Source organism: Triticum urartu, chromosome 5 (assembly GCF_003073215.2).
Source record: "Triticum urartu cultivar G1812 chromosome 5, Tu2.1, whole genome shotgun sequence".
NCBI lineage: Eukaryota > Viridiplantae > Streptophyta > Magnoliopsida > Poales > Poaceae > Triticum > Triticum urartu.
The window spans coordinates 327,503,475-327,575,563 of NC_053026.1; the positions used below are offsets into that span (position 1 = coordinate 327,503,475).

General features: G+C 42.4%; 2 protein-coding genes across 2 annotated transcripts; both read left to right on the forward strand.

Moving 5' to 3' along the window:
• Positions 1 to 22,421: 22,421 nt before the first annotated feature.
• LOC125555966 (HSP-interacting protein-like) lies at positions 22,422 to 23,676 on the forward strand. Its single transcript, XM_048718772.1, has one exon. It carries the CDS (start codon positions 22,486 to 22,488, stop codon positions 23,674 to 23,676), a length of 1,191 nt encoding a protein of 396 aa, XP_048574729.1. The 5' UTR covers positions 22,422 to 22,485.
• A 2,512-nt stretch (positions 23,677 to 26,188) lies between these two features.
• LOC125508848 lies at positions 26,189 to 27,881 on the forward strand. Its single transcript, XM_048673642.1, has 3 exons — positions 26,189 to 26,548; positions 26,749 to 27,505; positions 27,586 to 27,881. Exons 1-3 carry the CDS (start codon positions 26,543 to 26,545, stop codon positions 27,627 to 27,629), a joined length of 807 nt encoding a protein of 268 aa, XP_048529599.1. The 5' UTR covers positions 26,189 to 26,542; the 3' UTR covers positions 27,630 to 27,881.
• The last annotated feature ends 44,208 nt before the right edge of the window (positions 27,882 to 72,089 follow it).

Below are 72,089 nucleotides of genomic sequence, written 5' to 3' on the forward strand. Positions count from 1 at the left end.
ACCCCTCTACCAACACACGGCGGCATACAGCGCCACTCACAATACAACACGCGACCCAGGCGAGGGCTCGCACCCAAAGGACGGCGCAACAAGATCCATCTATGGACCACGCAAGCGCGCCCAGCATACAATGCAATACAACAAGCATCCGAACAATGCGGCACACCCAGCTACAGAGGTGCCGCACACCCCCTGTGTTTCACCGATGAGGTGCTGGACCATGAATTCCCAGAGGAATTCAAACCCGTAAACATAGAGGCATACGACGGAACAACAGACCCTGGGGTCTGGATTGAGGACTACATCCTCCATATCCATATGGCTCGAGGAGATGATCTCCATGCCATCAAGTACTTACCCCTCAAGCTCAAAGGGCCAGCTCGTCACTGGCTTAAAGGCCTCCCCGAAAGCACCATTGGAAGTTGGGAAGAGCTCGAAGACACCTTTCGGGAAAATTTTCAAGGGACTTATGTCCGACCTCCGGATGCGGACGATTTGAGTCATATAACTCAACAGCCCGGAGAGTCAGCCTGAAAGCTTTGGAACAGGTTTCTTACTAAAAAGAACCAGATTGTCGACTGTCCGGACGCCGAAGCCTTGGCAGCTTTTAAGCATAGCGTCCGTGACGAATGGCTCGCCAGACACCTCCGCCAAAATAAGCCAAGAACGATGGCCGCATTAACAAACCTCATGACCCGCTTTTGCGCGGGTGAGGACAGCTGGCTAGCCAGATGCAGCACCAGCGACCCCAGTACATCTGAAGTTAGAGATGGAAACGGGAAATCACGGCGCAACAGCAATAACAAATGCCGGAATAAAGAAGACAGCACGAAGGGCACGGCAGTAAACGCCGGATTCAAAAGCTCTCGGCCAGGTCAGCAAAAGCCGCCCTCTAAAGGCACCAGGGATGAACTGTCCAGCCTCAACAAAATTCTAGACCAAGTATGTCAGATTCATAGTACCCCTGGTAAACCTGCTAATCATACCCACAGAGATTGTTGGGTCTTCAAGCAGTCCGGCAAGCTCAACGCCGTACACAAGGGGGAGGATACACCAAGTGAAGACAAGGACGAGCCTCCCAAGCAAGACACTGGGGAACAAAAGAAATTTCCGCCAGAAGTCAAAACAGTAAACGTGTTACACGTGATCAAGGGACACAATGCGGCACTCCCAGGGAAATATACCCAAGTGCCTGTCACCGCTAAGTCCTGCCACTGGTCGTCTCAACCGATCACTTTCGACCATCGCGATTACTCAGCAAGTATCCGGCGTGCAGGATGGGCTCCCCTGGTATTAGACCCAGTAATTGGCGGATATCACTTCACACGAGTATTGATGGACGGTGGCAGCAATCTAAACCTAATATATCAGGATACAATCTGCGGGATGGGGTTAGACCCAACAAAAATTTGCCATAGCAATACTACCTTTAAAGGAGTAACGCCAGGCCCAGGGGCTCGCTGTACGGGCTCCCTACTACTACAAGTTATATTCGGCTCCCCTGATAACTTCCGTCGCGAGCATCTAACCTTCCACATCGCTCCGTTCCGAAGTGGCTATCAAGCACTGCTCGGATGCGAAGCTTTCGCTCGCTTTAATGCAATACCACACTACGCCTCCCTCACACTCAAGATGCCCGGTCCACGTGGCATCATTTCAGTGAACGGAAATATCAAGCGATCTCTGCGCGCCGAAGAGAGTGCGGCTGCCTTGGCAGCCGCACACGAAAGGCGCCCGAACCATCGAAAGCATCCAATAGGTCGTCAAGACCTCAGACACAACTAACCAAGTCCGGCGCCGCTATTTATACCGAATAAACGGTCACACCCCTATTTGTCAATGCAAGGGACTCAACGCGCACAGACAAGTGGCAATCTTTTCTCATATTGAATTATACATGGTTTCTTTAAAAACTACCTTTTTGCACGACAACTTTTTCACCTAAATTCCTCTCTTTTACAGACGATCATCGTGCTACACCCGTCCAGGACATGGCACAACGGAGACACAGGCGCAGACGTGCAGCAGGGACCCGCTCCAAGGATTCTTTTTAGATTAAGACCCCGCGTAAACCTTTTTTACTGTCTCTTGTTGATACATATCCACCGTTGAGAAGGATGCTAACGTCTTGGCATGTGGCCACGCCAGAACAATGCACGTACCTGGACACAAGGGGCTTCTTACAAAGGCCATTATTCAGACCCGGTTTATACCACAAAGACCGAATACCTTAGGGAGTGTTCGGCGTCACGAGTTTGGCCCTATATGCATCAGCTCCGAATCATTGTCTTTGGTCAAATGTTGGGTTTGCCCAGCTCCTGTGTTTTGGTGCCTTACGTTCCGCTTTACCGGCTAAGGTAGCACTAGGAGAACTACTGTGATTGTGCCCTGATTCATCCGGACGAGCACCTCAGTAGAGAAAGCCGAAAACTGACTGTCATGATATAGCGTGAGACTGGTCAACCACTCGATGACCTGTTGAAATGTTAGAATTCCTCCGCCTTAACGAAGGGCCGTTTTCCGGCCAGGCATGTACGCACCTCGGGATCGGAAGAGTGCGGAGCCACCAGCGGCTATCTAGTAGCCCCACTGTGAAACTCCTATGGCTAAGTGAAAGTGCTAAAGCATTATAGTCCGGTTGCCTCGCTCGCTCCGCTATCACCTCCTTAATAGGACCAAGACGTTGTGTTAAGTGTGAACGCGTGTTTTTGCGATCACCTCCGCATTATATGCATGGGGGTTGAAGCCAACGGCTGCAATCTTTCAGGTTATACACATGTATACATAAACGGGCGCCCAGGAGGCATCATATTACTTTCAGGCAAAAGTATAAAAATAGCCTTATAAAACTTTATAAAAGCATTTTCGCTTACAATGAGATTACATATCACTCAAACATAATATTTTTTGAGCACCGGGTCTCTATCAAACGAGCACCCTCAAAAACTTCTTCAAAGTAGTGCTCAGCAGCCATTTGGCCTATCACCGAATCCCGCGCTGCAACAGTGGTGGCATCCATCTCCGCCCAGCATGCTTTAACACGGGCAAAGGCCATCCGTGAGCCCTCTATGCACGCCGACCTCTTCATCGCATTGATGCGCGGCACCACGTCAAGGAACTGCTGCACCAAGCTGAAATAGCTGTTCGGTTTTGGCCTTTCTGACCATAGCTGATCCACAACAGACCTCATGGCGCGTCTGGACAACCTATTCAGCTCGTCCCATTCGGCTAATTGGTCAGTCAATGAAAGTGGACGCTCGGGAGAATGGAATTGTGTCCAAAACAGCTGGTCCACTTCACGGTCCGTTTGACCCTGGAAGTACTTGGCCGCATCGGCAGCGCTCGCTGCCAAATCCATATACACATCCTCCGAACTCCACAGCCGATCCAAAGGGGCATACCGTGGATCTCCGAACTTCCTCCGCAACATAAAGGATTTCCCAGCTACAATATCCCCGGCTTCCCGCAGCTCCTCCTTCTTTGCCCTCATAGCAGAGCGGAGGTCTTTTCTCGTCGCAGCAGCCTTCTCAAGGTCCGATGCCTTCGCCTGGTTTTCCTTTTCAAGAACCCGGCAACGGTCGGCGGCGGCTTTTAATTCTATGGCCATCTTGGCCATCTTATCTCGGCTCTCGCCATGCGCGGCCTTCTCGGCTTGCAACTCTTCGGCCGCCTTCAAAGCAGCCGCATTACCCAACCTCGCTTGTTCCTTGGCTCGGGCAAGTTCTGCCCGCAAGGCTTCAACAGTGGCAGCTCCATCTGCAGTCACAACATATTAAAGATACTGGCATCATGCTGCTCTTCCTATGTGACGTTTACCAGATAATGACACTTACCCTGTGCCTCGTCAAGCCTTTTGTTAACAAGCTCGATGTCGGTTTCTGCCGCATCTAACTGCCGTTTTAAATAGGCAAACTCGCTAGTCCGGCTAGCCACCGGAGCTTCCATCACCTGCACATAGAGGCAGTATGATTATTACCTGGGAATATGATCCTTTGTTCGTCGTCGTTTCCGACGACCACCAGTCTCAGGGGCTACTATCTACACAGGCCACACCTAGCATGTGCAGGACTATTATACATTATTTTACGTACCTCAAAGCCTCTCAGTAGACTCATAAAAGCTTTATGCAATCCGCTTTCGGCGGACACGATTCTCTCCATCACCGTATTCATCAGCATACGGTGTTCATCTGAGATGGCCGCTCGCCCCACCAACTCCCTCAGAACATCCGATCGCGCACCAGACGGCGCCAGACTCTTTTGTCTGTTCTCTTCGGGAGCCGGACACTGGGAGCTTCGGGGTTCAATGGGATTATCTTCTGGCCTCATCGGATCCGGAGAAGCCCTCTGCGACGACACTTCGGGGTCGCCCGCTTCTGAAGCGGAGGAGTCCGTAGGAGGCGTTTCGCTCTCCATCATCTCTGGAAGAAGATCCCCCGAAGACGAACTCATTTGAGAGGGGCTAAGGCCCGAACTGCAAAGATATATGCGGTGGTTATTTTCTCAGAAGAAAAAGATGGCATACCTGTACTATTAAAGTATTTCGGGTCACTTACGACTCGCTGGAGGACTGATCCCCCCGCGGACTTGGTGCGGCGAAAGCACCCCCCGAGGTAGGACCCTCTGTGGGAGACTTCTACTCCCGTTTGGAAGCTTCGGCTTCCGAATCCCCGGGCGCAGTCCTTTTCCTCCTCCGGTCGTCTTCCTTCATGGAGACACTCGCTCCCTCGGTTAGAATGGGCAGCGTTGGGGGCCCGCGTCTGCCCGTATTACCCTCCCCGGTATCTTCCTTCAAGGGCTCCGGGCAGGGTGCGACCTGGAGCATCTTTTCCAGTACCGGATTTTCCAAACCCTCAGGGAGGGGGGCCGGACACCGAATCAACTTCGCCTTTGTTAGCCAGTCCTGGTCAAAAAGCAAACTCTCAGAGATAACTTCGTAACAAATGAGAGATAGTATGTTCGGCCGGAAGATTCCTTACCTGTTCGGCGGCGCGGTTACTGCTCAGGCCCACGTCCTCGGTGATTTCCGGACACTCTACCTGAGGTCCGAAGAATGACTTGTACATCTCCTCGTGCGTCAGGCCGAGGAAATTTTGAATGACACGCAGTCCTTCGGGATTGAACTCCCACAAGCGAAGGGGCCGGCGTTTGCAAGGCTGGACTTGACGGACCAGCATAACTTGTATTACCGCAACCAAACTGAAATCTCCATTAAAGAGATCTCGAATGCGGCTTTGCAGTATAGGCACGTCCTTGGCTAGACCCCAGCTCAGTCCTCTGCTAATCCATGACATCAGTTGTGGTGGAGGGCTCGAGCGGAAAACGGGGGCGGCCGCCCACTTGGCACTTCTAGGAGCCATGATGTAGAACCACTCCTGTTGCCACAATTTAGACACCTCTGGAATGGAACCTTTGGGCCATGAATCTCGCGTCATCTTGCGTATTGAGGAACCTCCACACGCCGCATGTTGCCCCTCGATCATCTTCGGCTTTACTTCAAAGGTCTTGAGCCATAGGCCAAAGTGAGGGGTAACCCGGAGGAAGGTCTCGCACACGACAATAAATGTCATGATATGAAGAAAGGAGTCCGGAGTTAGCTCATGGAAATCTAGCCCGTAATAAAACATCAAGCCCCTGACGAAAGGATCCAGAGCAAGGCCTAGACATCGGAGGAAGTGGGAGACGAACACGACGCTCTCGTTGGGTTCGGGGAAGGGGACGGCCTGCCCCCGGAGAGGCAGCTGATGCAAAATCTCGGCGGTCAGATATCTGGCCTCCCTCAACTTTTTGATGTCTTCTTCCGTGACGGAGGAAGGCACCCATCGGCCTTGAAGGCTAGATCTGGACATGACTGAAGGTTCGGAGCACCTGACCTGAACTTTAGGCATTTGAGCTTGAGGTGGTGAAGGATTCGATTGAGCACGGGAGGGAAGAATAAAAGCCTTGTCCCTTTATAAAGAGGGTGAATATCAAGCGTCCTCTCCGTGTCCGTTTGGACTTGCCTATAATCTAGGAGTCCTAGAAGCGGTTGGGTTACCCACGCCCGTATTGATGAGAATCCTGGAATAAGGGGACACGATCTCTGCTTTAACGAGACGTGCCAAGGAAACCGTCTCGCATGACGCGCTGAGGTGGGATAATAAAACGATTCGGATAAAGGCTTGGCTGTGGTGTGTCGCACTACGTAATACGTCAGCAGATTAGATTTGTGTAAATATTGTTCTCTCTATGGTAATATGTGGAAACTTATTTTGCAGAGCCGGACACTATCTTTGTGTTCAAAATCTTCTATGAAGTACTTGGAGGAGGAACCCGCCTTGCAATGCCGAAGACAATCTGCGCGCCGGACTCGTCGTCATTGAAGCCTGGTTCAGGGGCTACCGAGGGAGTCCTGGATTAGGGGGTGTCCGGATGGCCGGACTATACCTTCAGCCGGACTCCTGGACTATGAAGATACAAGATTGAAGATTTCGTCCCGTGTCCGGAAGGGACTTTCCTTGGCGTGGAAGGCAAGCTTGGCGATACGGATATGCAGATCTCCTACCATTGTAACCGACTTTGTGTAACCCTAACCCTCTCCGGTGTCTATATAAACCGAAGGGTTTTAGTCCATAGGACAAGATACACAACAACAATCATACCATAGGCTAGCTTCTAGGGTTTAACCTCTCTGATCTCGTGGTAGATCTACTCTTGTACTACCCATATCATCAATATTAATCAAGCAGGACGTAGGGTTTTACCTCCATCGAGAGGGCCCAAACCTGGGTAAAACTTCATGTCCCTTGCCTCCTGTTACCATCTAGCCTAGACGCACAGTTCGGGACCCCCTACCCGAGATCCGCCGGTTTTGACACCGACACAAGGTTGTTCCATATTGAGCTACCTTGCGAAAAATATGCATAATGATTGTCTGTGTTTCTGATGAGCTGGAGCAGATGCAAGGTTGTACATGTACCGAATAAATCATGATGCAGGACCGCTTGTGATTGTTTTTAGGACACATAGTGTTGGCGTGGGGACCTTTTCGTATGTTCTATAATAAAAAATTTCATCTTATGCTTTGTACTAAGTTGGTTTTATAACTTGTGTGCTTATTTCACTAATGCATGCAGGAGTGTCAAACAGTGATGGTGTGTTCTGTATACGATTTTGTTTGCTCTAATTCTTTATATTCTCACGAGTAGATCAAGTGTAAGCATGTGCAATGTAGTTCCTTTTTCTACATATGGTGATTGATTTCTTCTTCGGCAACCCAACAAACAGATGGTAATCAATCTTCAAATATCAAAATCAATGTCACTTGATATGTATGAGAATATTAAATGTAATATTAACATAACTGATGTTGAACTCTTAAAGTTAATGTAGCCCAGTTACAATGCACGGGCGTTCTTTTAGTATGGTTAGAAAGATAGTGATATTCCCTATTCATCAAGTTCACATTAGAGTTCAAGTCCATATTGGTGTTCATATTTTTTGGGTTTATTTAACCTAAGGTTGGATGACAATGGTATCGCATATCCATCAGAATTCAAGTCCATATTTCAAGTCTATATTGGTGTTTGTACTTTTATGAATTTATTTAATTTGAGGTTGGATGATTTGAAGAATAAGAAGGATAATGACATCTGTCCATCAGAGTTCAAGTCCACATTGATGGTCAAACTTTTGTGAATTTATTTCATGCCAGAGTTCAAGTTCACATTGATGGTCACACTTTTGTGGATTTATTTCATGCCTTTCAGTGATGTTCAATGGGAGGAGTGTTGACTACAAAGTTCAAATCCATATGGGTGTTTTGTATTTTTCTGAATTTATTTAATTTAAGATTAAATGATTAGGAGGACAGTGGTATCTCTGATTTAAATCCATGTTCGTCGCATTTTTTTAAATTTATTTCATGTCTTCCAATAATGTTCAACGAGAGAAGATGCTACTGTTGACTACAAAAGTGTTTATGACTAGTCATAGAGATAGAATATGCGTGCTTACACTGTGTATGTAAACGACTAGTCATAAAGATAGAATATGCGTGCTTACACAATATAAGTTACACACATGCTCGCGTATGTAAACGAATTCGATTATACTGTGTAAAGAAATACAATGCTGTGTAAAAAAAGCAACAGTACAACGTTTTTCCTTTTCGTGGGAAAATCGACAGACAATAGCACAATTCCGGTAGTACTGCATACTCGTAAGTTCATTCTTATTGGCACTAAAAATGCTCATTCTTACTTACCGAAAACAAAGATATTCCAATCACTTCAGTTCTCCAAAGTGAAAAAACAGGGGTTCCACCCGGCGATTTACTCAACCGGGGAACATTAAGCGAACACCTCCATTTTACCAATCACACTGCTTTTTCTCGATTCGTTGTGCTCTGCTACTCTTGCTTAGCAGCAGGCTCCTTGGCCGGGATCTCGTGCACCACCTCGATCGGCTTGATGGTCCCCTCCCCCTCCTCCTGCCCCGCCGACTGCCTCACCTCCACCGTCTGCACCGTCTTTGTCACCGCCGGCTCGCTGCCTGCCGCCGCCGCCGCCGGGGCGCTGCTCGCCGGTGTGGGTGCGTCCTTGAATGTTCATCAGATCGTACATATGTTAGTCTCAAAATAAAATGGGATTTTCGGCCAATCAACGGCAATAAACAGCATCATATATATGCATAGGGCCTGCGTACCTTGGGTGAGCTGGTGTCGGTGGTCGACATGCCGCTGATCTCGCACAGGAAAGATGGATGGAGATTGGAGAGTGGATAGCTGCTCAAAGAGGAAGTATCGAAGTTGATGGTGGTTTCAGCGTCTCGGGCAGGGGGTGCTTATGTAGTACAGTATGGTTCGCCGAAGCTACCAGAGCATGTGAGCTGGCTTGGTCGGCGGACAACTGCCCACCACAACCAGCAAAGTTATGCTCAACCAACCACCTGTCGTATCCACATCATCCATTTCACTTTGGGGATGTCGGCCGCCTAGCCCACCACCTCGGCTAATTATTTTTTGAGGAAACTCTGAACTAATTATTCATTTTTAGATTTGACGTTTGGACTCTCACGTTAGATATAAGCATCATTACAATATTTTCCTCATGCCCTATAAAAAAAATGTAAAAATGTTGTAAGGGCATTTTTATTCCTAAAACAGACACCGTATCTGTCCGAATGCTCGTTCCGACCGATGTCCATACGGGAGCGGGCCATACAAAGCTAAATGCCAATGTTGCATCTATTAACTTAAGAAAAAAACAGTCTCCACAATTTGACGAAATGAAGCTACTAAAAGCACCAAACACCCGGCTAAACTAAGGCTACTAAGCACCACCATTATGTATAAAATATATTAGCATAATCAGCATCTTTTGTCAAATGCACAAACATTCTATACAACCTTCTAACAAATTAGCATAATACCTTCCGAATGCTAAAATGCCTTCCCCAAATGCCGCGGACACAAAGTAGAGACGGTACATGATGGCCTTGGACTTGCTAGACGGATGTTTGGACTCCCGCAAAACCTCACTAGTTTGCTTTCGTTTGCGGGATTTTGAATGTCCGGACTGGTCTGCGGACCCATGGGGTACCAAGTTGGATGATAAAGTGTTGCAACGTCCGGAAAGCTATATCCAGACGTATGCAAATGTTTTGAGGGTTCGCCTTGAAGATGCCCTAACATTTTGGACACACCCATGTAGCAACAAATGTCTATTGATCAAAGTAAATTACTCACACAAATAATCGCAACATAAAAACCAACATATGCAATTGTACGAAAGAAATTGGTGGCATGAATGCAACATCTAAGATTGGCGACTCCATGGTGAAGCTCGAGGTCAGGCTGCTGAGCTTCGAATAGGTGACGAATCCATGATGCCCCATCTAGTGTCAATTGGACTCCTTTGGGGAAAATAAGTGATGGCCGACGCCACTATTGTTGATGTTGTGAGGAGAGTGATAATAAAAAAAATTGTATGTTGCGTAGTGTGTCTCAATACGTTCTAAGCATGTACAAGGTTTCATGTGAGGCCACCGAGGTCAAGAACCGGAGACACTTGGCAGCATATGAGACGTTGTGTAATCTTGCGCAATATGATTGTCGAGAATGAGGACGAAGAGACAGCCTGCACGTATGATTTTAAGAAGCCTAGAGTTCAAGTCCGCCTCCTGGAACAAGAGGCGGAGCATATTGCCACCTTTTATGAAATGTATGGACAACTTCGAGATCAACATGTGCGCATACAACTTCTCAATGATCTTCTGGAATATATGTAGATCCATGATGAAAATCACTGAACTATGTTTCTTATGTTTCAGCTATGCATTGTAAACAAATTTTATGTTTGAACTAAGTATTTTTATGTACAAATAATTTGTATTTGTGTGCGCTACTTATTGTATGTTTGTAATGATCGCCATGCATGTGTATGCATGGATTTAAGATTTCAAAAGTAGAGGTTATAGTTGTAAATGGGAGCATGTAAGCACCAAACTAGTGTTGTTCGTTGATTCTTCTGGACGCGGGGGCCAGATTTGCCCAATCCAGTTGTAGATGCTCTAGAGGTAAACAGGGGGTTCAGACCCAAGGACTCGATCCGAAGATTTTTCAAACTCGCTAGGCCATCAACTTGGACAGTGGGGCTCCCAAACTCCTCCCTCCTCGAGCCGCCGTCACCCCTCTTCTCGTCCCCCTTCCTCCCGATATCCTCCCTCCTGATCCGATCTAGGGCTTTGAGTCGCCGCCGCCGATGCTCTGCGCGGCAAAGCCCAATGCAGGGGATGATGGTGGCGGCGGGGCCTTCCTCTACCGCAGCTCCGGGATGTGGTTGAGGTGGAGATCTGAAGGAAATATGCCCTAGAGGCAATAATAAAGTTGTTATTTATATTTCCTTATATCATGATAAATGTTTATTATTCATGCTAGAATTGTATTAACCGGAAACTTAGTACATGTGTGAATACATAGACAAACAGAGTGTCCCTAGTATGCCTCTACTTGACTAGCTCGTTAATCAAAGATGGTTGAGTTTCCTAGCCATGGACATGTGTTGTCATTTGATGAACGTGATCCCATCATTAGAGAATAATGTGATGGACAAGACCCACCGTTAGCTTAGCACTAGGATCATTTAGTTTATTGCTATTGCTTTCTTCATGACTTATACATGTTCCTATGACTATGAGATTATGCAACTCCCGAATACTGGAGGAACACTTAGTATGCTATCAAACGTCACAACGTAACTGGGTGATTATAAAGATGCTCTACAGGTGTCTCCAATGGTGTTTGTTGAGTTGGCATAGATCGAGATTAGGATTTTTCACTCCAATTGTCGGAGAGGTATCTCTAGGCCCTCTCGGTAATGCACATCACTATAAGCCTTGCAAGCAATGTGACTAATGAGTTAGTCACGGGATGATGCATTACGGAACGAGTAAAGAGACTTGCCAGTAATGAGATTGAACTAGGTATTGAGATACCGACGATCGAATCTCGGGCAAGTAACATACCGATGACAAAGGGAACAATGTATGTTGTTATGCGGTTTGACCGATAAAGATCTTCGTAGAATATGTAGGAACAGATACGAGCATCTAGGTTCCGCTATTGGTCATTGACCGGAGGTGAGTCTCGGTCATGTCTATATAGTTCTCGAACCCGTAGGGTCCGCACGCTTAACGTTCGATGATGATCGGTATTATGAGTTTATGTGTTTTGATGTACCGAAGGTAGTTCGGAGTCCCGGATGTGATCACGGACATGACGAGGATTCTCGAAATGGTCGAGACATAAAGATCGATATATTGGACACCGGAATGGTTCCAGATGAGTTCGGGCATTTTCCGGAGTACCGGAAGGTTACCGGAACCCCTCGCAGAGTCAATGCGCCTTAATGGGCCCAAGTGGAGAAAGAGGGCAGCAGGCAAGTGGTGGGGCGCGCCCCCTAGGCCCAAACCGAATTGGTTTAGGGTTTGGGGGGCCGGCCCCTCCTTTCCTTCTCCTCTCCTCCTCTTTCCTCCTTCTCCTAGTAGGAATAGGAAATGGGGGCAAACCTACTTGGAGTAGGATTGCTCCCCCCCTTGGGCGTGCCTCCTCCTAGGCCAGCCCTCTCCTCCTCCCCCCCTTATATACGGGGGAGAGGCACTCCATAGACACACAAGTTGATTGTTTAGCAATGTGCGGTGCCCCCCTCCACAGATTTCCAGTGCTTAGGCGAGGCCCTGCGCCGGTAGCTTCATCGTCACCGTCACCACGTCGTCGTGCTGACGAAATTCACCTTCGACCTCAGCTGGATCTAGAGTTCGTGGGACGTGACCGAGCTGAACGTGTGCAGATCGTGGAGGTGCCGTACCTTCGGTGCTAGGATCGGTCGGATCATGAAGACGTATGACTACATCAACCGCGTTGTCATAACGCTTCCGCTTACGGTCTACAAGGGTACGTGGACAACACTCTCCCCTCTTGTTGCTATGCATCACCTAGATAGATCTTGCGTGTGCGTAGGATTTTTTTTGAAATTACTGTGTTCCCCAACAGTTGCATTCGAGCCAGGTCTATGCGTAAATGTTATATGCACGAGTAGAACACAAAGGAGTTGTGGGCGTGGGTATGTACATATTGCTTGTCATCACTAGTTGATTCTTGATTCAGTGGTATTGTTGGATGAAGCAGCTCAGACTGAAATTACGCGTACGCTTACGCGAGACTGGTTCTACCGAGGTGCTTCGCACACAGGTGGCTAGTGGGTGTCAGTTTCTCCAACTTTAGTTGAATCGGATTCAATGAACAGGGTTCTTTCTGGAGATCAAAAAGCAATCACTATACCGTGTTGTGGTTTTTAATGCGCAGGTAAGAACGGTCCTTGATAAGCCCGTAGCAGCCATGTAAAACTTGCAACAACAAAGTAGAGGATGTCTAACTTGTTTTTGTAGGGCATGTTGTGATGTGATATGGTCAAGACGTGATTATATAAATTGTTGCATGAGATGATCATGTTTTGTAACATAGTTATCGGAAACTGGCAGGAGCCATATGGTTGTCGCTTTATTGTATGAAATGCAATCGCCATGTAATTGCTTTACTTTATCACTAAACGGTAGCGATAGTCGTAGAAGCAATAGTTGGTGAGACGACAACGATGCTACGATGGAGATCAAGGTGTCAAGCCGGTGACGATGGTGATCATGACGGTGCTTTGGAGATGGAGATCAAAGGCACAAGATGATGATGGCCATATCATATCACTTATATTGATTGCATGTGATGTTTATCCTTTATGCATCTTATTTTGCTTAGTACGGCGGTAGCATTATAAGATGGTCCCTCACTAAATTTCAAGGTATAAGTGTTCTCCCTGAGTATGCACCGTTGCGACAGTTCGTCGTGCCGAGACACCACGTGATGATCGGGTGTGATAAGCTCTACGTTCACATACAACGGGTGCAACACAGTTTTGCACATGCGGAATACTCGGGTTAAACTTAATGAGCCTAGCATATGCAGATATGGCCTCGGAACACTGAGACCGAAAGGTCGAGCGTGAATTATATAGAAGATATGATCAACATAGTGATGTTCACCATTGAAAACTACTCCATCTCACGTGATGATCAGACTGTTGGGTAATGCAGTAATTTCAAAAAAAATCCTACGCACACGCAAGATTTATCATGGTGATGCATAGCAATGAGAGGGGAAGAGTGTTGTCCATGTACCCTCGTAGACCGTAAGCGGAAGCGTTATGACAACGCAGTTGATGTAGTCAAACGTCTTCACGATCGGACCAATCCTAGCACCGAAGGTACGACACCTCCGCGATCTGCACACATTCAGCTCGGTGACATCCCACGAACTCTAGATCTAGCGGAGTGTCGAGGGAGAGCTTCGTCAGCATGATGGCGTGATGAAAGTGATGATGATCTACCGGAACAGGGCTTCGCCTAAGCACCGCTACGATATGACCGAGGTGGATTATGGTGGAGGGGGGCGCCGCACACGGCTAAGGGGTCAATGATAAACTTGTGTGTCTATGGGGTGCCCCCTCCCCCCGTATATAAAGGAGTGGAGGAGGGGGAGAGGGCCGGCCTCATAGGCGCGCCTAAGGGGGGAGTCCTACTCCCGGTGGGAGTAGGATTCCCCCTTCCCTAGTTGGAGTAGGAGAGGGAAGGAAGGGGGAGAAGGAGAGAAGGAAAAGGCCGCCCCCTTCCCAATTCGGATTGGGCTTGGGGGGGTGCCCCCACCTTGGCCGCCTCCTCCTCCTTTCCACTATGGCCCATTGACTCCCCGGGAGGTTCCGGTAACCTCCCGGTACTCCGGAAAATGCCCGAACTCATCCAGAACCATTCCGATGTCCAAACATAGGCTTCCAATATATCGATCTTTACGTCTCGACCATTTAGAGACTCCTCATCATGTCCGTGATCATATCCGGGACTGAGAACTACCTTCGGTACATCAAAACACATAAACTCATAATACCGATCGTCACCGGACGTTAAGCGTGCGGACCCTACGGGTTCGAGAACTATGTAGACATGACCGAGACTCATCTCCGGTCAATAACCAATAGCGGAACCTGGATGCTCATATTGGTTCCTACATATTCTACGAAGATCTTCATCGGTCAAACCGCACAACAACGTACGTTGTTCCCTTTGTCATCGGTATGTTACTTGCCCGAGATTCGATTGTCGGTATCATCATACTTAGTTCAATCTTGTTACTGGCAAGTCTCTTTACTCGTTCTGTAATGCATCATCCCGCAACTAACTCATTAGTCACATTGCTTGCAAGGCTCATAGTGATGTACATTACCGAGAGGGCCCAAAGACACCTCTTCGATAGACGAAGTGACAAATCCTAATCTCGATCTATGCCAACTCAACAAACACCATCGGAGACACCTGTAGAGCATCTTTATAATCACCCAGTTACGTTGTGACATTTGATAGCACACTTAGTGTTCCTCCGGTATTCGGGAGTTGCATAATCTCATAGTCAGAGGAACATGTATAAGTCATGAAGAAAGCAGTAGCAATAAAACTGAATGATCATTATACTAAGCTAACGGATGGGTATTGTCCATCACATCATTCTATAGTGATGTGATCCCGTTCATCAAATGATAACACATGTCCATGGCTAGGAAACTTAACCATCTTTGATTAACGAGCTAGTCAAGTAGAGGCATACTAGGGACACTCTGTTTGTCTATGTATTCACACATGTACTAAGTTTCCGATTAATACAATTCTAGCATGAATAATAAACATTTATCATGATATAAGGAAATATAAATAACAACTTTATTATTGCCTCTAGGGCATATTTCCTTCACAGACCTGGTTTAGTTGATATGGATCACGTGATCACTTAGATGATTAGAGGGATGTCTATCTAAGTGGGAGTTCTTAAGTAATATGATTAATTGAACTTTAATTTATCATGAACTTAGTCCTCATAGTTTTTGCATATCTATGTTGTAGAACAATAGCTCGCGTAGAGCTCCCCTGTTTAATTTCAATATGTTCCTAGAGAAAAATAAGTTGAAAGATGATAGTAGCAACGATGCGGACTAGCTCCGTGATCTGAGGATTATCGTCATTGCTGCACACAAAAGAAATATGTCCTTGATACACCGCTAGGTGGCAGACCTATTGCAGGAGCAGATGCAGACGTTGTGAACGTTTGGAAAGCTCGATATGATGACTACTTGATAGTTTAGTGCGCCATGCTTTACGGCTTAGAACCGGGAATTCAAAAACTTTTGAACGCCACGGTCATATAAGATGTTCGAAGAGTTGAAATTGGTATTTCAGACTCATGCCCAAGTCGAGAGGTACGAGACCTCTGACAAGTACTTGGCCTACAAGATGGAGGAGAATAGCTCAACCAATGAGCATGTGCTCTGAATGTCTGAGTATTACAATCGCTTGAATCAAGCGGGAGTTAATCTTCCCGATAAGAAAGTGATTAACAGAGTTCTCTAGTCACTATCACCAAGTTACTGGAACTTCGTGATGAACTATTATATGCAAGGGATGACAAAAACGATTCCCGAGCTCTTCATGATGCTGAAATCGACGAAAGTAGAAATCAAGAAAAGCATCAAATGTTGATGGTTGACAAGACCACTAGTTTCAAGTAAAAGGGCAAGGGAAAGAAAGAGAACTTCAAGAAGAATGGCAAGCAAGTTTCCACTTCCATGAAGAAGCCCAAAGCTAGACCCAAGCATGAAACTGAGTGCGTTTACTGCAAAGGAAATGGTCATTGGAAGTGGAACTGCCCTAGATACTTGGCGGATAAGAAGGATAGCAAAGTGAACAAAGGTATATTTGATATACATGTTATTGATGTGTACTTTACTAGTGTTTATAGCAACCCCTCGGTATTTGATACTGGTTCAATTGCTAAGAGTAGTAACTCGAAACAGGAGTTGCAAAATAAACAGAGACTAGTTAAGGGTGAGGTGATGATGTGAGTTGGAAGTGATTCCAAGGTTGATAAGATCATCATCGCACACTCCCTTTACCTTCGGGATTAGTGTTGAACCTAAAATAAATGTTATTTGGTGTTTGCATTGAGCATAAATATGATTGGATCATGTTTATTGCAATACGGTTATTCATTTAAGTCAAAGAATAATTGTTGTTCTATTTACATGAATAAAACCTCCTATGGTCATACACTCAATATAAATGGTTTATTGAATCTCGGTCGTAGTGATACACATATTCATAATATTGAAGCCAAAAGATGCAAAGTTAATAATGATAGTGCAACTTATATGTGGCACTGTCGTTTGGGTCATATTGGTGTAAAGCGCATGAAGAAACTCCATGCTTATGGACTTTTGTAATCACTTGATGCTTGTGAACCATGCCTCATGGGCAAGATGACTAAGACTCTGTTCTTTGGAATAATGGAGCGAGTAACAGACTTGTTGGAAATAATACATACTGATGTGTGCGGTCCAATGAGTGTTGAGGCTCGCGACGGGTATCGTTATTTTCTGACCTTCACAGATGATTTGAGCAGATATGGGTATATCTACTTGATGAAACATAAGTCTGAAACATTTGAAAAGTTTAAAGAATTTCAGAGTGAAGTGGAAAATCATCATAACAAAAAACATAAAGTTTCTACAATCTAATCGCGGAGACAAATATTTGAGTTACGAGTTCGGTCTTCATTTGAAACGATGTGGAATAGTTTCACAGCTCACGCCACCTGGAACACCACAGCGTAATGGTGTGTCCGAATGTCATAACCGTACTTTATTAGATATGGTGCGATCTATGATGTCTCTTACCGATTTATCACTATCGTTTTGGGGTTATGCATTAGAGACAGTTGCATTCACGTTAAATAGGGCACCATCTAAATTTGTTGAGATGACACCATATGAACTGTGGTTTAGCAAGAAACCTAAGCTATCATTTCTTAAAGTTTGGGGTTGCGATGCTTATGTGAAAAAATTTCAACCTGGTAAGATGAAACCCAAATCGGAGAAGTGCATCTTCATAGGATACCCAAAAGAAATTGTTGGGTACACCTTATATCACAGATCTGAAAGCAAGATCTTTGTTGCTAAGAGCGGATCCTTTCTAGAGAAGGAGTTTTTCTCAAAAGAAGTGAGTGGGAGGAAAATAGAACTTGATGAGGTAATTGTACCTTCTCCCGAATTGGAAAGTAGTTCATCACAGAAATCAGTTCCAGTGATGCCTACACCAATTAGTGAGGAAGTTAATGATGATGATCATGAAACTTCAGATCAAGTTACTAACGAACTTCGTAAGTCAACCAGAGTACGTTCCGCACCAGAGTGGTACGATAATCCTGTTCTGGAAGTCATGTTACTAGATCATGACGAACCTACAAACTATGAGGAAGCGATGATGAGCCCAGATTCCGCGAAATGCCTTAAGGCCATGAAATCTGAGATGGGATCCATGTATGAGAACAAAGTATGGACTTTGATTGACTTGTCCGATGATCGGTGAGCCATTCAGAATAAATGGATCTTCAAGAGGAAGACGGACGCTGATAGTAGTGTTCCTATCTACAAAGCTCGAATTGTCGCAAAAGGTTTTTGATAAGTTCAAGGTGTTGACTATGATGAGATTTTCTCACTCGTTTCGATGCTTAAAAGTCTGTTCGAATCATGTTAGCAGTTGCCACATTTTATGAAATCTGGCAAATGGATATCAAAACTACATTCCTTAATGCATTCATTAAAAGAAGAGTTGTATATGATGCAACTAGAAGGTTTTTTCAATCCTAAAGATGCTAACAAAGTGTGCAAGCTCCAGCAATCCATCTATGGACTGGTGCAAACATCTCGGAGTTGGAATATACGCTTTGATGAGTCGATCAAAGCATATAGTTTTATACAGACTTGTGGTGAAGCATGTTTTTACAAGAAAGTGAGTGGGAGCACTACAGCCTTTCTGATAAGTATTTGTGAATGACATATTGTTGATCAGAAATGATGTAGAATTTTCTGAAAAGCATAAATGAGTGTTTGAAAGGAGTTTTTCAAAGAAAGACATCGGTGAAGCTGCTTACACATTAAGCATCAAGATCTATAGAGATAGATCAAGACGCTTGATAAGTTTTTTCAATGAGTACATACCTTGATAAGATTTTGAAGTAGTTCAGAATGGAACAGTCAAAGAATGAGCTCTTGCCTGTGTTGCAAGGCGTGAAGTTGAGTAAGACTCAAAACCCGACCACGGCAGAAAATAGAAAGAGAATGAAAAATCATTCCCTATGCCTTAGTCATAGGTTCTATAAAGTGTGTTATGTTGTGTACCAGACCTATTGTATACCTTAGCATGATTTTAGCAAGGGAGTACAATAGTGATCTAGGAGTAGATCATTGGACAGCGGTCAAAATTATCCTTAAAGGACTAAGGAAACATTTCTCGGTTATGGATGTGATAAAAGAGTTTGTCGTAAAGAGTTACGTCGATGCAAGCTTTTTACACCAATCTAGATGACTCTAAGTCTCGATCTAGATACATATTGAAAGTGGGAGCAATTAGCTAGAGTAGCTCTGTGCAGAGTATTGTAGACATAGAAATTTGCGAAATACATACGGATCTGAATGTTGCAGACCAATAGACTAAACTTCTCTCACAAGCAAAACATGATACTCTTTGGGTGTTAATCACATAGCGATGTGAACTAGATTATTGACTCTAGTAAACCCTTTGGGTGTTAGTCACATGAAGATGTGAACTAATCACATAAAGATGTGAACTATTGGTGTGAAATCACATGACGATGTGAACTAGATGATTGACTCTAGTGCAAGTGGGAGACTGAAGGAAATAGGCCCTAGAGGCAATAATAAAGTTGTTATTTATATTTCCTAATATCATGATAAATGTTTATTATTCATGCTAGAATTGTATTAACCGGAAACTTAGTACATGTGTGAATATATAGAAAAACAGAGTGCCCTAGTATGCCTCTACTTGACTAGCTCGTTAATCAATGATGGTTGAGTTTCCTAGGCATGGACATGTGTTGTCATTTGATGAACGTGATCCCATCATTAGAGAATGATGTGATGGACAAGACACATCCGCTAGCTTAGCACCATGATCGTTTAGTTTATTGTTATTGCTTTCTTCATGACTTATACATGTTCCTATGAATATGAGATTATGCAACCCCCGAATACCAGAGGAACACTTAGTGTGCTATCAAACATCACAACGTAACTGGGTGATTATAAACATGCTCTACAGGTGTCTCCAATGGTGTTTGTTGAGTTGGCATAGATCGAGATTAGGATTTGTCACTCCGATTGTTGGAGAGGTATCTTTGGGCCCTCTCGGTAATGCACATCACTATAAGCCTTGCAAGCAATGTGACTAATGAGTTAGTCACAGGATGATGCATTACGAAACGAGTAAAGAGACTTGCCGGTAACGAGATTGAACTAGGTATTGAGATACCGACGATCGAATCTCGGGCAAGTAACATACCGATGACAAAGGGAACAACGTATGTTGTTATGCGGTTTGACCGATAAAGATCTTCGTAGCATATGTAGGAACCAATATGAGAATCCAGGTTCCGCTATTGGTTATTGACCGAAGGTGAGTCTCGGTCATGTCTACATAGTTCTCGAACCCGTAGGGTCCGCAAGCTTAACGTTCGATGACGATCGGTGTTATGAGTTTATGTGTTTTGATGTATCGAAGGTAGTTCGGAGTCCCGGATGCGATCACAGACATGACGAGGAGTCTCGAAATGGTCGAGACATAAAGATCAATATAGTGGAAAGCTATGTTTGGACACCAGAATGGTTCCAGATGAGTATGGGCATTTTTTGGAGTACCGGGAGGTTACCGGAACCCCCCGGGGAGTCAATGGGCCTTAATGGGCCCTAGTGGAGAAAGAGGGCAGTAGGAAAGTGGTGGGGCGGGCCCCCTAGGCCCAAACCGAATTGGTTTAGGGTTTGGGGGGCGGGCCCCCCTTTCCTTCTCCTTTCCTCCTCTTTCCTCCTTCTCCTAGTAGGAATAGGAAGGGGGGGCAAACCTACTTGGAGTAGGATTGCCCCCCCCTTGGGCGCGCCTCCTCCTAGGCCGACCCTCTCCTCCTCCCCCCCTTTATACACGGGGGAGGGGGCACCTCATAGACACACAAGTTGATTGTTTAGCCGTGTGCGGTGCCCCCTCCACAGATTTCCACCTCGGTCATATCGTTGCAGTGCTTAGGCAAAGCCCTGCGCCGATAGCTTCACCATCACCGTCACCACGCCGTCGTGTTGACGAAACTCTCCCTCGACCTCAGCTGGATCTAGAGTTCGTGGGACATCACCGAGCTGAACATGTGCAGACCGCGGAGGTGCCGTACCTTCGGTGCTAGGATCGGTCGGATCGTGAAGACGTACGACTACATCAACCGCGTCGTCATAACGCTTCCGCTTACGGTCTACGAGGTTACGTGGACAACACTCTCCCCTCTTGTTGCTATGCATCACCTAGATAGATCTTGCGTGTGCGTAGGAATTTTTTTATAATTACTGCGTTCCCCAACAAGATCAGCACGAGTGTCCTGGATGTGTGCATCGTTCGGCGTCAACAGCACACCAGTGGGGACCCTCCGGCATCGATGGCTCACCAAGGCAGGGTGGTTGTTCCGGGCAGTGGTGCAGCTTCGGTCGTGCGGTTTTCAGGCGGCAAACGTCACCCATGGGTGTGCAGGATGACGGAGGAGGTCGATATGGTGGTCCAGCCGCGGAGGGGGCGCGGATTAACTAGCGAAAGCTTGGTTCGGCCTCGGTCATAACCGTCAATGGTGGCACCCGCAAGCGTTTTGGGGCAATTTGCGTTTCCTGTGTGCCCTGGGGGAAACCCCGGATCCGATGATGGCGAGTTTCCTGCGTCGTGACCCCCATGGGGCATCATCTTTGGGTTGTACACCGGCTAAAGGAATAAGTGTTTGGCTTGGTGGCTGGGTGCAGGTCTCCATATGCTTCTCATGTGGTGACCAAGGTGGAGCGGTGTGACATCTACAGATTACAGTATTGACGGCGACGAGTCTTGGTGGCTAGGTTCATCAGGGTCTCAGCACATGGAGGCTGATTGGTTTGCTACCAACATTTGGCATTGCCAATATTTGGCAAAACCAAAAGTTGTCAACATTTGGCAACTTTATGTGAGATTGGCAACAGAAATTGGTATGCAACCAATCTGTTGCCAACATTTGGCAGTTGCCAAAATTTGGCATGCCAACTTTTGGCAACAAACCAATTAGACTCATGATACCTTACGATGAACGCATGCAAGAGGCAAGCGTTGTTTGGCGTTCGTGGTGACGTTGACATCAAAAGGGTCTCGCAAGATCAGTGCAATTATTGCTTCTGAAGATGAGATTGTGGAAAAAGATGGCGACGGATTCTACAATGTGCGCATGCGCTGCGCGATGCGGGTCTGGTAGACCAGTTGGTGCTTCTGGTTAGCTGACGGGCGCCTTGGTGAGGCCATCGGATTTCTTGGTGTGCGTGGCGCGCGGTTAAAGCACATCATTAATCTTGTAAGTAGGGCGATAATTTTTGTCACAAAGGGCTTTGGTTGATCTATATGTTTTTTGTAAGATTTTGTTCAAAAATGCAATAAAGATGGTTGTAGCCCGGTAATCTTTTTTTTCAAAAAAAAGAAAAAAAATGCTTTAGAGGTCCCCAGAATAAATGTAGTTGCAGTCCAAGAAAGAGAAAGCGTGGACGACCATGGACGGTTGGCAACCCATTGCTCTCGCTCTCCAAGAGAAGAAAAGAGAAAGGTTGGCATGACTTGCTACGCCTTCCGCTTCTTCCTCTGCTCCACTCCTTTGATTTGGCATGCATGCAGCAATGTGGGGCACAAGGGCCGGAGACTCGCATAATTTGAGGCAGAGCAAAGACACCGATTGTTTGAGGAGGAGAAGAGAGATCGGCCGAGACTAGCCAATCAACCGGCCGGTGCAACTCACACGATGAGCAGCGAACAGGAACACCCGGAGACGTCAGAGCTGGAGGAGGAGGTGGAGAAGGACGAGGATGCCGCCATCGTGGAGCTGGTGACGGAGCTGAAGCAGGAAGGCACGACGCTGTTCCGGCTGCGGGACTACGACGGCGCGGCGTTCAAGTTCGACGAGGCGATCCGGCTGTCCCCCCGGGCCCCGCGCGCGTACAACGAGAACGACATCGCCTCCCTCCACAGCAACGTGGCGGCGTGCTACATGCACATGAACGCGCACCGCCCCGAGGACGACTACCACTACCACCAGGCCATCGACCGGTGCAACATGGCCCTGGACGCGTCGCCGAGGTACACCAAGGCGCTCCTGAAGAGGGCGCGCTGCTTCGAGGCGCTGGACCGGCTGGACCTGGCCTGCGTCGACGTGCAGGAGGTGCTGACCCTGGAGCCCAACAACGCGGTCGCGCTGGAGCTCCTCGAGAGCCTCCGGGAGGAGATGGAGGAGAAGAAGTTCCTGCTGGAGCAGGAGGCCCGGTCGCTGGACGACCTCATCAAGGTCATCTCCGCCAGCGAGAAGGTGGCCAAGCAGTTCAGCTCTACCATCGCTACCGCAGCAGACCCTGCTAACAAGGCTGTTTCCACGGAGACGGACGACGATCACGACATGGAGGGGATATTGCTCCTCGGTGAGCAGGACGACGAGCACGCGAGCTACGACGACAACAATGACGGGGAAGAAGCACCGCACGCGCACGGCCAGTCGGAGGAGGAGGCGCATGTAGGTGATCAGAGCGGTCAGCACAAGCAGGAAGACGGAGACAGCGCAGAGCATCATGCCGGCGCTGAGAACAGTGCTGGCTCTGCTGGAGCGACGAGATGCGTGGAGTTCGTTCTCCGAGAAGAAGGGGATGTCAGGAGGATCGCGCTGCTTCCACAGGATGGCGGTCTGGCTCAGTTGATGGACATAGCTCGGAGCAAGTTCCCCGACCTCAAGGAATTGTCTGTGAATTTCAAGGACGACCGGGGTGACTTGGTAACGGTCGACTCAACCACGGACCAGAGCACATGGTTCGACGAAGCGAATTCCCGGTCCCAAGGGCCACTTCGGTTGTACGTGACCGAAGGTAATCACGAACGGGTGTCGTGCCCCGATCAGCCGATTCGGGAACACGACTCTGTTGATCCGTGCTTGTCGCACGATCAGTAGCAGGCACGTACTATATATATGTCGTACGTTTGGTCATATTGAGTGATGAAATGTATTTACGGTTGTCGGTGGTCGGTGGTCGGTGGTCTAACTAACAAAATGTATGTTTGACTCTCTGAAATGAGTAAGGAGATCCATTGTAATCCAAATACAGATAAAGCTATTCGGTTCGATCTGGATCACGGCCCCCTCGGCTCAATTGGTTTAGGTCGCATTTTTTTAACATCAGTACAGACACAAGCGCTTATATACACGCGCATACACTCATCCCTATAAACGCACACACGCATATTCTACCCCTATAAGCATCTTCGAAAGATTGAGCAGGCATATCATCTTGAAATTTACGAAGTCATCGTAGGCACCTCGTCGTCGACGGGAACGTCTCCTCCCACTGAATGCGCATCGCCGGAAATCCTAAAATAAGTCCAGGAATAAATGTGAGCACCAGAATTTGAACCCTGATGGGCTGGGGATGCCACAGTACCTCTAACCATCCAGCCACAGGTTGGTTTGCTAGGTCGCGTTTGGTTGACATGTCTATTTTTAGGTATTTTGCCTTGAAGCATACACCGATTTTTTTATAAATAATAATTAATAATCACGTAATCACGAAACTGAGAAAGGATGGTCTAAATCTGAAAAATAGGAATGACGATGTTTTCCTTAGCGTCTAGATCTGGACGTTATTACGCACAACGTTCTAGCCTGGACGCCACTGTCAACAACATCCCTGTATCTGGTTCGATTCGCTGCTATTAAAAAGATTAAACTGAATCGTTCTCCTCAAACAGACGGAAGTTTTGTCGCTTGTAAACCCTAGAACGCATGGAATCACCGCTCGTCAACCTCGCCATGTCCTAACCAGCCCCAGCAGTCGACGTCTGTGATGACGGTAGCCCTATCTCTCTTATTCCCCGCTCACCATTAGGATCCTCTTATCATCTCGTGGTTGGCACATGAGATTTCTGCTAAGGTTGTCTTGCATCTCTATTGGTTCTTTGTCCAATTGATTCAGTGACTTGTAAGCAAACAATGTTTAGATATTTGGTTTCAATATTCATGTGGTGGTACAGTTTGAAATTGGTATGTTTAAGAGAATTGATAGGTTGCAAAAATTCAACTTTACATAGTCAGCAGCAGATCAATGTAAGGTTGTCATATTTACACCTTGCATGTGTCATGTCAGTAGGTGAAGATAAGAACATGTTAATCGTACTAGCATATGTGGATGGTGAAGTGCAACATGGATCCACGGGTGTGTATTATACTGTTCCTCCCAAAGTCACTTTTCCAGCATCCGAGGAAACCACTTTTGAAGATGTCAAGAGTGAGATATGCCGAGGACTTGGAGTTGGCGATGATCAGTACAACCTGAATATGCAAGCTCGCTTGGATATTGGAGCTCCTAGACCACATTATTTTCAATTAGTTCCAATATATGAGGAAAGAGGATGGACCATAATTTTTGAGAAGACGAAGTCTCGGACAACATGGCAAGTGATAGAGCTATATGTTAACATCTCGCCAATTGGAGACATGTTGAACCAAGTCAATGCTGCAAGGAACATCCCAAGAAATGAAAGTCAAGAACAAACATATGAAAGTGCAATGCATTGCTCATTACATAAAACCTTGCTCGGTGGTTTTCCAGAATGTATCACAGGTGCTCCTCATCTCAACTTATCACATGCTCAACCTTCAAGTCATGTTAATGTTACAAATGATTTGCGAACAAGCATTGGCGATGACCCATATTATCAGGAGGATACAGACCATGATGATGATTTGATTGGAGAGCTTGATGATGATGAGCATGATTCTGATGGTGCACCTAGCCAAAGTTCGGATGATGATTCAGAACCAAGGCACATGCATCATGTCCATGCATTTCCATTCACGCGGAGCTCCGGACAGAATGGTGTGACAGCCTTTAGTGACATATCTGTACTAAGGGAGACAACAACGGATGGAAGTTTTTTTGGATGTAAAAAATATTTTGCGTGTCCATTGTCAGAGCTTCAGATTTTTTATTCGAAAGAGCACCTTAAAATTGCAATTGGTGAATTTCACATAAACATGAACTTGGAAGTAAAGTACAGCACAAGCAGTCAATCCAAACTTATAGCAGAGTGTATCAATGATAGTTGCATGTGGAGGCTGTATGCAACACCAACAAAAATTGATTCATGTTGGCAAATAAGAAAGTGCACTTCCTCTCACACTTGTCGTGCACCAGCAAATAGAACTGACCATACTCAGTTATCAGCCTCTATAATTGTCGATGTGATTTGTGAAGCACTGAAGGATGACCTGGAGTTGAGTATAAAAAATGTTCGAGCATTAGTCAGACAACGTTACCGAAATGTGAAGCCATCATACAATAAGTTGTGGCGTGGAAGAGAGAGGGCCATAGCACAACTTTTTGGTAGCTGGGAAGGATCATACAATCTTCTGGTCCCTTTCCTCGAAGCTATTAAAGTTAAAAATCTAGGTACAAAGTATACTCTTCTATCGAAACCCATGGTGCAAGATGGGCATAGAGAATTTCGATGTGTGGCTTGGGCATTTGGACCTTGTATTGAAGTTGTTCCTCACATTCGACCTGTAATAAGTGTGGATGCTTCATTTCTACCGGGAAGGTACAAGGGAAGGTTGCTAATGGCTTGTGGATATGACGCTAATTACCAACTAATACCTCTTGCATTTGCCATTGTGGAGAAAGAGGATGCATCAAACTGGGGCCGGTTCATGAGATGGCTTCGGAGGGAGGTAATTGGTGTTGGAAAGTTCGTGTGTGTCATTTCAGATCGCCACAAAGCAATCAAATGGGTGTTTAAGCAGCCACACATTGGTTGGAACGAGGATGCTGGTGAGTGTGTTCATCGATTTTGTTCTCAACATGTTGCAGAGAACCTATAAAAATCTTATCGGGATGATAATATTTTGAAAATATTCAAGTGGGCAATCAAGAAAAAGAAACCTCGTAGGTTTGAGGAGGGCAAGTCATCTATTGCACATACTTGTCCCGATGCAATAACATATCTTAGAAAGGTCGGTAAGTATTTGCAGGAAGACAAAAATGAGAAAGAACAACCTGAAAAAGTATTTCAATGCATGGATGGGGGTTACCGTTGGGGGATCATGACCAGCAATGGGTCCGAGTCCTTAAACAATGTGTTTAGGCTTTCCCTAAGGCTCCCAGTGGCAGCGATTGTGGATGAAACATTTTCAAAGTGTTTGGAGTGGTTTGTGGAAATAAGGCGAAGTGCTCTTAACTTGGTTGATGATGGAAAGCAATGGTCCGAACGGGTGGACAAACTTTTGGTGAAAAGGGGTGACAGGGCAGGACATATGCATGTTATTTCATATGGCGATGAAGTTAGAATATTTGAGGTCAAGGTTGATCACGAGAGGGTTCCATTACGCCATGGAGATCATGTTGTTTTTATTCATAAAGGCTTCGAGTACAGGGTCATTTTGCGACCAAATAATGCTCCATCTTGTGAATGCCTAAAGCCGAACCTAACTGGCGTGCCATGTGCTCATGTGCTTGCTGTTTGCAAGTATCGGAATCTGAATGAAAATGAAATAGTACACTCGTATTACTCTTCTCAAGTGCTTGCAAATACTTGGGCTGGGCAATTTCATCCATATGGTAACCAAAATGAGTGGCCAACATATAATGGACCTACTATTGTTCCCGATGAGAAGTTAGTAAACCGTGGGCATCGTCAGCACAAAAGGATCCCCATGTACATGGATGAAATGCAAGGAAGGCGAATGGGGCACCAGGCCGGACGTTCCACAAGAGACAATAATCAAATAGGTATTGCAGCTTGTTATACGGTACTGGTTTATATGTAAAATTTATTTACATTTGATTTAACTTGTGTGTCTTACCTTTAGGCACATCATCTAGTCAAGGACAGATCTCATTGTCGATTCAATGAAAGAGGTTGAGTCAAGGGAAGAGCACATCATCCATAGGAAAGAGGTTGAGTCAAATGAAGAGCATAGAATCTAAAAGGAAGAGATCAAATAAAGAGAAGACCACATCATCTAGTCGAAATTCTGACACTAGGAGTACCATCTGATGAGTAGTATTCTGGGAAATTTTCATTAAATTTGAATTCAAACATCGACAGAGTCGTCCATTGTTCGTTCAGCCAAAAATTGGCTAAAATTTTGAACTAAAAATAAAAGTGTCCAGAAATTGTTGACATTTTCAAAAAAGTACAACCATATGATGACTACTATTCTATCAAATTTTCAGCTAATTTTGAGTAACACATTGAGAGATTCGTCCATTCTTTGTTTTCAGCCATAATTTGGCCCAAAATTTGAACCTGAAAAAAAGTGTCCAGGATTTTATGAAATTTTGACACAAGGACTACCATATGATGACAAGTATTCTGGGAATTTTTCATCAAATTTGGAGTAACACATTGAGAGATTCGTCCATTCTTCGTTTTCAGCCATAATTTGGCAAAAAATGATCCTGAAAAATGTGCCCAGAATTTTATGAAATTTTGACACAAGGACTTACATATGATGACTACTATTCTGTGAAATTTTCATCAAATTCTGAGCCACACATTGAGAGATTCGTCCATTCTTTGCTTTCAGCCATAATTTTGAACTCAGATTCATCTCACACACATTCAGTTTTACACAAGGCAGGCTGCAACATGAGCTTAGCCAATGCGGAGTGACATGGCTTGAAAGGATTACAACCCATGTGTGGCCTATTACAAAGCATACTCACGAACTTTTTTTTGTTGTGTAAAAGGAAACAAACATCTACTCTGTTACACTTCTAGATCGGTGGAGATGAGCATATCACTATATGCTCTCATTCTAATTTAGTACTTGTGAAGAACTCCTTGACTGAAATCTAGGAGCTTGAGTTGCATCTTGTGTTGTCCGTCCTCCATCTACCATGGCTTCACCAACATTGAGATATGTTGTAAAACCTCTCGTAGAGTATATCCAATCATTAAATACATCGGAGTTGCTTTCTTTCCGGGGGCTCGGTGGGTGAGCAATATCTGAAACATCATCATCAGATGGGATATCTTCGATCTTCAGCGGCAATCTAGCCTCAACGAGCATGCTTCACAGCCTAGGCTCCAAGTTGAGATCCATCAAATTTCCTACACAAGACCTCAGTATAGATTTGCTTATCTTCTTGCATCCACTGGTAGTAGCACATTTGATCCCCCGTGCATCATTCTTTATCTCATGTTGGCTCTACAAGCGACAATACAAATATTAAATCATGTGATTGTTACTGCATTGCAAATAAATAATGAAAATATTGCACACACTTACAATTCGAGCCAATGGCGGACCGCTGGGCATGTGCCCGGTCCATTCAATGCTATCTCGAGGATATGGGATAGGTTTATCTAGGCCTCCTAAGCATTGAGAGTCAAGAATACTGTATACATACCATTTTGCTGGAACCAATGTCTGTAATCAGGTAAACTAGCTACATCAAAGGGAATATCCTCTGGCGCTACTCCTACTCGGACATGATCATACTCTTGAACATATTCTTGAACATACTTGGCATGGACTTCTTCCCAATTATGCGGTTCCCCTATAGAATGCTTAATTTTTCACAATTTGCGAACCTCTGCCTCGCCGCGTGGAGGGGAAGGTGGAATGGCTTGTCTTAATTTGAATTGCCGCATCACCCTATTTGGATAGTGAAACTCTACAATCCAAAAATGTATGAGTGGTACTCTAGCAAACCACCAATTAGTTCCAGCATGTACTTCGACAGGCATCTCATCCAGAAGACCTTCATATGGTTGCCATTCAATTGCACCTTCTCGAATCAAATCAATCTGATTTTGATAATATTCGGTACCTATATAGTTCATTTGCAAGTGAGAAAAATTAGTTGTCATAACACGAACAATGTCTAATAGATGTGGTGAGTACAATACGATACACACATTATGTGGAACATCAAATTCATGTCTAACACACCACTTTGCTCCAAATACAGGGTTATAATCCAAGTCTACTTCTTCACTTTCCTCATCTCCGAGTTCCTCCCTTTCTTTTGGCTTCTCAATAATTTTTTAGGGCGACCAAGTGACAAATGGGACCAGGACCATAGCTGTAGCAGCAACAAAGGCCCCGAAATTTCTAATCTCTCCTTCTCAGCCCCAATGCTCAACTGTCTATATAACATAGCAAGAACAGCTTCTCCCCAATTATACTCTGTTGGTTGCCCTGCTGATGACCCGCAAGTATAGGGGATCTATCGTAGTCCTTTCGATAAGTAAGAGTGTCGAACCCAACGAGGAGCAGAAGGAAATGATAAGCTGTTTTCAGTAAGGTATTCTCTGCAAGCACTGAAATTATCGGTAACAGATAGTTGTGTGATAAGGTAATTTGTAACGGGTAACAAGTAATAAAAGTAAATAAGGTGTAGCAAGATGGCCCAATCCTTTTTGTAGCAAAGGACAAGCCTGGATAAACTCTTATATAAAGGAAAATGCTCCCGAGGACACATGGGAATTATCGTCAAGCTAGTTTTCATCACGTTCACATGATTCACGTTCGGTACTTTGATAATTTGATATGTGGCTGGACCGGTGCTTGGGTACTGCCCTTCCTTGGACAAGCATCCCACTTATGATTAACCCCTCTTGCAAGCATCCGCAACTACAAAAGAAGTATTAAGGTAAACCTAACCATAACATGAAACATATGGATCCAAATCAGCCCCTTACGAAGCAACTCATAAACTAGGATTTAAGCTTCTGTCACTCTAGCAACCCATCATCTACTTATTACTTCCCAATGCCTTCCCCTAGGCCCAAACAATGGTGAAGTGTCATGTAGTCGACGTTCACATGACACCACTAGAGGAGAGACAATATACATCTCATCAAAATATCGAACGAATACTAAATTCACATGACTATTTATAGCAAGACTTCTCCCATGTCCTCAGGAACAAACTTAACTACTCACAAATCATATTCATGTTCATAATCAGAGGGGTATTAATATGCATAAAGGATCTGAACATATCTTCTACCGAATAAACCAACTAGCATCAACTACAAGGAGTAATCAACACTACTAGTAACCCACAGGTACCAATCTGAGGTTTTGAGACAAAGATTGGATACAGGAGATGAACTAGGGTTTGAGATGAGATGGTGCTGGTGAAGATGTTGATGGAGATTGACCCCCTCTCGATGATAGGATCGATGGTGATGACGATGGTGGTGATTTCCCCGTCACGGAGGGATGTTTCCCTGGCAGAACAGCTCCGCTGGAGCCCTAGATTGGTTCCGCCAAGGTTTCGCCTCGTGGCGGCGGAGTTTCGTCTCGTGAGCTTGCTTACGATTTTTTCTCGGACGAAGGACTTCATATAGTAGAAGATGGGCACCGGAGGCCTGCCAGGGGCCCACGAGACAGGGGGCGCGCCCCCCACCCTCGTGGCCAGGGTGTGGACCCCCTCTGGTTAATTCTTTCGCCAGTATTATGATTTCAGGTATATATTGTCATATGATTTCTTATGCTAAAGTAACAATTCATTCTCAATTTCAAGTATGAATCAGAAACTTCATTGAAAACTAACAAACTATAATCTCAGTCATTGAAGCAATCACAATTTATCATAATATCGGAAAGAGTCAATATAAGAGCTTTTCAGCAAGTCCATATACTCAACTATCATTTAGTCTTTCACAATTGCTAACACTCACACAATATTTACGGGTATGAAGTTTTAAGCGGACACAGAGAAAGATAGGGGCTTATAGTTTTGGCTCCCAACCTTTTACCTCAAGGGTAATGTCAAAAATAATAGTTCATGAAAATTCACATCCAATTAGCTATATATATCAGGATCTTTCCAACACACAGTGCTTGCCAAAGGATAAAATGTAAAAAGCGAAGGTGAAGATCACCATGACTCTTGTATGAAGTATAAGACAAGAATAAAAGATAGGCCCTTCGTAGAGGGAAGCAGAGGTTGTCATGTGCTTTTATGGTTGGATGCACGAAATCTTAATGCAAAAGAACGTCACTTTAATTGCCACTTGTTATATGGACCTTTATTATGCAGTCCGTCGCTTTTATTTCTTCCACATCACAAGATCATATAAAGCTTATTTTCCCCACACTAATAAATCATACATATTTAGAGAGCAATTTTTATTGCTTGCAACAATGACAACTTACTTGAAGGATCTTACTCAATCCATAGGCAGATATGGTGGACTCTCATGGCAAAACTGGGTTTAAGGATATTTTGAAGCACAAGTACTATCTCTACTTGGTGCAAAGAATTTGGCTAGCATGAGGGGGAAAGGCAAGCTCAACATGTTGGATGATCCAAGACAATATAATTTATTTCGGATGTAAGAAAACATAACCCATTACGTTGTCTTCCTTGTCCAACCTCAACTTTTTAGCATGTTATATTTTAATGAGTGCTCAAAATCATAAAAGATGTCCAAGATAGTATATTTATATGTGAAAACCTCTCTTTATTACTTCATGTTAATTGCAACGATGACCAAAACTATGTTTGTCAAATCTCAACAACTTTTATTCATCACACTCTTTATATGTGAAGTCATTACTCTCCATAAGATCAATATGATCTGTTTAATTCTTTTTATTCTTTCTCTCCCCTTATTTTTTTCTCAAGATCATAGCAAGACGGCAAAGCCCTTGACTCAACACTAATCTTTATTATATATAGCTCAAAAACTCGATTACATAGAAGGATCATAAAGCAAAACTCAGAACTAAATCATACTAAAACTTTATTCTAATAGATCAAGATATAACCAAAAGTATCGAACTAAGAAAAACGGTAAAGATAAAAGTGTGATGGTGATATATCGGGGCACTCCCCCAAGCTTGGCAGTTGCCAAGACGAGTGCCCATACCCATGTGTTTATGACTCTTTCTTCGGAGGATAAGGAGATGGTGATGATGATGACAATTGTGCCTTCAGCTTTTTCATGTTGTAATTGAGAAGAGCAATCTCCTCCTTTAAATCATCGACCTCCGATTCCAGCTTCAAGATCTTGTCACATAAATCTCCTTTGCTTTTCTGTCAAAAACGAGAAGGAATAGATCGGTTCTTAGATGGTTTAGCCCTCTTAGGGAGACTAGACTTCTAGAACTTCACATGCATATCCCCAGGTTGAGGTAGAGGAACATCCTCCTCCTCCGAACTTGAATCATTGATACTTCTTAAATGAGCATCCTCCTCATCATCCGTAGTTCGACCACAAGGAGATAGGTCCCCATAGGTTTTTGGGTCAACAATGAGGTGTGAGACATAGCTCTCTCCGTCGGAGTCTTGAGATGACATCTTGCTCTAAATCTGCAGCAGAAACAGCTCGAAACAAAAACAGAGGATATTTGTGTGGTACGGTGGTCAAAACCTTCGGGAGTTTATATAATAAATTTTTACCGACCAAAAGAAGTATCGTGCAAGAAACGGAGTTCGGAGGGCACACGAGGTGCCCACGAGGCAGGGGGCGCGCCCAGGGGGGTAGGGCGCGCCCTCCACCCTCATGGAAGCCTCGTGTCCTTCTCGGACTGCTTCTTATTTTCCTATTTTCTTAAATATTCCAAAACAGAGAAAAAATGCTATTAGAACTATTTTGGAGTCGGTTTACTTACCGTACCACATACCTCTTCCTTTCCGGAGTCTGAAACATTCTGGAAAGTGTCCCTTATGTATTCCTCCGGGGTTACGGTTTCAATAACATTAGTTTCAACATTTATGGGGTTACCTGAGATATAATGTTTGATTCTTTGACTGTTCACCACCCTCGGATTTGTGCCTTCGAAGTTGTTTGATTTTTATGGCACCGGAATGATATACCTCCTCGATGACGTAAGGACCTTCCCATTTAGAGAGGAGTTTTCCTGCAAAATATCTTAAACAAGAGTTGTATAACAATACATAATCACCTACATTAAACTCACATTTTTGTATCCTTTTGTCATGCCATCTTTTAACTTTTTCTTTAAACAGTTTGGCATTCTCATAGGCCTGGGTTCTCCATTCATCAAGTGAGCTAATGTCAAATAGTCTCTTCTCACCGGCAAGTTTGAAGTCATAGTTGAGCTCTTTAATGGCCCAATATGCCTTATGTTCTAGTTCGAGAGGTAAGTGATAAGCTTTTCCATAAACCATTTTATATGGATACATACCCATAGGATTTTTATATGCAGTTCTATAGGCCCATAATGCATCATCAAGTTTCTTTGACCAATTCTTTCTGGATCTATTAACAGTCTTTTGCAAAATTAATTTAAGCTCTCTATTACTCAGTTCTACTTGACCACTAGACTGCGGGTGATACGGAGATGCAATTCTATGATTAACACCATACTTAGCAAGCATTTTACGAAAAGCACCATGAATAAAATGTAAACCACCATCAGTCATTAAGTATCTAGGGACTCCAAACCTCGGAAAAATAACTTCTTTAAGCATCTTAATAGAGGTGTTATGATGAGCACTACTAGTTGGAATAGCTTATACCCACTTAGTAACGTAATCAACAGCAACTAAAATATGTGTATACCCATTAGGGGAAGGAAACGGTCCCATATAATCAAAGCCCCAAACATCAAATGGTTCAATAACAAGTGAATAATTCATAGGCATTTCTTGACGTCTGCTAATATTACCAATTCTTTGACATTCATCACAAGACAAGACAAACTTACGAGCATCTTTAAAAAGAGTAGGCCAATAAAAACCGGATTGCAATACCTAATGCGCAGTTCTATCTCCAGCATGGTGTCCTCCATAAGCCTCGGAGTGACACTTACGTAGGATCTGTTCCTGTTCATGCTCAGGTACACAACGTCTAATAACCCCATCTACTCCTTCTTTATAAAGGTGTGGGTCATCCCAGAAGTAATGTCTTAAATCATAGAAAACCTTTTTCTTTTGCTGGTAAGTGAAACTAGGTGGTATAAATTTAGCAACAATATAATTAGCATAATCAGCATACCATGGAGCAGTACGAGAAGCATTTATGACAGCTAATTGTTCATCAGGAAAGCTATCATCAATAGGTAGTGGGTCATCAAGAACATTCTCTAACTTAGAAAAATTTTCTGCAACGGGGTTCTCAGCTCCCTTTCTATCAATAATATGCAAATCAAATTGTTGTAGTAGGAGAACCCATCTAATAAGTCTAGGTTTAGCATCTTTCTTTTCCATAAGATATTTAATTGCAGCATGATCAGTGTGAACAATTACTTTAGAATCAACAATATAAGGTTTGAACTTATCACAAGCAAATACAACTCCTAAAAATTCATTTTCAGTAGTAGCCTAATTTCTCTGGGCGCTGTCTAGAGTTTTACTAGCATATTGGATAACATTTAATTTCTTATCAACTCTTTGTCCTAGAATGGCACCTACAGCGTAATCACTAGCATCACACATAATTTCAAAGGGTAAATTTCAATCAGGAGGCTGAACAATAGGTGCAGAAATCAAGGCTTTCTTAAGTATTTCAAATGCTTCTACACAATCATCATCAAAGACAAAAGGAATATCTTTTTGTAAGAGATTAGTCAGAGGCCTGAATTTTTTTGAGAAGTCTTTAATGAACCTCCTATAAAAACCGGCATGACCAAGGAAACTTCTTATACCTTTAATGTCCTTAGGACACGACATCTTTTCAATAGCATCAACTTTAGCTTTATCAACTTCAATACCTCTTTCAGAAATTTTATGCCCCAAGACAATACCTCCATTAACCATAAAGTGGCACTTCTCCCAATTCAAGACAAGATTAGTTTCTTCACATCTCTGAAAACTCGATCAAGGTTGCCTAAGCAATCATCAAAAGAAGTTCCATATACGGAAAAATCATCCATGAAAACCTCAATAATCTTTTCACAAAAATCAAAGAATATAGCAGTCATACATCTTTGAAAGGTAGCAGGTGCATTACATAAACCAAAAGGCATATGTCTATAAGCAAAGGTACCGAAAGGGCAAGTAAAGGTGGTCTTTTCTTGATCCTCTTTTGACACATGTATTTAACAGAAACCAGAATAACCATCTAGAAAGCAAAAATGTGTATGTTTGGATAATCTTTCTAGCATTTGATCAATAAAAGGTAAAGGGTAATGATCCTTTTTAGTAGCTTTATTTAATTTGCGGAAATCAATTACCATTCTATAACCTGTAACAATTATTTGTGGGATCAATTCATCTTTATCATTAGGAACAACAGTAATACCTCCCTTCTTAGGGACACAATGGACACGACTTACCCACTGACTATCAGCAACGGGATAAATATACCTTCCTCCAAAAGCTTTACTATTTCTTTTCTTACCACTTCTTTCATCTTAGGATTTAACCGTCGTTGGTGATCAACAACCGGTTTCGCGTCTTTCTCCAATTTTATTTTGTGCTAGCATAGAGTGGGACTAATGCCCTTAAGATCATGAAGAGTATATCCAATAGCAGCATGGTGCTTCTTCAGAGTTTTTCAATAATTTCTTTTCTTCATGCTCTGAAAGGTTAGCACTAATAATAACAGGATATATCTTTTTCTCATCAAGATAAGCATATTTAAGAGTATCAGGTAATGGTTTAAGCTCAAACACGGGATCACCCTTGGGTGGAGGAGGATCCCCTAGGATTTCAACAGGCAAGTTGTGTTTCAAAATAGGTCCCTGTTTAAAGAATACTTCATCTATTTCCCTTCTTTCATTCATAAACATATCATTTTCAGGGTCGAGCAAATATTGTTCTAAAGGATCATTAGGAGGCACGGCAATAGAAGCAAGACCAATAATTTCATCTTTACTAGGCAATTCTTTATCATGGGGTTGTCTACGAAATTTAGCAAAATTGAACTCATGAGACATATCCCCTAAACCAACAGAAACAATATCCTTTTTGCAGTCTATCTTAGCATTAACAGTATTCAAGAAGGGTCTACCAAATATAATGGGACAAAAGTCATCTTGTGGGGAACCAAGAACAAGAAAATCAGCAGGATATTTAACTTTCCCACACAAGACTTCAACATCTCTAACAATCCCAATCAGTTAAATAGTATCTCTATTGGCAAGCTTAATTGTAACATCAATACCTTCTAACTCAACAGGTGCAATATCATGCATAATTTCTTCATATAAAGAATGAGGTATTGCACTAGCACTAGCACCCATATCACATAAGCCATGATAGCAGTGATCTCCTATTTTAACAGAAATAGCAAGCATGCCGACAACAGGTCTATGTTTATTTTTAGTATCGGGTCTAGCAATTCTAGCAGCTTCATCACAAAAGTAAATAACATGCCCATCAATATTATCAGACAAGAGATCTTTAACCAGAGCAATACTAGGTCCAACTTTAATTTGCTCAGAGGGTGTAGGTGTTCTAGTATTACTCTTATGAACCACAGTTGAATCTTTAGCATGATCCTTTATTCTAACAGAGAAAGGTGGTTTCTCAATATAAGCAGTAGGAACAACAGGATCAACATTATAAGTGATAGTATTTCCTTCAACTTTAATAGGTGCAACTACTTTTACTTCAATGGGAGGATTATATTTAAACCACTTGTCCTTAGGGAGATCAACATGAGTAGCAAAGGATTCACAGAAAGAAGCTACTATCTCAGAGTCAAGTCCATATTTAGTGCTAAATTCACGGAAAACATCGGTGTCCATAAAAGATTTAACACAATCAAACTTAGGTGTTATACTTGACTCCTTACCTTCGTCGAGATCCCAATCTTCAGAGTTGCGTTTAATTATTTCCAATAAATCCTATTTGAATTCAATAGTCTTCATCATAAAAGAGCCAGTACAAGAAGTATCGAGCATGGAGCGATTGTTGAGAGAAAGTCGTGCATAAAAATTTTGAATAATAATTTTTGTTGAGAGCTCATGATTGGGGCATGAATATATCATTGACTTAAGCCTCCCCCAAGCTTGAGCGATACTTTCTCCTTCGCGAGGCCAAAAATTATATATATATATATATATATATATAAAATTTCGATCACGATGAACCAGATGCATAGGATAGAACTTCTGATGAAATTCCAATTTCAATCGGTTGTAGTTCCATGATCCCATATCATCACATAGCCTAAACCATGCCAATGCCTTTCCCTTCAAAGATAAAGGGAAGACCTACTTCTTGATAACATCCTCAGGCATACCTGCAAGCTTAAATAATCCACAAACTTCATCCACATAGATTAGGTGCAAATCGAAATGTAATGTTCCATCACCTGTGAAAGTATTAGCTAGCAGTTTCTCTAACATACCCGAAGGAATTTCAAAGTAAACATTTTCAATAGGTTCAGTAGGTCGAGGAGCAACTATTTGCTCTACTGGTCGGGGTGAAGATACCCCGAACAAGCCCCTCAAAGGATTATGCTCCATAGTAACAAGTGAGAGTAAATTTTAGCACACTATATAAATTTTTCCTTACCAAATTCCACCTACCAAAGGCACTTCACTACCCGGCAACGGCGCCAGAAAAGAGTCTTGATGACCCACTAGTATAGGGGATTTATCATAGTCCTTTCGATAAGTAAGAGTGTCGAACCCAACGAGGAGCAGAAGGAAATGATAAGAAGTTTTCAGTAAGATTTTCTCCGCAAGAACTAAAATTATCGGTAACAGATAGTTGTGTGATAAGGTAATTTGTAACGGGTAACAAGTAATAAAAGTAAATAAGGTGTAGCAAGATGGCCCAATCCTTTTTGTAGCAAAGGACAAGCCTGGATAAACTCTTATATAAAGGAAAGCGCTCCCGAGGACACATGGGAATTATCGTCAAGCTAGTTCCATCACGTTCATATGATTCACGTTCGGTACTTTGATAATTTGATATGTGGGTGGACCGGTGCTTGGGTACTGCCCTTCCTTGGACAAGCATCCCACTTATGATTAACCCCTCTTGCAAGCCTCTGCAACTACAAAATAAGTATTAAGGTAAACCTAACCATAACATGAAACATATGGATCCAAACCAGCCCCTTACGAAGCAACTCATAAACTAGGGTTTAAGCTTCTGTCAATCTAGCAACCCATCATCTACTTATTACTTCCCAATGCCTTCCCCTAGGCCCAAACAATAGTGAAGTGTCATGTAGTCGACGTTCACATGACACCACTAGAGGAGAGACAACATACATCTCATCAAAATATCGAACGAATACCAAATTCACATGACTACTTATAGCAAGACTTCTCCCATGTCCTCAGGAACAAACGTAACTACTCACAAAGCATATTCATGTTCATAATCAGAGGGGTATTACTATGCATAAAGGATTTGAACATATGATCTTCCACCGAACAAACCAACTAGCATCAACTACAAGGAGTAATCAACACTACTAGTAACCCACATGTACCAATCTGAGGTTTTGAGACAAAGATTGGATACAAGAGATGAACTAGGGTTTGAGATGAGATGGTGCTGGTGAAGATGTTGATGGAGATTGATCCCCTCTCGATGATAGGATCGATGGTGATGACGATGGTGATGATTTCCGCCTCCCAGAGGGTTGTTTCCCCGGCAGAACAGCTCTGCCGGAGCCCTAGATTGGTTCCGCCAAGGTTCCGCCTCGTGGCGGCGGAGTTTCATCTCGTGAGCTTGCTTACGATTTTTTGTCGGACAAAAGACTTCATATAGTAGAAGATGGGCACCAGAGCCCTGCCAGGGGGGCCACGAGATAGGGGTGCGCGCCCCCACCCTCATGGCCAGGGTGTGGGCCCCTCTGGTTAATTCTTTCGACAGTATTTTTTATATATTCCAAAATGTGCTCCCGTGAAGTTTCAGGACTTTTGGAGTTGTGCAGAATAGGTCTCTAATATTTTCTCCTTTTCCAGCCCAGAATTCCAACTGCCGGCATTCTCCCTCTTCATGTAAACCTTATAAAATAAGATAGAATAGGCATAAGTATTGTGACATTATGTGTAATAACAACCCATAATGCGATAAATATCGATATAAAAGCATGATGCAAAATGGACGTATCACCTGCATTCTGCATAAACTGAAGATACATAGCTGGCACTCCATCTCCAGATGTATTAATGAACACCGTGGAGCCAAGGATTTCTAGAACAATCGCTCGAGCATGCCAACGAATCTCTCGATCCACTGGATTATCCGGCATCACCTGGAAGTGTTCTCGTAGTTTACCCAAATTTAAAGAGTACTGTGAATTCTTCATAGCAATATTGTCATCATCTTTCCGCCTTCTCTTTTGCTTCATGTGTTGTTCATCTACAGGAATCCTAAGTAACCTCTCAATTAATCCAGACCATGCAGCATCAGCTTTGCTAATAAGTGGTTTACCATGGATAGGCAACCCCCACAAACAACTCACATCCTGTAGTGTAACGGTCATTTCTCCTACAGGTAAATGAAAAGTATTTGTCTCAGGCCGCCAATGCTCGACCAATGCTGATATCAAATATTTGTCGACATTGATTTTCTTCATTATTGCAATTTGATAAAAACCAAGGTTCTCTAAGGCTGCGTGATAGGTCTTCGTCGTATCTACTTTTCCAAACACTTTTGCCCTTGTTTTGGACACTAACTTGCATGATTTGAATGGAACTAAACCGGACTGACGATGTTTTCAGTAGAATTACCATGGTGTTATTTATGTGCAGAAATAAAAGTTCTCGGAATGACTTGAAACTTCATGGAACAACTTTTCAAAAATAATAAAAAATCCTTACAAAAGATGAAGGCCAGGGGGCCCACCACCTGTCCACGAGGGTGGGGGCGGGCGCCTGCCCCCTAGGGCGCACCCCCTACCTTGTGGGCCCCCTGGAGCTCTTCCGACCTCAACTCCAACTCTATATATTTGCTTTCGGGGAGAAAAAAATTAGAGAGAAGGATTCATCGCATTTTACGATACGGAGCCGCCGCCAAGCCCTAAAACCTCTCGGGAGGGCTGATCTGGAGTCCGTTCGGGGCTCCGGAGAGGGGAATCCGCCGCCATCGTCATCATCAACCATCCTCCATCACCAATTTCATGATGCTCACCGCCGTGCGTGAGTAATTCCATCGTAGGCTTGCTGGACGGTGATGGGTTGGATGAGATTTATCATGTAATCGAGTTAGTTTTGTTAGGGTTTGATCCCTAGTATCCACTATGTTCTGAGATTGATGTTGCTATGACTTTGCTATGCTTAATGCTTGTCACTAGGGCCCGAGTGCCATGATTTCAGATCTGAACCTATTATGTTTTCATCAATACATGAGAGTTCTTGATCCTATCTTGAAAGTCTATAGTCACCTATTATGTGTTATGATCCGTTAACCCTGAAGTGACAATAATCAAGATACTTACCGGTGATGACCGTAGTTTGAGGAGTTCATGTATTCACTGTGAGTTAATTCTTTGGTCGGTGCTCTATTAAAAGGAGGCCTTAATATCCCTTAGTTTCTGCTAGGACCCCGCTGCCGTGGGAGGGTAGGACAAAAGATGTCATGCAAGTTCTTTTCCATAAGCACGTATGACTATATTCGGAATACATGCCTACATTACATTGATGAATTGGAGCTAGTTCTGTGTCACCCTAGGTTATGACTGTTACATGATGAACCACATCCGGCATAATTCTCCATCACCGATCCATTGCCTATGAGCTTTCCATATATTGTTCTTCGCTTACATACTTTTCCGTTGCTATTTCTATCATCACTACCAAATACCAAAAACATTACTTTTGCTATCATTTCCTTTTGATACCGTTACCACAACTATCATATTACTTTGCTACTAAACACTTTGCTGCAGATATTAAGTTTCTAGGTGTGGTTGAATTGACAACTCAGCTGCTAATACTTGAGAATATTCTTTGGCTCCCCTTGTGTCGAATCAATAAATTTGGGTTGAATACTCTACCCTTGAAAACTGTTGCGACCCCCTATACTTGTGGGTTATCAAGACTATTTTCTGGCGCTGTTGCCGGGGAGCATAACTCTATTCTTTGAGTCACTCGGGATTTATATTTGCTTATCATTATGAAGAACTTGAAAGATCCAAGAACCAAAATTTATCCCTCAACTACGAGGGGAGGTAAGGAACTGCCATCTAGCTCTGCACTTGATTCACCTTCTGTTTTGAGTAAGCTTGCGACACCTAAACCTGCTTCTGCTATTCGTTCTGATATGTCGCATGTTATTGATGATGCCACTTCTGCTATACATGATATTTATGATGAAATTACTTCTATGCTTGATACTACTGTGCCACTTGGTGAATTTCTTGATGAATAACTTGCTAGGGCTAGAGAGAATGAAAAATTATTGAATCTGGTAATACTGATGAAAGTGATGATGAAGACTCGCCTGTTATTCCTGAGGGATATGTTTTTGATAAAGAAGCTTCTTTCGCTATTTTAGCTTGCAAAGATAGGTACAAACTCAAGAGGTTATTAGCTAAATGGAATAAGCAATCTCTAAATGCTAGGATGAAACCTGACCCTGCTTTTGCTACTTCACCTATCTGTGTTACTGATAAGGATTATGAATTCTCTATTGATCCTGATATAATTAATTTGGTTGAATCTGACCCTTTTCATGGCTATGAATCTGAAACTGTTGTGGCACATCTTACTAAATTAAATGATATAGCCACCCTGTTCACTACTGATCAGAGAACTCGTTACTTTTATATCCTTAAAATATTTCCGTTCTCATTAAAGGGTGATGCTAAGATATGGTTTAATTCTCTTGATCCTGGTTGTGTGCGTAGTCCCCAGGATATGATTTATTACTTCTCTGCTAAATATTTCCCTGCTCATAAGAAACAAACTGCTTTAAGGGATATATATATAATTTTGTACAAATTGAAGAAGAGAGTCTCCCAGAAGCTTGGGGGAGGCTTCTCAAGCTACTTAATGCTTTGCCTGATCATCCTCTTAAGAAAAATGAAATACTTGATATCTTTTATAATGGACTAACTGATGCTTCCAGAGATTACCTGGATAGTTGTGATGGTTCTGTTTTCAGGGAAAGAACACCGGATGAAGCTGAAATTCTATTGAATAATATGTTGACAAATGAAAATAATTGGACACCTCCGGAGCCAATTCCTGAGCCTATTCCTAAACCAACTCCGAAGAAGAGGGGTATTCTATTTCTCAGTCCTGAAGATATGCAAGAGGCAAAGAAATCTATGAAATAAAAAGGTATTAAAGCTGAAGATGTTAAGAATTTACCTCCTATTGAAGAAATACATGGTCTTAATTTACCGCCTATTGAAGAAACATATGATCTTAATCCTTTACCTATTGAAGAAACTCATGGTCTTGATAACCCGACACAGGTAGTAAAGGTAAATTCTCTCTATAGATTTGATGAGGGTGATATCCCTCGTTATAAGTCTGCTACACAATGCTTAGATGAGTTTGACAATTTCATTGTTAAACAAGAAACTTTAATGCTTATTTTGGTAGACGATTGAAATACAATTCAAATATGCTTGAACACTTGGGTGATTATATGGCTAATGTCAAAGGTGAACTTAAACTTATTAGTAAACATGCTTCTATGGTTACCACTCAAGTAGAACAAGTACTTAAAGCTCAAAATGATTTGCTCAATGAATTGAATAATAAGAATAATGATAATGCTGTTAGAGTTATGACTAGAGGTGGTAAAATGACTCAGGAACCTCTGTATCCTGAAGGCCACCCTAAGAGAATTGAGCAAGATTCTCAGAGAAATAATATAGATGCACCTAGTCCTTCTAAAAGGAAGAAAAAGAAAAATGATAGGACTTTGCATGCTTCTAGTGAACATGTTATTGAAACACCTGAGAATCCAAATGATATTTCTATTTCTCATGCTAAAACACAATCTGGTAATGAACCTGAAACTAATGATAATGCTAATAATAATGTTCATGATGATTCTCAACCTAGTAATGATAATGATATAGAAATTGAACCTGCTGTTGATCTTGATAACCCATAATCAAAGAATCAACGTTATGATAAGAAAGAACTTGTTGCTAGGAAACATGGTAAATAAAGAGAACCATGGGTTCATAAACCCATGCCTTTTCCTCCCAAACCATCCAAGAAAAAGGATGATGAGGATTTTGAGTGCTTTGCTGAAATGATTAGACCTATCTTTTTGCGTATGCGATTAACTGATATGCTCAAAATGAATCCTTATGCTAAGTATATGAAAGATATGGTTACAAATAAAAGAAAGATACCGGAAGCTGAAATTTCTACCATGCTTGCTAATTATACTTTTAAGGGTGGAATACCAAAGATACTTGGAGATCCCGGTGTACCAACTATACCATGCTCCATTAAAAGAAACTATGTTAAAACTGCTTTATGTGATCTTGGAGCCGGTGTTAGTGTTATGCCTCTCTCTTTATATCGTAGACTTGATTTGAATAAGTTGACACCTACTGAAATATCTTTGCAAATGGCTGATAAATCAACTGCTATACCTGTCAGTATTTGTGAGGATGTGCCTGTTGTAGTTGCAAACGTTACTATTTTAACGGACTTTGTTATTCTTGATATTCCCGAGGACGATAGTATGTCTATTATTCTTGGAAGACCCTTTTTGAATACTGCAGGGGCTGTTATTGATTGCACTAAAGGCAATGTCACTTTTCATGTTAATGGTAATGAGCATACGGTACACTTTCCGAGGAAACAACTTCAAGTTCATAGTATCAACTCTATTGGAAAAATTCCATCGATTATATTTGGAGGTTTTGAATTTCCTCTTCCTACTGTCAAGAAGAAATATGATATTCTTATTATTGGGGATGTTCATATACCCGTTGAGTAACATAGTGTTATTCGAAATTTCTCCGGTTCCATATTATTTGGAATGAGTTTGTTAACAAGACTTGATTAACCTTGTTAGTGGATTCCTTTTGATGATCATGAGATGGATGAAACTAGAAGACACAACCTTCTGTACCCCACCTTTACTTTCTGGTATTTATATTAAATAAAATAAAAATAGTATTTTTCTGTCTGTTATCTGATTATTCGTGCAATATAAAAATACCTCGGAAATAAAAGTTCTCCAAATGCCCTGAAATTTAGATATGATTTTTTTTCTGGAATATTTGAGAATATTTGGCACTGAGAACACAACAGGGGGTCATCCACCTGCCCCCGAGGGTGGAGGGCGCGGACTACCCCCTTGGGCGCGCCCCCTGCCTCGTGGGCCCATGGTGGCCCTCCTCCTCTTATCCTTTCACCCACACACTCCTTCTTCCTCCTGCAAACACGAATATCCAGCTCAAACCCGAGTCCAAGCTCATTTTGCTGTCATTTTCGATCTCCTTGCTCAAAGCACCTCTCACAAAACTGCTTGGGGAGATTGTTCCTTGGTATGTGACTCCTCCATTGGTCAAATTAGTTTTTGTTCTAGTGCTTTATTCATTGCAAATTTTTGCTGCTTAGGTGACCCTGTTCTTGAGCTTGCATGTCAAATTTATATGGTCAAAAGTAGTTTTGATGCATGATATAGGCCCTAGGCACTTGTAGGAGTAGTTGCTATCAATATTATTGAGTTTGGTTCACTTTTATTTTGAAGTTACTAAAAATTTCAGAATTTTTCAGAAAATAATGAAGAGACTTTTGAGGGGCTCATCGAGCCGAAGCTCGAAGGAAAAGGCACAGAAGCCCAAGTATAATCTGCCTCGCACCGCGGAGGTTCGGTCGTGTGAATGGCCTTCCGATGATTTCTTGAGAGCAGCCTGGATTTTTGAAGATTTTTATGAATTGGCTAAGAATGCAGGCATCACCGCTTTCCTCCACGACCAATGCGAACAGTATCTCTTGCTCACAAATATCTTTGTGCAAAACTTTCATTTCCATTCTAGGAGCTCACCACCTACGGTGGAGTTTTATTTATATGATGAGCATAAGGAGATGTCACTTTATGATTTTTGTCGGGTTTGTTTGGTCCCTTTCGAGGGCACGATAGAGGAACCACATTGCAGCGATGTGGATGGGTTTATTGATATCATCACTGTAGAGGAAACGAGGAAGGTTTCCGATGCACGAATCACTAGCATACATTTTCCTGTTTTACGCTATTTTGCATTATTTGCTAGTCGTTGCTTAATTGTTCGCGGAAACTGTGGAAACCTTAGTGTTACTAATATTATTATTTTGCTCCATGGTTTATTCAGTGATAACTCTGTTAGTATGGGCGGCATTATTGCTAAACGGTTAAGTCTGAACTATACAAAGAGCCCCATCTTTGGAGGCATCTATGCTTCACGCCTAGCTGCACATTTTAATATACCTATTAGGCATTATGAGAAGGAAGAAAAGGTGTTGCCTCGTGTTTATTTAGATTATAAGAGTATGGTAGCACATGATTTTATTGTTAAGAATAGGGAAGGGGAGCTTAAATACAAATTGTTCTTTGATAAACATCATCCTGAGACTATTACCCTGCCTGCTCCTTCCTTGTTTGATTTATCTGCAGGCCAGTACCTTGTTCCATTAGAGGCTATTCACGCCTATCGGAACCCTACATCAGCCACAGAGTCAGAGCCGGAACCGCAAGTTGATCCTCCACGTCAGTCCAATTACCAGTGGGATCCGGAGATGATTGCCAACCGGTGGCAATCGGAGTCTTCTTCTTCTTCGTAGTACGACCCCAACTTTTACTATGGATATCCGCCAGGCCAGCCATGGCCATAGACCAACTTAGGCCAAAAGCATAAGCTTGGGGGAGTACGTATTTCTCACTGACATTACATTTATGCTCACACACTCATTGCTAGATGTCGGTGCTCATACTTTTTCATTGTATCATCCATGCTAGTTTATTTCCTTTTTATGCTTTCTTCTTGTGTGTTTGCTAAGCCTTAAGAAAAACCAAAAAAATTAGTTGTAGCCTTTAATTAGTTTACTTTCCATGCTTGTAGTAGTAATTAAAAAGAAAAGCCAAAAAGATTTCCTGTTCTTCTTTTACTTGTTGGGAGCTCTCCCGTGTAAATAGTTTTATTTATTTTCTTTTCTTTGGGGGTCGATAGGAGAAGACCATAATTAAATTGTTGAAGTGTCTCTTATATGCATTATTGTTGATCTGAGAAAATAGCCCATATTGCCTTGTCTTCTCCTGTTTATTGAATGCTTGCAGATTCCAGCTTAGTCCAATGCACGTGCACTATTATTATTATTCACATCGTTCAGTCATGCAAGTGAAAGGCAATTATGATGATATATGATGGACTGACTGAGATGAGAAAAGCTGGTATGAACTCGACCTCTTTTTTTTGTAAATATGATCAGTTCATCGTTCCTGATTCAGCCTATTATGAATAAACATGTTTGCAATGACAACTAGAGATCATAGTTTCTTGTGCCATGCTTGATTAGCTATGAGTTATAATGGTTTACCTTGCGTACCAACATGCTATTAAAATGGTTGTGATGTGGTATGATAGGGTGGTATCCTCCTTTGAATGATTTAAGTAACTTGACTTGGCGCATGTTCACACATGTAGTTGAAACAAAATGAACATAGCCTTCACGATATGTATGTTCATGGTGGATTATATCCTACTCATGCTTGCATTCGGTGTTGATTAATCTTAATGCATGTTCATGACTGTTGCCGCTCTCTAGCTGGTCGCTTCCCAGTCTTTTGCTAGCCTTCACCTGTACTAAGCGGGAATACTGCTTGTGCATCCAACTCCATAAACCCCAAAGTTATTCCATATGAGTCCACCATACCTACCTATATATGGTATCTACCTACCGTTCCAAGTAAATTTGTATGTGCCAAACTCTAAACCTTCAAATATCATGTTTTGTATGCTCGAATAGCTCATGTGTCAACTAGGGTTGTCTGTATCTTCCATGTTAGGCGGGTTATTCTCAAGAGGAGTGGACTCCGCTCCTCACTCACGAGAAAGTGGCTGGTCACCGGGATGCCTAGTCACATGCTTTATGCAAATCAAATCAAAATAATTGCAAACAAAACTCCCCCTGGGACTCTTGTTAGTTGGAGGCACTCGTTATTTCGAGCAAGCCATGGATTGATGCTTGTTGGTGGAAGGGGGAGTATAAACTTTACCATTCTGTTTGGGAACCGCCTATAATGTGTGTAGCATGGAAGATATTGCCATCTCTTGGTTGTTATGTTGACAATGAAAGTATACCGCTCAAAATATAATTCACCTCTATTTCAAAACCGAGCTCTGGCACCTCTACAAATTCCTGCTTCCCTCTGCGAAGTGCCTATCTATTTACATTCATGTTGAGTCATCATCCTCTTATTAAAAAGCACCAGTTGGAGAGCACTGCTGTCATTTGCATTCATTACTGTTAGTTTACATTGAGTATGACTTGACTGGATCTCTTTTACCATGAATTACAATGTCTAGTCAGTCCTTGATCTTTAAAGGTGCTCTGCATTTATGTTTTGCGGTCTCAGAAAGGGCTAGCGAGATACCATCTTGTTATATCATATTATGATTGTTTTGAGAAAGTGTTGTCATCCGAGATTTATTATTATTGCTCGCTAGTTGATTATGCCATTGATATGAGTAAACTTGAGACCTAAGCGTTATTGTGAATGTGGTTAGTCATAATCTTTGCTGAAAACTTGAATGTTGGCTTTACATATTTACAACAACAACAGCAAACAGAGTTTGTAAAAGTTTTTCTTTATCACTTTCAGTTTATCAACTGAATTGCTTGAGGACAAGAAAGGGTTTAAGCTTGGGGGAGTTGATACGTCTTCGTCGTATCTACTTTTCCAAACACTTTTACCCTTGTTTTGGACTCTAACTTGCATGATTTGAATGGAACTAACCCGGACTGACGCTGTTTTTAGCAGAATTACCATGGTGTTATTTATGTGCAGAAACAAAAGTTCTTGGAATGACCTGAAACTTCATGGAACAACTTTTCGTAAATAATAAAAAATCCTTGCAAAATATGAAGGCCAGGGGGCCCACCACCTGTCCACGAGGGTGGGGGTGCGCCTGCCCCCTATGGCGCGCCCCCTACCTCGTGGGCCCCCTGGAGCTCTTCCGACCTCAACTCCAACTCTATATATTTGCTTTCAGGGAGAAAAAAATTAGAGAGAAAGATTCATCGCGTTTTACGATACGGAGCCGCCGCCAAGCCCTAAAACCTCTCAGGAGGGCTGATCTGGAGTCCGTTCGGGGCTCCGGAGAGGGGAATCCGTCGCCATCGTCATCATAAACCATCCTCCATCACCAATTTCATGATGCTCACCGCCGTGCGTGAGTAATTCCATTGTAGGCTTGCTGGACGGTGATGGGTTGGATGAGATTTATCATGTAATCGAGTTAGTTTTGTTAGGGTTTGATCCCTAGTATCCACTATGTTCTGAGATTGATGTTGCTATTACTTTGCTATGCTTAATGCATGTCACTAGGGCCCAAGTGCCATGATTTCAGATCTGAACCTATTATGTTTTCATCAATATATGAGAGTTCTTGATCCTATCTTGCAAGTCTATAGTCACCTATTATGTGTTATGATCCATTAACCCTGAAGTGACAATAATCGGGATACTTACCGGTGATGACCGTAGTTTGAGGAGTTCATGTATTCACTATGAGTTAATGCTTTGGTCCGGTACTCTATTAAAAGGAGGCCTTAATATCCCTTAGTTTCCGCTAGGACCCCGCTGCCACGGGAGGGTAGGACAAAAGATGTCATGCAAGTTCTTTTCCATAAGCACGTATGACTATATTCGGATTACATGCCTACATTACATTGATGAATTGGAGCTAGTTCTGTGCCACCCTAGGGTATGACTGTTACATGATGAACCACATCCGGCATAATTCTCCATCACTGATCCATTGCCTTTGAGTTTTCCATATATTGTTCTTCGCTTATTTACTTTTTTGTTGCTATTTCTATCATCACTACAAAATACCAAAAACATTACTTTTGCTATCATTACCTTTTGCTACCGTTACCACTACTATCATATTACTTTGCTACTAAAAACTTTGCTGCAGATATTAAGTTTCCAGGTGTGGTTGAATTGACAACTCAGCTGCTAATACTTGAGAATATTCTTTGGCTCCCCTTGTGTCGAATCAATAAATTTGGGTTGAATACTCTACCACCGAAAACTATTGCGATCCCCTATACTTGTGGGTTATCACTGCATGCTTGGGTGCTGTTCTTACTTGAACAAGCATCCCACTTATGATTAACCTCTATTGCAAGCATCCGCAACTACAACAGAAGTATTAAGGTAAACCTAACCATAGCATGAAACATATGGATCCAAATCAGCCCCTTACGAAGCAACACATAAACTAGGGTTTAAGCTTCTGTCACTCTAGCAACCCATCATCTACTTTTTACTTCCCAATGCCTTCCTCTAGGCCCAAATAATGGTGAAGTGTTATGTAGTCGACATTCACATAACACCACTAGAGGCTAGACAACATACATCTTATCAGAATATCAAACGAATACCAAATTCACATGATTACTCATAGCAAGACTTCTCCCTTGTCCTCAGGAACGAGCGTAATTACTCACAAAGCATATTCATGTTCATAATCAGAGGGGTAATAATATGCATATAGGATCTAAACATATGGTCTTCCACCAATTAAACCAACTAGAATCAACTACAAGGAGTAATCAACACTACTAGCAACCTACTAGCACCAATCCCGGACTTTGAAACAAGAATTGGATACAAGAGATGAACTAGGGTTTGGAGATGAGATGGTGCTGGTGAAGATGTTGATGGAGATTGCCCTCTCCCGATGAGAGGAGCGTTGGTGATGACGGTGGTGATGATTTCCCCCTCCCGGAGGGAAGTTTCTCCGGCAGAACAGCTCTGCCGAAGCTCTAGATTGGATCCGCCAAGGTTCCGCCTCGTGGCGGCGGAGTCTCGTCCCAAAAAGTTCCTTCTTATTTTTTTCTCATCGAAAGACCTCATATAGGAGAAGATGGGCATCGGAGAGCCACCAGGGGGCCCACGAGGTAGGGGGGCACGCCCTAGGGGGGGCGCCCCCCACCCTCGTGAGCAGGGTGTGAACCCCCTGGCCTTCATCTTTGGCGTGGATTTTTCTTTATTTCTTTTAAGACGTTCCGTGGAGTTTTAGTACTTTTGGAGTTGCGTAGAATAGGTCTCTAATATTTGCTCCTTTTCCAGACCAGAATTCCAGCTGCCGGCATTCTCCCTCCTTATGTAAACCTTGTAAAATAAGAGAGAATAGCCATAAGTATTGTGACATAAAGTGAAATAACAGTCCATAATGCGATAAATATCGATATAAAAGCATGATGCAAAATGGACGTATCAACTCCCCCAAGCTTAGACCTCGCTTGTCCTCAAGCGAAAAGCCTATAATAATAAATATGTCCTCATGTTTAGAGGTAGAGGCGTCGATAAAAATAAAATATGGACATGAAGGCATCATGATTATTCTCATAACAGCAACATGTATAGATTTTGTCATATGATTACTTATGTTCAAGTGATGATCTATTCACAATGCAAAAGTATAAATCATAAACCTTATTGGGCTCCGACAAACTATAATCTCAGTCATTGAAGCAATTGCAATTTATCATAACATTGGAAAGAGTCTATGTTAGAGCTAAAAAGCAAGTCCACATACTCAACTATCATTTAGTCCTCCATAATTGCCAACACTCATGCGATACTTGTGGTTACGGAGTTTTAATCGGACACAGAGAAAGATAGGGGCTTATAGTTTTGCCCCACAACCTTTTACCTCAAGGGTAATGTCAACAATAATGGTTCATGCTCCCCTACATCCAATTAGATATATATATCATGTTCTTTCCAACATGATGAGCTTGCCAAAGGATAAAATAAAAAAGAAAAGGTGAAGATCACCATGACTCTTGCATAAGGTAGAAGATAATAATAAAGGATAGGCCCTTCGCAGAGGGAAGCAGATGTTGCCATGCGCTTTTATGGTTGGATATATAAAATCTCAATGCAAAAGAACGTCACTTTATATTGCCCCTTGTGATATGAACCTTTATTATGCAGTCCGCCACTTTTATTACTTCCACATCACAAGATCGTATAAAGTTTATTTCTCCCACACCAATCAATCATACATATTTAGAGCAATTTTTATTGCTTTGCACCGATGACCACTTACTTGAAGGATCTTACTCAATCCATAGGTAGATATGGTGGACTCTCATGGCAAAACTGGTTTAAGGGTATTTGGAAGCACAAGTAGTATTTCTACTTGGTGCTGAGAATTTGGCTAGCATGAGGGGGAAAGGCAAGCTCAACAAGTTAGAGGATCCATGACAACATATTTTATCTCAGATATAAGAAATACATAACTCATTACGTTGTCTTCCTTGTCCAACATCAACTCTTTAGCATGTCATATTTTAATGAGTGCTCCCAATCACAAAAGATGTCAATGATAATATATCTATATGTGAAAACCTCTCTTTCCTTATTACTTCATATTAATTGCAACAATGACCAAAGCTATGTATTCCAACTCCCAACAACTTTTAATCATCATACTCCTTCTATGTGAAGTCATTACTCTCAATAAGATCAATATGAACTTTTTGTTTCTTTTTATTCTTTTCTCTTTTCTTTTATTCACCCAAGATCATGGCAAAATAATCAAGCCCTTGACTCAACACTAATATTTATTATATATAACTCACGGACTCGATTACATAGAGAGATCATAAAGCAAAACTCAGAACTAGATCATGCCATAAACTTTATTCTACTAGATCAAGATACTACTAATAGGATCGAACTAAGAAAAATGGTAAAGATAGGAGTTGTGATGGTGATACGATACCGGGGCACCTCCCCCAAGCTTGGCAGTTGCCAAGGGGAGTGCCCATACCCATGTGATTATATCTCCTTGGTTGGTGAAGAAGGTGGTGGTGATGTTGGCTTAGTTGATGGCTTGGGCTTCTCCCTTAATTTGCGCTTGAGGACGGCTTTTTGATCCCTCAGATCATCAATCTCCCACTCCGGGGTTAATATCTTTTTGCATAGGTCCTGCTTATTTTCCTGCAAGAGACAAAAATGGATAAACTCGAACTTGGGTTTCTTTACCCTATCAGGGAGACTTGACTTTTTGAACTCCACGTACATGTCCCCAGGTTGAGGTAATGGTGCTTCATCTTCATCTGAGCTCGTCTCCTCCTTCTCCTTGGGTTCATAGCCCTCTTCTTCCTCCGTGGTCCATCCATTATGTTCCACATCTCCATCAACCTTTGGATTTGCTAAGTAATCATCCACATAGCTTTCTCCTTCCGAATCCTGGGAAGACATGTTGATTTAATCTGCAACGGGACAGCTCAAAACAAAGACATGAGGTTTTTGCGTGATACAGGAGTCAAAACCTTCGGGAGAATATATAATGAATTTTTACCAACCAAAACACGTAACGTGCAAGAAAGCGGAGTCTGGAAGGCACACGAGGTGCTCACGAGGTAGGGGGCGCGCCCAGGGGGGTAGGGAGCGCCCACCACCCTCGTGGGGCCCTCGTGTCCTTCTCGGACTACTTCTTATTTTTCTAAATATTCCAAAACGGAGAAATATTGCCTTAAAAATTGTTTTGGAGTCGGTTTACTTACCGTACCACATACATATTCCTTTTTGGAGTCTGAAACATTCCGGAAGGTGTCCCTTATGTATTCCTATGGGGTTATGGTTTCAATAATATTGGTTTCAACATTTATGGGATTACCTAAGATATAATGTTTAATTCTTTGACCATTTACCACCTTCGGATTTGTGCCCTCGAAGTTGTTGATTTTGATGGCACCGGAACGATAGACCTCTTCGATAACATAGGGGCCTTCCCATTTAGAGAGAAGTTTTCCTGCAAAAAATCTTAAACGAGAGTTGTATAGCAATACATAATCACCTACATTAAACTCACGCTTTTGTATCCTTTTGTCATGCCATCTTTTAACTTTTTCTTTAAACAACTTGGCATTTTCATAAGCTTGGGTTCTCCATTCATCAAATGAGCTGATATCAAATAACCTCTTCTCACCGGCAAGTTTAAAATCATAGTTAAGCTCTTTAATAGCCCAATAAGACTTACGTTCTAGTTCGAGAGGTAAGTGACATGCTTTTCCATAAACCATTTTATACGGAGACATACCCATAGGGTTTTTATATGCAGTTCTATAAGCCCATAGTGCATCATCAAGTTTCTTAGACCAATTCTTTCTAGACCTATTAACAGTCTTTTACAAAATTAATTTGAGCTCTCTATTGCACAACTCTACTTGACCACTTGACTGTGGGTGATAGGGAGATGCAATTCTATGATTAACATCATATTTAGCAAGCATTTTATGGAAAGCACCATGAATAAAGTGTGAACCGCCATCAGTCATTAAATATCTAGGGACTCCAAACCTCGGGAAAATAACTTCTTTAAGCATTTTAATAGAAGTGGTATGATCAGCACTACTAGTTGGAATAGCTTCTACCCACTTAGTAACGTAATCAGCAACAACTAGAATATGTGTGTATCCATTAGAGGCAGGAAAAGGTCCCATATAATCAAAGCCCCAAACATCAAACGGTTCAATAACAAGAGAATAGTTCATAGGAATTTCTTGACGTCTACTAATATTACCAATTCTTTGACATTCATCACAAGACAAGACAAACTTACGGGCATCCTTGAAGAGAGTCGGCCAATAAAAACCAGATTGCAATACCTTATGTGCAGTTCTATCTCCAGCGTGGTGTCCTCCATAAGCCTCGGAATGACACTTGCGTAGGATCTGTTCCTGTTCATGCTCAGGTACACAACGTATAATAACACCATCTACTCCTTCTTTATAAAGATGTGGGTCATCCCAAAAGTAATGTCTCAAATCATAGAAGAACTTTTTCTTTTGTTGGTATGTGAAGCTAGGTGGTATAAACTTAGCAAAAATATAATTAGCATAATCAGCATACCATGGAGTACTACGAGAAGTACTTATAACATTTAATTGTTCATCAGGAAAGCTATCATTAATAGGTAGTGGGTCATCAAGAATATTTTCTAACCTAGACAAGTTGTCTGCAACAGGGTTCTCAGCTCCCTTTCTATCAACAATATGCAAATCAAATTCTTGTAGCAAGAGAACCCATCTGATAAGTCTAGGTTTAGCATCTTTCTTTTCCATAAGATATTTAATAGCAGCATGATCAGTTTGAATAGTTACTTTAGAATCAACAATATAAGATCTGAACTTATCACAAGCAAATACAACTGCTAAAAGCTCTTTTTCAGTAGTAGCATAATTTCTTTTAGCATTATCTAGAGTCTTACTAGCATAATGAATAACATTTAATTTCTTATCAACTCTTTGCCCTAGAATAGCACCTACAGCATAATCACTAGCATCACACATAATTTCAAAGGGTAGGTTCCAATCAGGTGGCTGAACAACAGGTGCAGTGACTAATGCTTTCTTAAGTATTTCAAATGCTTCTACACAATCATCATCAAAGACAAATGGTATATCTGTTTGCAATAAATTAGTCAGAGGCCGAGATATTTTTGAGAAGTCCTTAATGAACCTCCTATAAAATCCAGCGTGACCAAGGAAACTTCTTATACCTTTGATGTCCTTGGGACATGGCATCTTTTCAATAGCATCGACCTTGGCTTTATCGACTTCAATAGCTCTTTCAGAAACTTTGTGCCCCAAGACAATACCTTCATTAACAATAAAGTGGCACTTTTCCCAATTCAAGACAAGATTAGTTTCTTCACATCTCTGCAAAACTTGATCAAGATTGCTCAAGCAATCATCAAAAGAGGAACCATAGACGGAAAAGTCGTCCATGAAAACCTCACAAATCTTTTCACAAAAGTCAGAGAATATAGCCATCATGCATCTTTGAAAGGCAGCAGGTGCATTACATAAACCAAAAGGCATACGTCTATAAGAAAAAGTACCAAAAGGGCAAAGTAGTCTTTGATTGATCTCTAGCTGACACAGGTATTTGAGAGAAACCAGAATAACCATCTAGAAAGCAATAGTGTGTATGTTTGCATAATCTTTCTAGCATTTGATCAATAAAAGGAAAGGGGTAATGATCTTTCTTAGTAGCTTTATTTAATTTGCGGAAATCAATTACCATCCTATAACCTGTGATAATTCTTTGTGGAATCAATTCATCTTTATCATTAGGAACAACAATAATACCTCCCTTCTTAGGGACACAATGGACATGACTTACCCACTCACTATCAGCAACGGGATAGATTATACCTGCCTCCAGAAGCTTTAGTATTTCTTTTCTTACTACTTCTTTCATTTTAGGATTCAGACGTCATTGAGGATCACAAACTGGTTTGGCATCTGCTTCCAAATTTATTTTATGTTGACATAGAGTGGGACTAATGCCCTAAAGATCATCGAGAGTATATCCAATAGCAACACGATGCTTCTTCAGAGTTTTCAATAATCTTTCTTCTTCATGCTCTGAAAGGTTAGCACTAATAATAACAGGATATATCTTCTTTTCATCAAGATAAGCATATTTAAGATTATCAGGCAAAGGTTTAAGCTCAAACACGGGATCACCCTTGGGTGGAGGTGGATCCCCTAAAATTTCAACAGGCAAATTATGTTGCAGAATAGGTTCCTGTTTAAAGAATACTTCATCTATTTCCCTTCTTTCATTCATGAACATATCATTTTCATGGTCTAGCAAATAGTGTTCTAAAGGATCACTAGGAGGTACGGCAATGGAAGCAAGACCAATAATTTCATCCTTACTAGGTAATTCTTCCTCAAGATGTTGTTTACTAAATTTAGAGAAATTAAACTCATGAACCATATCATCCAATCCAATAGTAACAACATTCTTTGTGCAGTCTATGGTAGCATTGACAGTATTTAAGAAGGGTCTACCAAATATAGTGGGACAAAAACTATCTTGTGGGGAACCAAGAACAAGAAAATCAGCAGGATATTTAGTTTTCCCACACAAGACTTCAACATCTCTAACAATTCCAATTGGTGCAATAGTATCTCTATTAGCAAGTTTAATATTAACATCAATATCTTCTAACTCAACAGGTGCAATTTCGTTCTTAATTTCTTCGTATAAGTCAATAGGTATTACACTAGCACTAGCACCCATATCACATAAGCCATGATAACAATGATCTCCTATTTTAACAGAAATAACAGGCACGCCTACCACAGGTCTATGTTTATCTTTATCACAAGGTTTAGCAATTCTAGCAGTTTCACCTTCAAACTGAATAACATGCCCATCAATATTATCAGACAAGAGATCTTTAACAATAGCAATATTAGGTTCTACTTTAACTTGCTCAGGAGGTGTATAAGTTCTAATATTGCTTTTACGAACAACAGTTGATGCTTTAGCATGATCCTTTATTCTAACAGGGAAAGGTGGTTTCTCAACATAAGAAGTAGGAACAATAGGATCATTATAAGTGACAGTCTTTTCTTTAACTTTAATAGGTGCAGCTACTTTTACTTCTATGGGAGGATGATATTTAAACCACTTCTCCTTAGGGAGATCAACATAAGTAGCAAAAGATTGACAGAAAGAAGCTACTATCTCAGAGTCAAGTCCATATTTAGTGCTAAACTTACGGAAAATATCGGTATCCATAAAAGATTTAACACAATCAAACTTAGGTGTCATACCTGACTCCGTACCTTCGTCGAGGTCCTAATCTTCAAAGTTGCGTTTAATTCTATCCAATAAATTCCATCTGAATTCAGTAGTCTTCATCATAAAAGAGCCAACACAAGAAGTATCGAGCATGGTGCGATTGTTTTCAGAAAGCCGAGCATATAAATTTTGAATAATCATTTCTCTTGAGAGCTCATGATTGGGGCATGAATATAACATTGATTTAAGCCTCCCCCAAGCTTGAGCGATGCTTTCTCCTTCGTGATGCCAGAAATTATATATATAATTGCGATCACGATGAACAAGATGCATAGGGTAATACTTTTGATGAAATTCCAACTTCAATCTTTTATAGTCCCAGAATCTCATATCATCACATAGCCTATACCATATCAATGCGTCTCCCTTCAAAGATAAAGGGAAGACCTTCTTCTTAGCAACATCATTGGGTATACCTGCAAGCTTAAATAATCCACAAACTTCATCCACATATATTAAGTGCTCATCAGGATGATTTGTTCCATCTCCTGTAAAAGGGTTAGCTAGCAGTTTTTCCATCATACCCGAAGGAAATTCAAAAGGAGTTTCATTTTCAATAGGTTCAGTAGGTTGAGGAGCAACTCTTTGCTCTACTGGACGAGGTGAAGATACCCCGAACAAGCCCCTCAGAGAATTACTTTCCATAGTAACAAGTGACAGTAAATTTCAGCACACTATATAAATTTTTCCTTACCAAATTCCACCTACCAAAGGCGCTACACTCCCTGGCAACGGCGCCAGAAAAGAGTCTTGATGACCCAAAAGTATAGGGGATCTATCGTAGTCCTTTCGATAAGTAAGAGTGTCGAACCCAACGAGGAGCAGAAGGAAATGATAAGCGGTTTTCAGCAAGGTATTCTCTGCAAGTACTGAAATAAGTAGTAACAGATAGTTTTGTGATAGGATGAATTGTGACGAGCAACGAGTAACAAAAGTAAATAAAGTGCAGCAAGGTGGCCCAATCCTTTTGTAGGAAAGGACAAGCCAGAACAAACTCTTATAATAGGAAAAGCGCTCCCGAGGACACATGGGAATATCGTCAAGCTAGTTTTCATCACGTTCATATGATTCACGTTCGATACTTTGATAATTTGATATGTTGGTGGACCGGTGCTTGGGTGCTGATCTTACTTGAACAAGCATCCCACTTATGATTAACCTCTATTGCAAGCATCCGCAACTACAACAAAAGTATTAAGGTAAACCTAACCATAGCATGAAACATATGGATCCAAATCAGCCCCTTACGAAGCAACGCATAAACTAGGGTTTAAGCTTCTGTCACTCTAGCAACCCATCATCTATTTATTACTTCCCAATGCCTTCATCTAGGCCCAAATAATGGTGAAGTGTTATGTAGTCGACGTTCACATAACACCACTAGAGGCTAGACAACATACATCTTATCAAAATATCAAACGAATACCAAATTCACATGACTACTCATAGCAAGACTTCTCCCTTGTCCTCGGGAACGAACGTAATTACTCATAAAGCATATTCGTGTTCATAATCAGAGGGGTAATGATATGCATATAGGATCCGAACATATGATCTTCCACCAAATAAAACAACTAGCATCAACTACAAGGAGTAATCAACACTACTAGCAACCTACTAGCACCAATCTCGAACTTTGAGACAAGAATTGGATACAAGAGATGAACTAGGGTTTGGAGATGAGATGGTGTTGGTGAAGATGTTGATGGAGATTGCCCTCTCCTGATGAAAGGAGCGTTGGTGATGATGATGGTGATGATTTCCCCCTCCCGGAGGGAAGTATCCCCGGCAGAACAGCTCTGCCGGAGCTCTAGATTGGATCCGCCAAGGTTCCGCCTCGTGGCGATGGAGTCTCGTCCCGAAAAGTTCCTTTTTATTTTTTTCTCATCGAAAGACCTCATATAGGAGAAGATGGGCGTCGGAGAGCCACCAGGGGGCCCACGAGGTAGGGGGGCGTGCCCTAGGGGGAGGGGTGCCCCCACCCTCGCGAGCAGGGTGTGGGCCCCCTGGCCTTCATCTCTGGCGAGGATTTTTCTTTATTTATTTTAAGATGTTCTGTGGAGTTTCAGGACTTTTGGAGTTGCACAGAATAGGTCTCTAATATTTGCTCCTTTTCCAGCCCAGAATTCCAACTGCCGGCATTCTCCCTCCTTATGTAAACCTTGTAAAATAAGAGAGAATAGCCATAAGTATTGTGATATAAAGTGAAATAACAGTCCATAATGCAATAAATATCGATATAAAAGCATGATGGAAAATGGACGTATCATACGACAACCCTGTCCTGGAAATCGTGTTGTTAGACAATGGTGAACCTTCGAACTGTGAAGAAGCGATGGCGGGCCCGGATTCCAACAAATGGCATGAAGCCATGAAATCTGAGATAGGATCCATGTATGAAAACGAAGTATGGACTTTGACAGACTTGCCCGATGATCGGCAAGCCATAGAAAATAAATGGATCTTTAAGAAGAAGACTGACGCGGATGGTAAAGTGACAAGTTCAAGGCTCGGCTTGTCACTAAGGGTTATTGACAAGTTCAAGGGGTTGACTATGATGAGACCTTCTCACCCGTAGCAAAGCTGAAGTCCGTCCAAATCATGTTAGCAATTGCCGCATTCTATGATTATGAGATATGGCAAATGGATGTCAAAACGGCATTCCTTAATGGTTTCCTTAAGGAAGAATTGTATATGATGCAGCCGGAAGGTTTTGTCGATCCTAAGAATGTTGACAAGGTATGCAAGCTCCAGCACTCAATCTATGGGCTGGTGCAAGCATCTCAGAGTTGGAACATTCGCTTTGATGATATGATCAAAGCGTTTGGGTTTATGCCGACTTATGGAGAAGCCTGTGTTTACAAGTAAGTGAGTAGGAGCTCTGTAGCATTTCTCATATTATATGTGGATGACATACTATTGATGGGAAATGATATATAATTTTTGGAAAGCATAAAGGCCTACTTGAATAAGTGGTTTTCAATGAAGGACCTTGGAGAAGCTGCTTACATATTAGGCATCAAGATCTATAGAGATAGATCGGGACGCCTCATTGGTCTTTCACAAAGCACATACCTTGACAAGATATTGAAGAAGTTCAATATGGGTCAGTCCAAGAAGGGGTTCTTGCCTGTATTACAAGGTGTGAAATTGAGCACGGCTCAATGCCCGACCTTAGCAGAAGATAGAGAAAAGATGTGTGTCACCCCCTATGCCTCAGCCATAGGGTCTATTATGTATGCCATGCTGTGTACCAGACCTGATGTGAACCTTGCGTAAGTTTGGTAGGGAGGTACCAATGTAATCCCGGCATGGAACACTCGACAGCGGTCAAGAATATCCTAAAGTACTTGAAAAGGACTAAGGATATGTTTCTCGTTTATGGAGGTGACGAAGAGCTTGTCGTAAAGGGTTACGTCGATGCTAGCTTCGACACAGATCTGGATGACTCCAAGTCACAAACCGGATACGTGTACATTTTGAATGGTGGGGCAGTCAGCTGGTGCAGTTGCAAGCAAAACGTCGTGGCGGGATCTACATGTGAAGCGGAGTACATAGCAGCCTCGGATGCAGCACAGGAAGCAGTCTGGATGAAGGAGTTCATCACCGACCTAGGAGTTATTCCCAATGCGTCAGGCCCAATGACTCTCTTCTGTGACAATACTGAAGCTATTGCCCTTGCCAAGGTGCTCAGGTTTCACAAGAAGACCAGGCATATCAAGCGTCGCTTCAACTCCATTCGTGAATATATTCAGGATGGAGGCATAGATATTTGTAAAGTGCATACAGATCTGAATGTTGCAGATCCGTTGACTAAACCTCTTCCGCGAGCAAAACATGATCAACACCAGAACTCTATGGTTGTTCGATTCATCACAATGTAACTAGATTATTGACTCTAGTGCAAGTGGGAGACTGTTGGAAATATGCCCTAGAGGCAATAATAAAGTGGTTGTTATTATATTTCTGTGTTCATGATAATTGTCTATTGTTCATGCTATAATTGTATTAACCGGAAACCGTAATACAATGTGAATACATAGATCATAATATGTCAATAGTAATCCTCTAGTTGACTAGCTCGTTGATCAATAGATGGTCATGGTTTCCTGACCATGGACATTGGATGTCATTGGTAACGGGATCACGTCATTAGGAGAATGATGTGATGGACAAGACCCAATCCTAAGCGTAGCACAAGATCGTGTAGTTCGTCTGCTAAAGCTTTTCTAATGTCAAGTATCATTTCCTTGGACCATGAGATTGTGCAACTCCCGGATACCGTAGGAATGCTTTGGGTGTACCAAATGTCACAATGTAACTAGGTGGCTATAAAGGTGCACTACAAGTATCTCCGAAAGTATCTGTTGGGTTGGCACGAATCGAGACTGGGATTTGTCACTCCGTATGACGGAGAGGTATCTCTGGGCCCACTCGGTAATGCATCATCATAACAAGCTCAATGTGACTAAGGAGTTAGCCACGGGATCATGCGTTACAGAATGAGTAAAGAGACTTGCTGGTAACGAGATTGAACGAGGTATAGAGATACCGACGATCGAATCTCGGGTAAGTAACATACCGATGGACAAAGGGAATTGTATACGGGATTGATTGAATCCCCGACATCGTGGTTCATCCGATGAGATCATCATGGAACATGTGGGAGCCAACATGGGTATCCAGATCCCGATGTTGGTTATGGGCCGGAGAGATGTCTCGGGCATGTCTGCATGGTTCTCGAACCCGTAGGGTCTACATACTTATGGTTCGCTGACGCTAGAGTTGTTATGGGAAATAGTATGTGGTTGACGAAGGTTGTTCAGAGTCTTGGATGAGATCCCAAACGTCACGAGGAGTTACGGAATGGTCCGGAGGTGAAGATTTATATATGGGAAGTCCAGTTTCAGTCGCCGGAATGGTTTTGGGGGTTATCGGTATTGTACCGGGACCACCGGAAGGTGTGCGAGGGTCCACCGGGTGGGGCCACCTGCCCCGATGGGCCTAGTGGGCTGAACAAGGGAGGGAACCAGCCCCTGGTGGGCTGGTGCGCCCCCCAAGGGGCCCAAGGCGCCTAGGGTTGGGAAACCCTAGGGGTGGGGGCGCCTCCCACATGCTTGGGGGCAAGTTACCCCCCCCCCTTGGCCGCCCCCCTTGTAGATGGGATCTGGGGGGCGGCCCCCTCTCCCCTCCCCCTATAAATGGTGGGGATGGGAGGTTTGCCACACCCCTTCCCTTGGTGCAGCCCTCCCCCTCTCCAGCACCTCCTCCTCCGTAGCGCTTGGCGAAGCCCTGCCGGAGAACCACGAGCTCCATCACCAGCACACCGTCGTGCTGCCGGAGTTCTCCCTCAACTTCTCCTCTCCCCTTGCTAGATCAAGAAGGAGGAGACGTCCCCGGGCTGTACATGTGTTGAACGCGGAGGCACTGTTGTTCGGTGCTTAGATCGGAATTGACCGCGATCGGAATCGCTGCGTGTACGACTCCACCAACCGTGTTCTTGCAACACTTCCACTTAGCGATCTTTAAGGGTATGAAGATGCACTCCCTCTCTCTCATTTCTAGCCTCTCCTAGATTGATCTTGGTGACACGTAGGATTTTTTTTGAATTATTGCTACGATCCCCTTCAAGAGGATCCATTGGAATGCCAACACGGTGACACCGAACATTCAAGCAAATGTTACGTTGCATTAAGATATAAAAAAGTCAGTTTCAGCCAACCACAAAGTACAACAGACCACATGGACATTCGATAAATACTCACATTTTCCCAAGATTTGGATAATTTATGTTGGCTATGCGGCATCCATAATAAATCAGTGAAACACTAACTTGTATTCATTTCAGTACCCTATTACAAGATAAAGGAACATTTAAGCAGTTCAAGTGAAATACCATGTCAATCATTTGCATTTATTCTTCAAAATACTACACTAGATGAACCTTAATTAGTCATGTTCTGTCATTGAGACTTGTGCTTGTCAAACAACTGAAAATTAGTAAAGTTGCATCATCAAGAATAGCAATCAATTACTCTCAACTTCTTACAAGGATCATGTTACACTCATGAAATTTCAGGAATACACATTATTTTGGTTTGATGCAGTATCAGTATCAATCTATCAATCACAAAAAGAGACAAGTAACGATATAAATAAATGAGATTTGCTAGCATCTACTGTAGTGTGCCATTCAATTGGAGATCAGGAAGAGTCGTATACCAATTTCAGAGAAAAATATAGTGCCTACATGTGGTGCTCTCCTGCGGGCAACGATTGACGTTGCGAGGCTTGCTGGGACGAGGAACGGACCAGATGTGGACACTGCGGTAGAGAGACGAGAGATGGGTCGTCACGTCCGCCGGACTCGCCGTAGTGGCGCAACCTAGTCAGGTGGTGGACGAGGGGATGAGGCAGAGGTGGGAGGCTGCCATGAGGTGGTGCGCGAGGGAATGACACAAAGGCGGCCTTGAGGAGGTGAGAGAGAGATGAGGTGGAGGGCAGAGGCGGCCGGGGAGAGGCGGTGGTCGGCGCCGGAGGCGGCCGAGGAGAGGCAGAGGGCGGCGGCGGTGGCGGCCGTGGAGAGGAGGCCAGGGGAGAAAACGCCCAAACCAGAGTCAACCGGCTACTAGGTTGTGAGTGGGGCCAACCTAACTGTGGACGGGGTTGATACTAGCGTCCATCTCTAGACATCAATTGTACTAGCGTCCGTTCCTGGACGCTATAAGGCCCAGCGTCCATACTATTTCTCAAATTTGTAATAATCGTTTCCCAGTTTTGTAATTACGTGATTATTAATTATTATTGATAAAAAATCAGAGCATACACCATATTTTCGGAGTATTTCATCTTAAGTAAGCTGAGGGCCACGGCTTGTGCGTTCATTCTTCGGTTGTCGGTGGTTCTCGGCCTGGCCTGTGAATGATAGGTCGACGTGGTGAGCACTATCCAGGACACCGTCAAGCCGACCCGAACAACTTTCTGCAAGATCATCCTTGTACCCAAGCTGGAGTGCATGCTGATGCCACTTGAGTTCACCAAGCACTTGGCCATCATCCCAGAGGAATCCGTGCTTAGGACAAACGCCGACTATGCATGGAGGGTGACAGTCTGGACGATTGATGACCCACAAGTATAGGGGATCTATCGTAGTCGTTTCAATAAGTAAGAGTGTCGAACCCAACGAGGAGCAAAAGGAAATGATAAGCGGTTTCCAGCAAGGTATTCTCTGCAAGCACAGAAATAAGTAGTAACAGATAGTTTTGTGATAAGATAATTTGTAACGAGCAACAAGTAACAAAAGTAAATAAGGTGCAGCAAGGTGGCCCAATCCTTTTTGTAGCAAGGACAAGCCTGGACAAACTCTTATAAGATGTAAAGCGCTCCCGAGGACACATGGGAATATCGTCAAGCTAGTTTTCATCACGTTCATATGATTCGCGTTCGGTACTTTGATAATTTGGTATATGGGTGGACCGGTGCTTGGGTGCTGCCCTTACTTGGACAAGGATCCCACTTATGATTAACCTCTATTGCAAGCATCCGCAACTACAACAAAAGTATTAAGGTAAACCTAACCATAGCATGAAACATATGGATCCAAATCAGCCCCTTACGAAGCAACACATAAACTAGGGTTTAAGCTTCTGTCACTCTAGCAACCCATCATCTACTTATTACTTCCCAATGCCTTCCTCTAGGCCCAAATAATGGTGAAGTGTCATGTAGTCGACGTTCACACAACACCACTAGAGGAGAGATAACATACATCTCATCAAAATATCGAACGAATACCAAATTCATGTGACTACTAATAGCAAGACTTCTCCCATGTCCTCAGGAACAAAAGTAACTACTCACAAAGCATAAACATGTTCATAATCAGAGGGGTATTAATATGCATATAGGATCTGAACATATGATCTTCCACCAATTAAACCAACTAGCATCAACTACAAGGAGTAATTAACACTACCTGCAACCTACTAGCACTAATCCCAGACTTGGAGACAAGAATTGGATACAAGAGATGAACTAGGGTTTTGAGATGAGATGGTGCTGATGAAGATGTTGATGGATATTGCCATATCCCGATGAGAGGAGCGTTGGTAATGATGATGGCGATGATTTCCCCCTTCGGGAGGGAAGTTTCCCCAGCAGAACAGCTCCGCCAGAGGCCTAGATTGGTTCCTCCAAGGTTCTGCCTCGTGGCGGCGGAGTTTCGTCCGAGAAGATGGCTTATGATTTTTTCCCCATCGAAAGACTCCATATAGCAGAAGATGGCCACCGGAGGGCCACCAGGGGACCCACGAGGTAGGGGGCGCGCCCAGGGGGGTAGGGCCTGCCCCCACCCTCGTGGGCAGGGTGTGGCCCCCCTGGTGAAGTTCTTGCTCTCAATATTTTTTATATATTTGGAAAACATCTTCCGCGAAGTTTCAGGACTTTTGGAGTTGTGTAGAATATGTATCTAATATTTGCTCCTTTTCCAGCCCAGAATCCCAGCTGCCGACATTCTCCCTCTTTATGTAAACCTTGTAAAATAAGAGAGGATAGACATAAGTATTGTGACATAATGTGTAATAACAGCCCATAATGCAATAAATATCGATATAAAAGCATGATGCAAAATGGACGTATCAACTCCCCCAAGCTTAGACCTCGCTTGACCTCAAGCGAACAGCCGAAATCGAAAAATATGTCCACATGTTTAGAGATAGAGGTGTCGATAAAAATAAAATACGGACATGAGGGCATCATGATCATTCTTAGAACAACAACTTATATAATTCTTGTCATATGATCTCTAATGCTAGAGTAATAATTCAATCACAATATCAAGTATGAATTGTAAACTTCATTGAAAACTAACAAACTACAATCTCAGTCATTGAAGCAATTGCAATTTATCATAACATAGGAAAGAGTCAATGTATAAGAGCTTTTCAGCAAGTCCACATACTCAACTATCATATAATCTTTCACAATTGCTGACACTCACACAATACTTATGGGTATGGAGTTTTAATCGGACACAGAGAAAGATAGGGGCTTATAGTTTTTGCCTCCCAACGTTTTACCTCAAGGGTAATGTCAACAGTAATAGTTCATGAAAACTCACATCCAATTAGCCATATATACCAGGATCTTTCCAACATATTGTGCTTGCCAAAGGATAAAATGTAAAAAGGAAGGGTGAAGATCACCATGACTCTTATGCAATGTAGGAGATTAAAGTAAAAGATAGGCCCTTCGCAGAGGGAAGCCGAGGTTGTCATGCACTTTTATGGTTGGATGCACAAAATCTTAATGCGAAAGAACATCACTTTATATTGCCACTTGTGATATGGACCTTTATTATGCAGTCTGTCGCTTTTATTACTTCCATATCACACACTCGTATAAAGCTTATTTCCTCCACACCAATCAATCATACATATTTAGAGGGCAATTTTTATTGCTTGCACCGATGACAACTTACTTGATGGATCTTGCTCAATCCATAGGTAGATATGGTGGACTCTTATGGCAAGACTGGTTTAAGGGTATTTGGAAGCACAAGTAGTATCTCTACTTGGTGCAATGAATTTGTCTAGCATGAGGGGGAAAGGCAAGCTCATCATGTTGGAAGATCCAAGACAATATAATTTATCTCAGATGTAAGAAAACATAACCCATTACGTTGTCTTCCTTGTCCAATGTCAACTCTTTAGCATGTCATATTTTAATGAGTGCTCACAATCATAAAAGATGTCCAAGATAGTATATTTACATGTGAAGACCTATCTTTCTTTATTACTTCCTATTAATTGCAACGATGACCAAAACTATGTTTGTCAACTCTCAACAACTTTTATTCATCATACTCTTTCTATGTGAGCTCATTACTCTCCATAAGACTCATATGATCTCTTTGTTTCTTTTTATTTCTTTCTCTTTTCTTTTATTCATTTAGGATCATGGCAAAATAATCAAGCCCTTGACTCAACACTAATCTTTATTATATAGCTCACGGACTTGATTACATAGAAGGATAATAAAGCAAAACTCACAACTAAATCATACTACGAACTTTTATTCTACTAGATCAAGATATTATCAAAAGGATCGAACTAAGAAAATTATAAAGATAAATGTGATGATGATACGATACCGGGGCACTCCCCCAAGCTTGGCAGTTGCAAAGTGGAGTGCCCATACCCAGGTGATTATGTCTCTTTTGTTGGTGAGGAAGGTGGAGTTGTTGATGATGGATAGTCGCACATCGAGCGTAGGAGGTCTTCTAACTTGCGGATAATGCCCTTGAGTGCGATGATATGCTCCTTCAACAAAATATTTTCACGTGTGAGATACTTATTTTGTATACGAGCCAACTCAATCATCTTGAAAGCTTCGATTTCCGTTGGGGTAAGAAGATTGTGATCCAGTGGAAGGGTGTCTTCTGTTGCTGGAAATTGGTCCTCCATGGCCTTCTTGATCCCTTCATCCTTGTTGATATCCATAGGTTCTTCTCTCTTCAGCTCTATCTTCATGAGCCAAGCATCATTGCCCTCATGGTTGGAGGAGGAGGGAGACTACATAGTGCCTGGCCTTAACAACCCTGACAGAAAATAGCTCAAAATAAAGACAGGAGATTTTTGCATGATACGGGACTCAAAACCTCCGCGAGATTATATAATGAATTTTTACCGACCAAAATACGTGTCGTGTACGAAAACCGAGTCCGGAGAGCACACGAGGTGCCCACGAGGTAGGGGCGCGCCCAGTAGGGTAGGGCACGCCCTCCACCCTCGTGGAGCCCTCGTGTCCTTCCCAGACTGCTACTTATTTTTCTATTTTTCTAAATATTCCAAAACGGAGAAATATTGCCTTAAAAACTGTTTTGGAGTCGGTTTGCCTACCGTACCACATACCTGTTCCTTTTCGGAGTCTGAAACATTCCGAAAAGTGTCCCTTATGTATTCCTCCGGGGTTACGGTTTTGATAACATTGGTTTCAACATTTATGGGATTACCTGAGATATAATGTTTGATTCTTTGACCGTTCACCACCTTCGGATTTGTGCCTTCGAAGTTGTTGATTTTTATGGCTCCGGAACGATAATCACCTTCATTAAACTCACGCTTTTGTATCCTTTTGTCATGCCATCTTTTAACTTTTTCTTTAAACAACTTGGCATTTTCGTAGGCTTGGGTTCTCCATTCATCAAGTGAGCTAATATCAAATAACCTCTTCTCACCGGCAAGTTTAAAATCATAATTAAGTTCTTTAATATCCCAATAAGCCTTGTGTTCTAGTTCGAGAGGTAAGTGACATGCTTTTCCATAGACCATTTTATACGGAGACATACCCATAGGATTTTTATATGCAGTTCTATAGGCCCATAATGCATCATCAAGTTTCTTGGACCAATTCTTTCTGGACCTATTAACAATCTTTTTGCAAAATTAATTTGAGTTTTCTATTACTCAATTCTACTTGACCACTAGACTGAGGGTGATAAGGGGATGCAATTCTATGATTAACATCATATTTAGCAAGCATTTTACGGAAAGCACCATGAATAAAATGTGAACCACCATCAGTCATTAAATATCTAGGGACTCCAAACCTTGGAAAGATAACTTTTTTAAGCATTTTAATAGAAGTGTTATGATCAGCACTACTAGTTGGAATAGCTTCTACCCACTTATTAACGTAATCAACAACAACTAAAATATGTGTATAACCATTAGAGGAAGGAAAAGGTCCCATATAGTCAAGGCCCCAAACATCAAATGGTTCAATAACAAGTGAATAATTCATAGGCATTTCTTGACTTCTACTAATATTACCAATTCTTTGACATTCATCACAAGATAAGACAAACTTACGGGCATCCTTGAAGAGAGTAGGCCAATAAAAACCAGATTGCATTACCTTATGTGCAGTTCTATCTCCAGCATGGTGCCCTCCATAAGCTTCGGAGTGACACTTGCGTAGGATATGTTCCTGTTCATGCTCAGGTACACAACGTCTAATAACACCATCTACTCCTTCTTTATAAAGATGTGGGTCATCCCAAAAGTAATGTCTCAAATCATAGAAGAACTTGTTCTTTTGCTGGTATGTGAAACTAGGTGGTATGAACTTAGCAACAATGTAATTAGCATAATCAGCATACCATGGAGCAGTATGAGAAGCATTTATGACATTTATTTGCTCATCAGGAAAGCTATCATCAATAGGTAGTGGGTCATCAAGCACATTTTCTAACCTAGACAAGTTGTCTGCAACGGGGTTCTCGACTCCTTTTTTATCAACAATATGTAAATCAAATTCTTGAAGCAAGAGAACCCATCTAATAAGTCTAGGTTTAGCATCTTTCTTTTCCATAAGATATTTAATAGCAGCATGATCAGTGTGAATAGTTACTTTAGAATCAACAATATAAGGTCTAAACTTATCACAGGCAAATACAACTGCTAAGAATTCTTTTTCAGTAGTAGCATAATTTCTTTGAGCATTGTCTAGAGTTTTACTAGCATATTGAATAACATTTAGTTTCTTATCAACTCTTTGTCCTAGAACAGCACCTACAGCATAATCACTAGCATCACACATAATTTCAAAGGGTAAATTCCAATCAGGTGGCTGAACAATAGGTGCAGAGATCAATGCTTTCCTAAGTATTTCAAATGCTTCTACACAATCATCATCAATGACAAATGGTATATCTTTTTGTAATAAATTAGTGAGAGGCCGAGAGATTTTTGAGAAGTCCTTAATGAACCTCCTATAAAAACTGGCATGACCAAGGAAACTTCTTATACCTTTGATGTCCTTGGGACATGGCATCTTTTCAATAGCACCAACCTTGGCTTTATCAACTTCAATACCTCTTTCAGAAACTTTATGCCCCAAGACAATACCTTCATTAACCATAAAGTGGCACTTTTCCCAATTCAGGACAAGATTAGTTTCTTCACATCTCTGCAAAACTCGATCAAGGTTGCTCAAGCAATCATCAAAAGAAGATCCATAGACAGAAAAGTCATCCATGAAAACCTCACAAATCTTTTCACAAAAGTCAGAGAATATAGCCATCATGCATCTTTGAAAGGTAGCAGGTGCATTACATAAACCAAAAGGCATACGTCTATAAGCAAAAGTACCAAAAGGGCATGTAAAAGTAGTCTTTGATTGATCTTTGGCTGACGCAGGTGTTTGAGAGAAACCAGAATAACCATCTAGAAAGCAAAAATGTGTATGTTTGGATAATCTTTCTAGCATTTGATCGATAAAAGGTAAGGGGTAATGATCCTTTTTAGTATCTTTATTTAATTTGCGGAAATAAATTACCATCCTATAACCAGTAATAATTCTTTGAGGAATCAATTCAGCTTTGTCATTAGGAACAACAGTAATACCTCCCTTCTTAGGGACACAATGGACAGGGCTTACCCACTGACTATCAACGGGGTAAATTATACCTGCCTCAAGGAGCTTTAGTATCTCCTTTCTTACCACTTCTTTCATTTTAGGATTCAGTCAGCATTGATGATCACAAACTGGTTTAGCATCTTCTTCCAAATTAATTTTATGTTGACATAGAGTGGGACTAATGCCCTAAAGATCATCAAGAGTATACCCAATAGCAGCACGGTGCTTCTTCAGAGTTTTCAATAATTGTAACATCCCAAATTTTCAATTTGGAATGTTATACATTAGATCATCATTGCATATCATATTTTATTGCTTTTCTGGTTGATCCTAGAAATTCTACGCAACTCAAGGACCCTCGGAGAGAGTTGGGGATTTCGTTATTTTCATATTTGAGTTTTTCTCAAATTTTGAAGATAGGATCATTTGATTTTATTTTATTTTATCTTCAATTATTTCTATTATAAAAAAATTGAGAGAGGGAATAACATGACTTTCCCAAAATAAAGAAATATTGAGGATTTAATAAAAAATCGAATAAATTTTATTTTGGTTTTATTTGCTATTTTATTCAAATTTAGGAAAAATTGCACGTTTTCAAAAATTGCATTTAGAGCCAAAAAAATGTTCATCCTGTTCTAAATATTTTATTTAGACGGAGAAAATTTGTTTTGGCATTTTTAGATTTTTATTTATTTTTCTAGATTTTTTCTTAGGCGCAGCGAAATTGTTTAAAAAAACAAACCCCGCGCCCGACTGGGCCAAGGGCCCAGCCGAGCCAGGCCGGCCCAGCTGCCGCCGCCTTTCTGCCGGACTCGAGGAGGAGTCCGAGCCGGAGCGGCCGCCGCCCGTCGCCCCCTCCCCCAAGTCAACCCCCTCCCCCTCTTAAATAGCCGCCCCGCCGCCGCCCTCTCCTTACCCCGCCGTCCCGCATCGCAGCCCGCCGCCGCCTGCGCCGCCGCACGCCGCCGCTGCCGCTAGCCGCCCGGAGCCGCCGCCCCACTGCCCTCTCCTCACCCCGCCGCCTTCCGGAGCCCCGCCGAAGAACCGCCGCCGCAGAGGTAGTCGCCGGCCAGTTTTTGGAAAAAAACCATTTTGGTTTTTTTTGAAAACCCTGGTTCCATTTAAAAAAAATAGATTGGTTTTTTTACGGTTTATTTATTTAGCGAGCGCCCGTTCGTCCGTTCGTTTTAACGAACACGTTTTTCGTTTAGTTTCTATTAACGAACGTTCGTTCGTT

Bases quoted from the DNA above. Each gene is read 5' to 3' on its own strand.
- LOC125508848 (XM_048673642.1), top strand. The intron at 27,506-27,585 runs GTATTGCAGCTT...TCTTACCTTTAG, and splicing joins AAGAGACAATAATCAAATAG to GCACATCATCTAGTCAAGGA.
- LOC125555966 (XM_048718772.1), top strand. From the start codon at position 22,486: ATGAGCAGCGAACAGGAACACCCGGAGACGTCAGAGCTGGAGGAGGAG.